Source organism: Schistocerca serialis, chromosome 2 (assembly GCF_023864345.2).
Source record: "Schistocerca serialis cubense isolate TAMUIC-IGC-003099 chromosome 2, iqSchSeri2.2, whole genome shotgun sequence".
NCBI classification, from domain to species: Eukaryota; Metazoa; Arthropoda; class Insecta; order Orthoptera; family Acrididae; genus Schistocerca; species Schistocerca serialis.
Genome location: NC_064639.1, coordinates 730,052,886 through 730,124,974, shown reverse-complemented (window position 1 = coordinate 730,124,974; position 72,089 = coordinate 730,052,886).

Here is a 72,089-nt window from a genome sequence, read left to right as displayed (position 1 = left end):
CTTGACATTGGTTTCTAAATGTATATATTCCTTACTATCAGTTCTTGAGAACAATATTAGCTTATTCTCAAGAATAAGCAGCTTTCACTCAGTTAATACTCGGCAGAAATCAAACCGGCATTTCGATCGGACTTCCTTATTCCTTGCGCAGAAATGTGTGCAGTATACTACTGCGTCCATTTTCAGTAAGCTACCACCCGAATTCAAAAATCTTAGCAGTAATCCACGCCCTTTCAAATCGAAACTGAAGAGTTTCCTCATGGGTCACTCCTATTCTGTGGAGGAGTACCTTGAACAAGTAAGCTGATTCTTGTTCTATAGATGTTTGCGTTTACTTAAACTACTGGTTTGACTTTTTTAGGCTTCATAAAAATGTTATTTTTATCTGTTATTACTTTTGTGCTGTAATTTCATGTAGAAATACGGTCCATGACCTTAGAGATTTGCTCCTCAATTGGGTCCTACGGAACTTGACGTGTAAATAAAAAAAATAAAGAAACATTTTTGCCAATGAGCTAGATAAATTTGATACAGGCGATTGCTTATGAGCTTTTGAAGGACATGTGGAGTATACCATCTACGAAGTAAAAGTAGAACCAACGAAGAAGAAAGTATAACTAATGAAGTAGAAAGCTCATATGAAGATTCTGGTGAGGGAGTGACGAGATTACTAACACTGGTGGAAAATGATGATTAAAACTACTCCAGTTGTGAACAATGATTAAGTAATCTAATTTAATACATAAGAAAAACTTGCAAAAGAGAAAATATTTTATGTACAAGAATATGAAGGAGACGAAGAACCGGAAAAGAAATAATTTATGTACCATACGTAATACTTTATATGTCAATAGCAGATTCATATCGCAAAACATTTCGAAATCCCAAACCTTCGACTGTAGGAAGAACCAAGTACATAACATTCTTTGAGACGAAACTGGGCCTCCTTAAGACTTGTTGTGAAAACCTTAGTAAAATATTGAGTCTGACTGCCGAAGTCAATAGCATGCAGCATATTGTTCTGCTGACATAAAATGGTTTGTAAAAGAAATTCTTTGCTATGGACTGCCTGTGTTGGATCGCTACAGCAAAATTGTAACTACTATAAACAACGTGTGTAAGTATGTTTTGTTTTCTTTTGATGGAGCTAATAAAATATTTGAAGACAAAATATCCTTCAGATGAAAGTAATCTCTTCACTTCATCTTTAATAAAATGAAAATAAAATATTTTATTATTTTTTTTTTGAAATTTAAAGCATTGCAAAATGTAGCGCCAGCTATAAATCAAAGTGTACTTATTACACTTACAAGAAAAAACTCTATATACTGAAAAGGTTCAGTAGATAATACTGCATGAAAAATTTGTTAAGAGAAAATCCTGCGTACCTTCTATGTATTTCTCACCTTTGCGTAAATTTTTCACACGAAACTTTTATGTGATGCAAAAACACTGTTTTATAATAGTGTGTATGCAGAATATGAATGATGGAATAAATTTGAACGAAATAATTTTGCAAGTAAGGCAAAGTCTATAAAAATCAACGGTATTTGGTAAAACCTGCGTGTGGGGACGTTCAAATTTGTGTTGAGTGTTGCAGATGTTTCACTGATGCTGCCCTTACCAGTAAACATTGGGAATACGTAATACTTAAGTCTACTATCGATTCTACAACACCTGTAATCTTTAACTCCTTTGTCTTGATCTGCATGTAAATACTTTTACTCATACTGAAATTTTATGTAATTTAGAATTATTCTGTAAATATATGATAAGAGTTGTGACATGTAACGTTACATATGTAATATATTGTAACATATCTCTAGCTTCTTTGACTTTATGCGCTTAGAGAATGTAGTGTTGTATGTAATAGAAATGATGGAATTTGCTCCATAACAGATAGGCTCAGACCTGACTGTAAGTGGTAGATAGGCCTGAATTAACATATCATCTCTTTCCCTGGCAAGGAGTCTGTCGTTAGCATTCTAAGAGTAAACATCACGAGTTCTCAGTGAGGCAAGGATTCCTCGAAAAATAGATGAATATGACTCGGATGTGAATTGTTATTAGCCGCTGTAGAGTGGCATTTGCTGGATTGCTTTGGAGTTTGCGTTTCTGATGCCAGGAAGAAATATGAGGAGTTCATTAATTCGGCAGCCACGATTGCTTCATACTTCATTATTCCTTCGCCATTGAAGATCGCGTCTGTATATACCTTGAGGCACAGTGATGTTTAGTTTCGTATATACGCCTTAGGCCTATTTGAATGGACCGGCGACTGGCTGAAGATTTCACTTTATAACTGCTTAATCTTACCTTTGTGCGACAAATCTTGATTAATCTTATATCACTTACCTTGATCGAATCCTGTTCCTGTTACAAGAATATTCCAAGTTTTCAACAAAGTATAAGTGTCGAATTAAATAACTGCAATACTTGGAAGACGTATTAAGTTTCGTGGATCAATAGATATTGATCGTAGAAGTAACTTTTTGTTGAAGGGCGCCATGTGGTAGATAAATTTCATAAGTACAGTAAAAGAATATTAATTTGAAATTTCAGTATGAGGACTTAACTTTAAAGAATTAGTAAAATGTCATAAAACTTAAAATATTCCTGGATAACAATGATCACAGAACAGTCTAGGGCATAATCGATTACAACCTGAAACATTCCCGCCGGATCGCTAAATTAAACTAGCGGTGTTCCAAGTGCTGTAGTGAATGCCGTATACATCGCAGGATGCTGATACATCATAGGAACGTTCATTAAACGGTGCGCTCGCGCAGTACGTAGAAACATAATAGTTCCATTTCCATCGCCTGATGAAAATATGACGCTGTAATTTGTCTGAATGTGAAATTTTTACGTTTCTGACGTCCGCACGCTGTTTGTCGCTTGGTGACATGTGTTGATTTCCTTTGTGAAGTGACTGTTGCTGTAAAGGATTTATAAGGATGAAGTTTTCCGTGTGAAACGTAATGGCTATTGAGAAGAAAGTCCGTGCAATTGTAGTAAAGTTTATATATATATATATATATATATATATATATATATATATATATATATATATATATATATATCAGAATGGCAGCAATTAGAGCGCTTCGCTGTGGTAATATCACCGAGAGAAGCACCTGCGAATAAGCGCCATGTCAATAAATGGACTGAAGAATATGATTAAGAAAATTACTGAAATATGTGAATTAGGTGCTGCAGCAGCGGGAGGAAGGCGGCCTATTCCCATGGCAGTTGTTGAAGTTGCTGTGGGTATAGCCGACCATGCAGCACCATGTCTCAAATTCTGAAGCCAGTGGTCGAACTGTGTCAGGGGAATTAAGTCTCCCCTGGTTTAAAAACATTTTGCAGCGCTTTTTACACTAATATCCCTACAACATTTAGAATGTGCGCCAAAGGAAGCCCCAGGATAGCCTACGACATCGTGACTGTGACTTTTGGCTTGCATTTAAATCGATGATATGTGGCCGGGGAATGGACGGACAGGGCACATTTTATTCCACACAGTGCCGTCAATGCACAGAACTGTCGCATATGGTGTTCTATTCCGGCACACTTTGAACAGGAACGGACAATGTACTTAGCGTATGTGCCTGGTGGGAAACTCTTTCATTCTCTGTCGATTTTTCTGGCAGGAGATGACACCTCGCGAGCCTGTCAGGTGTGCAGTGACATCTGCACGTTGTAAGAACTTCCTTGTGTAGCATCATAATGCAACTGTGTCTACACCACTGTTTTCATGCAAGATGGGGCGACGCCACATGTAGCTGTCCAGGTGAAAAATTTGCTACGACAAACCTTCGGCAACGACTTCACTGTCTCTAAGCAACTTCAAGACGTGAGGCCCTCCTCCCCCCCCCCCCCCCAACCAATATCCATGTGACATCTGGTTGGGAGTATCTGAAAGATCCTAGATGTTGAGGACAGCATACAACGACCTATCGCTGTGATTACATCATATGCTGCAAGCAGCTGTCGACCATCAAAGTTACGGACGTGCCAGAACCAGCCTAATTATGTGTTTGATCGTTCCTCTCCTTTTCCTGCACCCACACCGCATTCTGATTGGTTACGGCACCATATTATTACCTCGTACAGAAAGTTGAACTATTATTATTCTCACTATACTCGGCGAGCGCGCCAATTAATGACCATAACTAAGATTCTTCACTACCCTGCGACGCATACAGGCACACTACAGCATTTGGAAGACTGTGAGTTTAATTATAACCATTCCGTATTTGTACAACAGGTGTATAATGTGGTGTCACCGCCAGACACCACACTTGCTAGGTGGTAGCCTTTAAATCGGCCGCGGTCCATTAGTATATGTCGGACCCGCGTGTCGCCACTGTCAGTGATTGCAGACCGAGCGCCGCCACACGGAAGGTCTAGAGAGACTTCCTAGCACTCGCCCCAGTTGTACAGCCGACTTTGCTAGCGATGGTTCACTGACAAATTGCGCTGTCATTTGCCGAGACATAGTTAGCATAGCCTTCAGCTACGTCATTTGCTACGACCTAGCAAGGCGCCATTATCAATTGCTATTTATCGTGTGATGCATGTACCGTCAGACCGATGTTCACCAATTATGGATTAAAGTTAAGTATTCCAGCAGCTACGTACTTTATTTGCTAGACTCAAATTCTTTAACTGTTCCAGACCTCACGTCATCCTGCGTGAGCTTAAACGCGTGCCTTTCGGCTTCACCTCATAGTGACTTGGCTGTCTTGCCAAGTCACAATAAATGACGACGAGGATTTTGCGTTCGTACCTATATTGATTTACTTGTGTCATGGCTTCGCCACAATCTCCAAATGTACCGTCCGAATTTTATCGCTTGCAGAATCAGCAGACGCAGGCCTTATTGGATGCACTTGGACAGCTCGTCCAGGGTCAACGTGCAATGCAAAACGATGCGGCAGCCGCCGCTTCACCGCTCACGCCGCCACAACACGCAGCTGCACCACCTTTCCGTCATTTTGATGCGGCACTGGAAAGCTGGACGGAGTGGCCCGCCAATTTGGATTCCATCTCGCCGCCTACAGAATTCCAGGTAATAAGCGGCAGCCTTTTCTCCTTTCCGCCGTAGGCGCCCAGACGTACCGTGTGATAGTGAAATTATTTCCCCGACGCGACGTAGCAACGCTGTCCTATGAAGAAAAGGACAAACAAAACTTGTGCCATTGTACGTCCTTCGTTCTTCTTCTGCAGTGAACTTGTTTGGTTTAGATTTATTTCAGTTGTTTAACTTGTCTATAGGCAATTAGGTCCTATCAGTGGACCAGATTGTGCCTTCAGACAGTGTTCTCGTCTATGTGAAGAGTTTGCAGACATTTTTGCACCGGGCCTTGGTTGCGCTAAGAACTATAAAGCACATTTGGAACTGAAAGTAAACGCGCAACCGAAATTTTTCAGAGCGCGCAATGTTCCCCACGCATTGCGTGATGAGGTCGCAAGAACATTACACGATTTAGAATCACAAGGTGTAATTGAATGTGTGCAGGCTTCTCTCTGGGCATCACCCTTAGTAATTTTGCAAAAACCTTCCGGAAAATTGAGACTTTGCGTGGACTTCAAGGCAATAGTGAATCCCCAACTAGTGACTGCAACTTTTCCTTTACCCCGCCCGGAAGATCTTTCTGACAAACTGTGCCCGGGTAAATATTTTTCGAAGTTGGACCTAGCAGATGCGTACTTGCGAATACCGGTGGACGAAGAATCCCAGCGCGTCTTGGTGGTTAACACGCATCTTGGTTTGTACCGATTCAAACGATTGCCATTCGGGTGTGCATCCGCCCCTGCATTGTTTCAGCAATATCTACAAACTGTTTGTGCGTCGGTCCCTACTGCAGCAAACTATCTGGACGATACTGTGATCTCCGGAAAGACAGAAGAAGAACATTTAGCCAATCTCAGAACATTATTTCAGATCTTGCGCCAAAATGGTCTTCGCTTGCGGAAGGACAAATGTGTGTTTTTTGCTCGTGACTTACCCTATCTGGGCCATGTACTCAATGCCCAAGGCATACATCCCAGTCCAGAGCACCTCCGTGCCATACAAGACTTTGCTGACTAGTCAGTAGGACGCGTGGTGAGAATCCCATTACTTTCACGATTTTTAGTACTTTTGAGCTACTCTAGCAAAGACCTCCTGCATAGCTAATACCACTGAAGCATAATTTATTCAGTTGACATCTACGGTTGATTCCCTATATTCGGATAAATTCACAAGAATGTATCTGTCGTGGGCTTCACATATATGGTACGGACTGGTTACAGAGTTCATCGCCATTTTCATTCTTTTTGCTAAAACGTGAGCATTAACGAAATTCCTTAGGAACGTAGACAGTTCCGTTCATGAGTTAGTTACCATGCATAGCAACTAGCTTTTCATTTGTGGCCAAAACACTTGGAAATTCCCCGGGGATGCAGCCAAGTCTTGAAGATTTATTTTTAGGACTCTAAGTTAGTGGATTTTTCAGTTCGTCCTGTATCTTAGTCTGCCTTGTACATTCCTAATAAGATCTTCAGCCCCGTCGTCGTCGGTAGGTTTATTGCACATTGTTTCTGAGACATATTTGTGAACCTCGTTTTGATTTCAGTCAGGTTCATGTGAATCGCCTCATGAATCGCCTCATAAAACGTAGCCGACTTTACAACGCATAAGCTTTTCTACCGTGAGTTCTTGGTCAAAATTCTTTTATTTTAGGCTTAGTGCGTTGCAGCCACCAGTCAATGGCAGAATTATATAGCGGGGAACTGTTTTCTCTTTCTTTCCACATATTAGTAACATTTCCCATCTTTTAAGTATGTGTTGTTGAATTTCCATAATTCCTTGCTCGTTAAGTCCCCGTCGTTAGGTAAATCTCTTGCTTTTAAAAGTTTATTGTTGTGAAACACGCAGCGTGACCAGGAAAGATAGTGGGACACATCCCAGACTAGAGTACATAGTTATTTAAGATGGACGAAACGTACATCCCGTCAAGCCTGTTTCTGAGTGGTTGGTAAAATATGTAAAACCTGGCTCTGGTCCATGCATATGTTCTCTTGTGTGGTTTAACTACTATTGGTGCACTATTCGCTACAATTCTATAGACTTGTTTATTCGTTGTTTGATCTTTTTGGCTAAGACAGATTTAAAGTCGCCGGCTAAGATTATGCAGCCTTCATGATTACCGTATAGAGGAACAATTTCGCTGTAGCGCGCCTGTTGTTGTTGCCAGAAGGTGCGTAAATGTTGCCACAAGGTGCGAAAACTGTTTGCCATTTTTTCTGTTTGTATGATATGGTTCCCATCTTTCTGGAGAATGGCGGTTCCCAGCTCTTCACCGATACCATGATTGGTTGTAGAGTTGCAGCCACGTATCTTCGCAGATTTAATATCTGTTATTTTCTGTAACAGCAGTGCATCAATGGCAGCTGCTTATAAGAAGTCTTGCAGATGTTGTTGGCAGGAAGAAAGTATCTTATTAATGTTCAAACTGGTGATTTTGTAGGCTAGTTCATATTGTCTTACGAAGTGATCGGGCGGTTCTAATCGCTGCAGTCAGGAACCGCGATACCGCTACGGTCGCTGGTTCGAATCCTGCCTCGGGCATGGGTGTGTGTGATGTCCTTAGGTTAGTTAGGTTTAAGTAGTTCTAAGTTCTAGGGGACTAATGACCTCAGAAGTTGAGTCCCATTGTACTCAGAGCCATATTGTCTTATTCACTACCGCTGTCGGTATTGCCGGCCAGAGTGGCCGTGCGGTTATAGGCGCTACAGTCTGGAGCCGCGTGACCGCTACGGTCGCTGGTTCGAATCCTGCCTCGGGCATGGATGTGTGTGATGTCCTTAGGTTAGTTAGGTTTAAGTAGTTCTAAGTTCTAGGGGACTGATGACCACAGCAGTTAAGTCCCATAGTGCTCAGAGCCATTTGAACCATTTTGAAGCTGTCGGTATTCATTATGAGGAGTGCCGCCGGAAACATATCCTTTTCCACACGTCTGTTCTGGCAACGTTGTTTCCGCCTTGTTTGATTGGTGTTCTTCTTCGGCATGTATCTACTCCGTCCCTGCAGTTTCAGGCATTTCTTTATCATGGTTCGTTTCGTACGACTTATCTGCCCAGTATTTTTGTTGATTAAATTTCGATGTGTCGCTGTCGGCACGTTTTGTCTCAGGAACAACTTCTCTGTGTCTTAATAGGCTCTCAGCTACAATTTTTAGTATGGATATATGGTCCAGGGACATGGGACATGGTGTCCTTGTTTTGGCTTTCATTGGGTGAGATCCATGCGCAATCCAAACAGGATTCCCTGGTTGTTTCTGACGTAGTTTGTTTTTGATTTGCTTTGCTTTTTCTCGCAAAAGCGCTGCTAATTGTTCAGTGTTCTTGTGAGTTCGTCTCGTCTTTTTATGCTTTCTTGAAGGACTGCGAGGTTTCAGAGTTTTCTGTTTCCACATTTGTTGATGTCGAATAGAGGCGGTCGTCACAGTAATCTGACTGTACCGTGTATATCGGTGTTAGACAATAGCCGTACGGCTGAAAAGACAGATGGAAACTTTTCTACTTTAAATATTTATAAACAAATAAAATAAAAATAAAAAAAATTTGTCCCGTTATACCTTAACATGTGTTACTAAACCGGCTCTTCGACCGCAACTGCGCCTCTTACCATCTTTTTCGAATTCGTTTTGAAATTTCTTTTAATGGTAACGTATTACATCTCTTTGTTTTCTCAAATGTGTGCTCCTGTTACTCCAGAATGTCTGCAAATAAAATAACACAGTACTCGTCGTACCCGCGGATAACCATTTCCAGATGCCAGTTGCCCGGAACGGGCGGCCCCGCCGACCGGCTTTTATTTTACAGCACACAGACGCAGGGTCGGCGCGCACGTGTGAAACAAACGAATGCACCGGCAGTGCCCCGTCGCCATTCGACAGTCGGCAAAAATAGAAGCTCATATTACCGCACAGCACGCTGCGCTGCTTAAAGCTCTCAAAGGGAAAAATAAATTTGATGAAATGCATTCTATACAGCTGTTTCAATGCACAGCAGTTACGCCCAGTGTCGTTGGAAAACACAAAGTTTTCCGTATAGAGCCGTGGAACAACTTCCTCTTTTATTCATTGAACGCCGTCTGCAGAACGACCATCCTGTGATTGAGCGCAGTGTACACAAACGTTCACGTAATGATGAAGGATCAACACGTGTTTCAGAGACATACTGTAGTATACAAAATAAAGACGACCGCATGTAACTATACTACCTGAGCACTGTCGAAGAAACACGATATGGGCTTGAATGGATACCTGGATACATGTTAGCGCATTGAATGGTACCCGATTTCAGGATATCTTCAGGTAAATTATTACAGACAGCAGTACGAGTCGACTCGTGATTTTACGGTAATTATCGAAGAATACTGTTGCACAAATCCAATAGTTTCAAACCAGTCACACACACTGCCATTTCGTACTCACCTCGGCACCTGTTTTCCCACTTACAGTACTGTGGTTACCACGTCTGTTCAAAAATATTGAGAGTAATCTGAAGCATGTTTCACGCGTTGACAGACCTGAAGATATTGAGCTCCCTTTGTGACTGACTCCTTTAGCTGCTATACCTGGGCTTTGAGTATATGCTTGTTTTGAATTTTCTCTTCGATCTGAACAAGTAACTATCCCTTCACAGCTTCATTTGTCTATCTAGCGGTTAACATTGGTATATAAACTTGCAGTGAGAGATAAGGAGCAAAAGCTACTGTTGGAAAGTACGACAGTCGATGCTGCTACCCGCAGTCTCCTGATTCTGTATCTAACTAACTGTAAATCATACCCATTGATTAGTTCTCTGGTTTGATTGCTGACCTAAACATCCTGTTACAATAAAGTATATAATGGTATTGTTTATGCATTGACGTATGAAAGTTTTTAAAAAGTGAGAACTGATGAGATCAGAGCCATTCCTACCTCAGAGTGTCACTAATAAAAATCTTCGTAATATATATATATATATATATATATATATATATATATATATATATATATATGTGTGTGTGTGTGTGTGTGTGTGTGTGTGTGTGTGTGTGTGTTGACGTTTTTAGCCAAACCTATATAAAATGAATTTACGTTTTGGATGATCTGTAATTCCAGAACGCCATATGTGGAACAATAAGACAACAAAATCGACAATGAAAATACTTCTTAAATAAAAAGAAGGGAAACAGAAAGGCTGTCATCTATCTGCATAGATGGACCACATCTCTAAGAAAATAACTTTTGTAGTATTATTGATGTGATGGTCAAAAATCTTATATATATATAATTTAACTTCCTTGTTGGTTAATACTCAAGGTTTATAAGCTGTAATCACTATCTATACTGTACAGAATGAATCAGAACTTTGCAAACAAACTTTCTGGACTTGTTTGTGGATACCTTTAGTACAAGTGATACACGGTTATGGAGTGATTTGCGTTATGGCTTAGCTCTGAGCACTATGTGACTTAACTTCTGAGGTCATCAGTCGCCTAGAACGTAGTACTAATTACACCTAACTAACCTAAGGACATCACACACATCCATGCCCGAAGCAGGATTCGAACCTGCAACCGTAGCGGTCGCACGGTTCCTGACTGTAGCGCCTAGAACCGATCGGCCACTCCGGCCGGCGGGACTGATGACCTCAGATGTTAAGTCCCACAGCGCTCAGAGCCATTTGAACCATTTTTTTTTCTTGAAGAATTGGCCGACATGCGCCTCGTATGTGGAAAGCTGAAGTCAATGGAAGAAATGCACAAACGCGCTACGGTGAAATCGTTCCATCCCGACGACAACCACATGATAGAGCAGCGTTTCGTGTGAGGGTTGCTGCATACTCCGTGTTGGGTGGTCTGTTTTGGTTACAGCATATTACAGGCTTCTTCACTGTTGTGCAGGCATTTTCATAACAAATAGTCTGATAGTGGTAACATACCGTGGGTCCCTGATACCAAAATACTCATAAAGTACTCCTGAACAAACTCAGAAAGATTAAGGTTTCTTCTTCACCTTGTACAAGTTTATCTACTTTATCAATAAACAGAAATGTTAGATAATATCTTACTACATGTACAATTCATGAATATTCGGCAGCACCTCCCAATCTAAATTGATGTTTTAATGACAGCCAGTTTATCGAAAGTCTTAATAAATGTAATGAAAGAATATTTGCTCCTACATCAATATATAACTACAAAAAATATAAACAAAGGCTAAAACTTCGTAGTCCAGTGAGACATCGTGTACATAATCCTTTGTATTTTTTCTCAGGTACTACCTCCAATTATCATTTTACATTATAGTACGAAGTAATAGTCGAATCTCAATTCCAAATAAATTCATGTTAGTGAATTGGCATCATGTCAATACTGGAAGTAGAAATACTGCTCCTACTGCACCTGTTAATGCTCAAGGTCTACAGTCTTCTAACAAACCTTTTGAATTAAGTACTTAGTTCTGAACAGCAGTGTAAAGTAACAGAACATTCGATTCTGCACGATAGCAAACATGATAGAACTGTAAAGGGAAAAATGGCCTGTGTGTGTGTGTGTTGTGTGTGTGTGTGTGTGTGTGTATGTATGTGTGTGTGTGTGTGTGTGAGGGTGGGTGGATGTCTGTGTGTCAACACATGCGCTAACAGTATGAAGCATGTGTACTCACTGTAAACGTACCAAAAAAAATATGCAGGTGACTTACTGCGACCGCCCTACTGCTAAGAAATTAACTCATCAGACTTATAAGAAATTTAGTATAGTACGAAATTTTATTTTATTTTTTAAATTTGTATTTCATTTATTTTATATTATTATTATTTTTTTGTAAGCGAAATACCTTTGCCTATAGTTATTTTCATTAATGTTGTGGTCAGAACTAATAATATGAATAAAATATTTCCCGCATTTTCTTTTCCAGTGTGGGGAGGTGCAGGACATAATCTGGTGTAAATAATTAAATCCTGGGTTTTGGAAGGCAACTGTTCAAAATGCACAGAAAATAGATACACGTGAGTGGAGAGAGCATTTCTTGAATTCTTTATCTCACTTCACAGTTGCTCAGTATAGTGTCGCTATAATATACCGACACTACATGGTCCATATATATATATATATATATATATATATATATATATATATATATATATAGGGAGTGGGACATCCGATGATACCACACTCGACCCTCCACCCCACACTGTGCATGGGTGGCGGGGGGAAACCTTGCAATCTTCCGTGGGAATCTGTTTTTTATTTCACATAAAATTCTATGGCAAAATCTACATACGTTTCGTATGAAGCATTTTCTTCGTTTCGCCATATACGGCGGTGTAATCAGAAGGAATACAAATGGATACACAATCGTAATTTGCGAGATGATACTCAATGGCTCTTGAATATCCAGTGGCACGTGGGATCCCACCTCCATTCTGCGAGGGTAGGACAGGCTAACAATTCATAACTTCTTACTGGAAACACCATGCGCTACGTATTCTCCCAACACATCGAAAAGCGGACAATTCGAAGCGCCACAGTGGCCGTGGCTGCTCTACTTTTCCAATTACAGTAAATGTTCGAATGTAGTACTGCCAACTTCGGCACACTTAGTGTTTCGCTTTTCAAATGACCGCAACCAGAACAGAAGCATACCTGCGGGAATGTCAACACAGGCGTTTCTGATGCGGTCGATCACGTCTTCACGGCCTGTTGGCACTTGCTAATACACCTTATCTTTTAAATATCCCAATATAAAAAATCCCGCAACGTCAAATCCGCTGACAAAGCGGGCCAATTAATAGGGCCACCTTTGCCGATACACTCACCTGCGTAAACGCAGTCTAATACCTCACGTGATTCAATTGCGTAATGCGCTGCGAAACCATCATGCTCAAACCTCATGCGTTGTAAAACGTCAGTGGCAACATACTCTAATAGTACCGGTAGTACCCGTTCAAAAATTTTCGATATCTGCGTCCATTAAATGTGCCGTCAATGGATTGCGCACCAATGAGTTTGTTCCCCACGATGCCGCAACATACGTTAACCGATCGAGAACGCTGACGGTCAACTTACCGTAACCAGTGTGGACTGCCTACATTACAGTAATGCATGTTACGCCGGTTAACGCTACCATGGTTTGTGAATGTAGACTCATCGGAAACTAGTACCTGGACAAAGAACTTGGGAGTCAATTGCCCTTGTGAACGTGTCCACTCACAAAACGCTACCCTGCTATAGAAATCGACGCCATGAAGTTCTTGATGGAGTGACAAATGGTATGGATGATACTACGACGCTGTATTGTGGCACTACAACCTACGGACGTACTGGATTCGCGAAGTAATTGCCGGGTGCTTATCCCGGGGTTGTGGTGCCCTGCTGTTAGTACAGCTGTTTCATTAGCCTCTCCTATAACATGTTTTACTGCGTTCCCTTTTGCCGGTCGGTAAGCTGCCGTCGGACTTGAAGGCGTTCGACACCTTGTAAAAGAACGAACAAGAAATAGCTTTCTCTGGAAAATGCTCGATATACAAGGCAACAGCGCCTCAACATTTCTCCTACATTCTCCGTAAATCACGATCATTTCAACTTTTTCGTCGGTGGTCGGTACATTCAACTTCCACTTGCACAACTTTTCTTCAGATGATACGTAGGTGTGCAGGCAATAAACACTCCGCAAGTATCATAATGGATAGAGCCGCTGTCTGTTCTACCTCCGCACGTTACGTGAGCTCCAGTCGCATTGTACTTCCTGTTATGATACGTTGTAGTTCGCTGCACGACCACGGTGGAGCGCGGAGTAGTCCCCTTTTGATATATCGGAGGAACACAACGTTGCGAATGAAGTTCCCAGTTAGAAGATATGAAATACTGGCCTGTCCTACCCTCGCAGTATGAATTTGGGGTCCCACGTACCATTGGATGTTCAGGGGCCATTGAGTAGCATGATGTAAATTAAGAATGTGTATCAGTTTTATTACTCAGATTACAGCGCCATCTGTGGTGAATCGAAGAAAATGCTTCAGACAAAACGTACGTAAATATTGCCGTAGCACCGTATACTGCAATAAAAAATGAGGGTTCCCGTTGAAAATTTGAAAGTTGCCCTCCGCCAACCACACATGGGATGGTGTGGCAGGTCGAGTGTGGCATCAGTGATTGGATGTCCCCCTCCGAGACAAACAAATTGGAATTATTAAAATTTCTGTTTGATCCACTGCGTAGTTTTCCAGATATTTCAGTGTCTTCCATTAAAATGCTCTGCATGTGTAGGCTATCCCAAGAAAAAAGAGACAAGCTTTATGGGCAGATTCTTTACCAAAACAAGAAAAGTCTAATAAACATGGACTCTAAAATACACACCTTAAGAGCTATGAGCACTTGTTCGAGACTATGAAACAGGTTTCTTTTAATGCAAGGTAATTGATTTCCATATTCTGGAAGGAGGTAGTATGGACTAAGCTAAGAAAATAATATCCAGTAAATAACGTGTCTAAATTGGATACTTTAAAAGCTATGAGCTTTTGTTCGTCTTCGCTGGTGTGAACATATCTCTTCTACTGAACAAGTTTTCATAACTCTTGAGGTATGAGTTCTAGAGCCCAAGTTTACGAGACTTTTTTTCGTGTTGTGGACCATACCATGTCCTCCCAAAACATGAAAAGCAACGTCGTTGCAGTAGAAGAGATCTGTTTCCGTGTATCGAGCATCGAACAGGTGCTCGTAACCCTTGACGTACGCATTTTAGTGTGTATGTATATATATGATGTCTCGAAAACCACCGAAAACGCTTATTATGTTTTCTGGGAAGGCAGAATGATCAGTTTTCAAGAAGTAACAACTATCCAGAAACGCTCGGCTTGGTCACTGGAGAGCATCGAAGTCTGAGAACAAACGCTTGTGAAGGTTTGTTCTGATTCTCTTTCGTGTCTGAATATGAAAGGTGGGAAGGTCTGCAACACTTTAGCCATAAACACAGCAGATGAACGACCTGAGCCTAATAATATTCCTGTGGGTGAGCCACATCCTCCACACAGACTTCCTGTGCATCCTACTGCAGGCCTTGTGAGGCTTTCCAGTGCAGTAACGTTGTTGAGAGCAGTTACGGCAAGAAAGGAAGAAAATGAATTGATTGTTGGTGTTAATAACGATCATCCACCTTTATCTCATCCGCATTACTGCAGATGACGTGTCACTGAGTACATTTGTTCTGTGCATGCAGTACACGTGAGGCGCCTAGTTGTTTCCACTGCACTGTGTGGAATACGAAGGTTCTGTTATAGTTCACTAACATGCTGTCTTCAAGTTGATGTCCCCAGCGCAGAAAACAGCATGCAGGTCGTAGTTTCTGTATGTTGAGGCTGAAACTGACTTTTAGCGAGGTTCTGTTCTGAAATAATGTATCACTTCTTTGGGATGCCACTCGCATATTTTCATATAGCCACACGAGAAGACTACATGATATTAATACAACACATTCTGATACACCAAAGTACATGATCAAACACAGTGTTTACAAAAATGTATCTTTACACTATTTGTGGCACGTGTCTGTGCCCCATGACTTTTAATGCTGAATACTGGCAAATCACATCCTACGACAGACAACATGTCTGTTCTTCTCGACTGCCTAATCCAGAGTGACGAACAGCCCGAAACACTTCAAGCGCCATACCAGAAAAGGCGTCACCCGAACGCTTCCGAAGTGCTTCGTCTGCAATTTCGTCAGTCTTTTGTTTTTTATGTAAATTGTTTTTAATAGTTATAAAATGACTGATTGATAGTCAGCTGTTGAGAGATATTTATATTAAAAAGCGAAGACATTCCAATAAGTAGTTTAACTAATAATAATAACAACAACACTTTAACGTTTTGGCGCCCTTGCTCCGAACACAGCAGCCAATCACAGAGCCGTAGCATTATGCAGGCGGACTTTCTTACGGGAATGGTACCGAATCTAACATCTGTCACAGTTACCTCACACCACATTTCGTCATCTATATACTTCCTGCATCTCCACTGCTCTGGGAACAGCTTCTTGGAGCCTAATATTATGGCTGACTAAGCCAGAAATATTACACAGTGTGACAAGTACAACAATACAAAGATGTGGACGTGACCGACAAGGTGCTTGCAAAGCAGATTGCAGTGGGAGAGCGGCTGTAAGATTGCATGCGGAATGTTTTCCAAACAGAAGTAGCTCATATCATCCCATGTCCGCAGCCGTTGAGAGGCACCTCAAAGAAGCCAGAAAGTTTTCTGTCTAAGATGTGTCCATTATAGAGTAAAGTAGTACCACTTTGTGCTTGGAACTTCAGTACTGTCCCTAGTATACTCTTTATCCTCCGATGGATGCTGAAACGTGATATGAGTGGCCCACGCTCGGCTCGAACAGTGCAGTTGGACATGGATATGATAATGTCTAAAGAGGACTCAGCCACCAGTATTCAATACAAACATAGACACAGCTCGTGGGGGAAAGTACCATGGGCCATGTGACATGTTGAACATAAACACTGGCTCCATCCATATTGTCCTCAGAAAGTCCAGGCATTGCAGGAGAAGGACTACTGACACTGGGCACAGTTTGTGCAGTGGTATTTACAACAATGCATGCTCCAGCCACACTTCCTGTGCTTGGTGCTATTCATGGATAAATGCACGGTTGCTAGAGACGGCGTATTAACCTTGCACAGCTTGCATGTTCGGACGGACGAAAATCCACATGCGCACGTGATACAAAATCACAATACAGGGTCGGTATTAACATGTAGGTCAGATTATTGGATGACCAAATCACTGGGCCACATCTACTGTCAAACGAATGAGAGGACCACGTTACCTCACATTTATTATAGATGTATTGCCTACCCCATTAGATGTAGTGATACTAAATGTGTAGATGAACGTGTGGCTGCAACACTATGGAGCTCCAGCAGACTCTGATGTTGGTGTGTGAATTCACCTCAGAGCTGCATATCCCAATAGATCGACTGGTAGAAGTGGACCAGTTCCACGGCCAGAGCAGTCGCCATATCTGACACCTATCGACTATTTTATGTGGAATAGTATGGAAAATATGATGTATGGCACACCTGCAGCGTCAGCAGAGGACCTCATTGCTCGCATCTATGGAGCGACTAAATTACGCCAAAGATGATTGCAGAGATTGGCTCATGTGCCTTGAGCTCAGCGCCTCCTATGTAGGCTCTGCTTTGACATAGGCGGTACATAGTGCAAAGTGCACATGTAGTGTGGACAGCGAGATGTGATAACCATGTTGGGTTTATTGACATAATGTGAAATACATAACCATCTTAGATTTTGACCCTTTCCAGTGCCTAAGCCGTGTGTTTACATATGTTGGTTGCTTCTTGAAAACAGATCAGTGTGTCTTCTCTCATAGTATACAGAGTATTGTCAGCGCACATAATCTGAGTATAACAGATTATAGTTGTGTCAACATAATTTTGTACTATGTACTGATTTTGGTTAGTCTCTGTTAGTATAGTCTTCATTTGTTTGTGGAATGTGTACTTCATGTTAGTTATAAGAACCAAAGGTACCAGTACTGTGTAAGTAAATTATTGTAATCTTTTGCAATAGTCTTTCATTAGTGCCACAGGGAGAACTTACTGGTAATAGAAAAATACATTTGATACAGCACCATCGCAAAGGCTATAGGTGTGCCATGCTGAGTTGTATAAGCTGAATTTCTTTATCTATTTATTTAGACGTCAAGTTCTGTAGGACCAAATTGAGGATCAAATCTCCAAGGTCATGGAACGTGTCAGTACATGAAATTGCAACATTAAAAAAATAACAGATAAAAATAAATTGTTTATATACCCGAAAAAAGTCAAGCCATAAGTTTATGTAAATGCATTCAACAATACAACAAGAATCAGCTTAATTTTTCAACGAACTCCTTGACAGAGTAGAAGCAGTGACCAATGAGGAAACTCTTAAATATCGATTTGAAAGAGTGCGGATTATAGCTAAGATTTTCCAATTCTAGTGATAGCTTATTGAAAATGGATGAAGCAGTGTACTGGACACCTTTCTGCACAAGAGTTAAGGAAGTCCCATCCAAATGCAGGTCTAATTTCTCCCGAGTATTAACCGTGAAAGCTGTTTATTCTTGGGAATAAGCTAATGTTTTTAACAAGAAATGACAGTAAGGAATATATATATTGAGAGGTCAATATCAAAATACCCAGACTCGTGAACACGAGTCGACAAGAGTTTCGTGAACTTACACCAATTATTGCCCGAACCGCCCGTTTCTGAGCCAAAAATATCCTTTTATAATTGAAAGAGTTACCGGAAAATAAAGTACCATACGACATAAGCGAATGAAAATAAGCAAAGTAAACTAATTTTGTGTCGAACTATCACTCGCTTCAGATACCGTTCGAATAGTAAAAATGGCAGCATTAAGTCTTTGAACAAGATCCTGAACTTGGGCATTCCACGACAGTTTACTATCTATCTGAATATCTGGAAGTTTGAACTGTTCAGTTTCACTAATCATATGGCCATTCTGTGAAATTAAAACGTCAAGTTTTGTTGAATTGTGTCTTAGAAACTATAAAAACTGAATCTTACTGTGATTTAGCGTTAGTTTAATTTCTATAAGTCATGAACTTCGGTCATGGACTGCACTATTTGAAACTGAGCCATTGTTGCACTCAACATCCATTACTACCAAGCTAGTATCACCAGCAAACAGAAGTATGTTAGAGTTACCCATAATACTAGAGGGCATGTCATTTATATAAATAAGGAACAGGAGTGGCTCAACACTGATTCCTGGGGCACCCTCTAGTGGATTGTAACCCGCTCAGGCCCCACATTACAGCCATTCTCAACACTGTGAATAATAACTTTTTGCTGTCTGTTGCTAAAGTAAGAGGTGAAACAATTGGGGAGCTGCTACCCGTATTCCGTAATGGTCCAACTTCTGGAGCAATATTTTGTAATCAACACAATCAATCGCCTTCGTACCGAGCGAGGTTGCGCAGTGGTTAGCACACTGGACTCGCATTAGGGAGGACGACTGTTCATTGCCGCGTCCGGCCTTCCTGATTTAGGTTTTCTGTGATTTACCTAAATCGTTCCAGGCAAATTTTGGGATGGTTTCTTTGAAGGGTCACCGCCGATTTCCTTTCCCGTTCTTCCCAAATCCGATGAGACCGATGACCTAGCAGTTTGGTCTCTTCCCCCAACAACCCCCTCAACACTACAATCCATTCCAATCACCTTAATTAAATCAAAAAATATGACTAGCGTTCGGAACCTTTCTTTAGTTCATTCTGTACCTCACAGAGAAAAGATAATATACCATTTTCAGTTGTTGAACAACTTCTAAAGCCGAACTGTACATTTGATAACAAATCATGTGACATAAAATGATCAGTTATCCCTACAGACACAGCCTTGTCAATAACTTTAGCAGACACTGATAGAATAGAAATAGGTCTCATATTGTCTACATTAACCCATTCTCCCTTTTTATAAAACGACCATTCCTAAAAGAAAAATTAGAAATGTGGCTAAAGACATGGCTAACGTGTGTGGCATAGTACTTTAATGTTCAGCTAGGCAACTCCATCACAACCATGAGAGGACTTAGTCTACTGTGATTTAATTATTGACTCAATCTCCTCTTGTGTGTATCATAGAGGAGTATTTCAGACATCAATCTCGGAAAGGCATTTGCCAAGGAAGTTATATGATTCCCTGTAGAAACTAAATTTTTATTTAGTTCACCAGCAATGCTCAGAAGATAATTGTTTAATACTATACAGATATCTGATTTATCAGCAACAGAAATATTTTTATTACGAATTGACTTTACATCGTCGACCTTATGCTGCTGACCAGACACCTCCTTTACAACTGACCATATGGTTTTAATTTTATACTTTCAATTAGTTATTCTATTTGCGTATCACATACTCTTTGCCTTCCTAATTTTAAGCATCTTGCAGTACTGTTTGTAATGGGCTACTGTAGCTTGATTGTGACTACTTCTAACATTTTGATATAATTCCTGCTTTGTTCTACATGACATCCTTATCATACTAGCTGCCTTTTACTGCTAGTACCCAATTTAGAACATTCTAATGGAAAACTGTCAAATGGTGTCACCGCCAGATACCACACTTGCTAGGTGGTAGCCTTTAAATCGGCCGCGGTCCGTTGATATACGTCAGACCCGCGTGTCGCCACTATCAGTGATTGCAGACCGAGCGCCGCCACACGCCAGGTCTAGTCTAGAGTGACTCCCTAGCACTCGCCACAGTTGTACAGCCGACTTTGCTAGCGATGGTTCACTGTCTACATACGCTCTCATTTGCAGAGACGACTGTTTAGCATAGCCTTCAGCTACGTCATTTGCTGCGACCTAGCAAGGCGCCATATTCAGTTTCTATAAGTCCTTCAAGGATGTATTCTGAACAGATAATATTGTGAATCATATACCGTCAAGAGCGACGTTCATCATTAATGGATTAAAGTTAAGTGTCAAACTAATTACGTCCGCTTTCTGAATTCTCATTCCTTGTCATGTTCCAGACCTCACGTCAGTATAGTTCTTCCCTCCTCATGCCAGCATGCCTGAGCTAAAACGCGTGCATTTCGGCCTCCACTCGTAACACGGTGTTGGCTCTTCTGCCAACACAAAAAAATGTGTTGAGGAAAACATTATATTTATTATCTATGTTATCGGCACTATACATCCTGCCACTCATGTTCCTTGACAAAGTTTAAAAACTGTCTATTGCCATTGGATTAACATTCCTACATAGTTTGTAATTACATGCGACATTTGTTTGAGTACAAAAGCCTTTTAGTGTTAAAATTCGTGCATCATGGTCTCAAAAGCCATTCACCCTTTTACCAACACAATGCCCATCTAGTAATGAAGAATGAATAAAAATATTGCCTATGGCCATGCTACTGTTCTCCTGCACCCTAGTTGTAAAAAACACAGTCTGCATCAGATCATACGAATTTCGGAAATCTACCAACATCGGGTTTTCTTGCGCCATCGTATACAAAATTAATATTGAAGTCACCAAATATAACTAACTTCTGGCACTTCCTATAAAGTGAATCAAGAACCATCTCCGGCTCGAACAGAAATGCTCTGAAGTCAGAGAAAGGGCCCTATAAACAACAACAATTAGAAGATTGGTTTCACTAAATTCAACTGCCCTTGCACAAGATTGAAATATCTATTCAGTGCAGTGTCATGATACGTCTGTGGACTGAAATGGAATACTATTTTTACATACATGGGCAGTCCCCCACTCCGCAAGAAACTCCTTGAAAAACAGCCAGCCAATCTGCATCCTGGTAAAGGAAGCCTCTGAATTGTCAAATTATATAATTGGTGCTCCGATATACCAATGATTTCAGAGTCAATATCTAGAAGCAGTTCACTAACTTTATCTCTAATACGTCTTATAATTTGATGAAATATGCTAATTCCTTCTTTACTTGGAAACATGATGTCCTCTGAAGGTGAGCCCTTAGTCAGAAGGACTTCCTTTAAGCTGGTGTACCTATCAGCTGACTTCAGTCTAAAAAAAGGTGCACCTCTAACGCCAACTACTACAGGAATTTTTCCATTAGTGATCGTATCACCACCCACTACATTGTCATCTATAAGCTTTGCCAGCCTCCCCTTGCCATACCTAGGTGCAGGCCAGGCCGCGTGAAACCCGATCTACCGATAGACTCAACTGGCACCACTGAAATGTGAGGCATGCCCTCTGCCATCAGTGCCTTCTCAAGCCTCATGTTAACGCGCGTAACAGCCGCATTAAGATGAAGCCGATCATGACGCTGACACAGCTGCATGAAACGCAAATAAGTGCCACCAGCTTGAGTGGCTATCTTTACCACGTCACCACCTATATCATATTCCCCCTTCCCTATCAAGACTGTTCCCTGCTCCACCCACTATCACTAACTGATCCTCCTTCGTAAAATTCCTACATAATTCCCCTATGCTGTCAGTCACCTGAGCCAACCCTGCACTAGGCTTCACAGTGCTAGTGACCTGGTACTCACTCCTGAACGATTCCTACAACTGCTGGCCCACACATCTACAGTGTGAACTACCTAACAGCAGAACCTTCTTCTTTCTGTTAGACTCTGCAACTGACCTAGGTCTCCTAACAGCTGAGGACTACTGCATGTTCCCTACATCTACAACTGCAAGAGGCTCCTCTGACAGTTGGTCAAATCTATTGCATATATGCAAAGTATAACTGTCTGAATACCTCATCCTCCTCCTCCTCCTAGCTGCCTTCTTGCTAACTGCCACTTCCTATTCGCCACCACCTTTCACCCTCCTCAACCTATCTATTTCCTCCTTTGCTATTGTAACTGCACCCGAAGGGCACAGATCTTACGCTCCTGGTGCTCTATCAACATATTTCTACTACAGATACTGCATTTCCAGGAGAGGAGCTCGCTAGAATGCCCACTGGCTTCCCTATCTAATTCCCCCCAAAGAAAATACTTTGAACAAATCTCACACCGTAACTCACTACTCACATACATACGAGGCCTGTTCAGAAAGTAAGCTCCGATTGATTGCCAAATTGAAACCACAGTGAACATCAGAAATGTTTTACTTCTAACAATTAGCTACACCTTTCAGCTACTTCTCTACGTAGTCGCCGTTCTGACTTAGACGTTTGTCATAGCGTTGTACCAACTTTTCAATAGCTTCATCATAGAAGGCAGCCGCCAGTGCTTTCCGCCAATTCTCCACGCTGGCCTACACCTCGTTGTCTGTGTCAAAATGTTGTCTTCAAAGACAGCGGTTCATGTGACCAGAGATGAAACTCAGGGGGAGACAATTGCGGACTGTATTGTGGGTAATCTAACATTTCCATTTGAAAACGATGCAGGAGCATCTTCATTGACCCTGCAGAATGCGGCTGAGAATTGTCTTGAAGAAGAAACAGCACGACAGTTATGTAATGTTAGCTGCATACCTTCAGGCGAAATTTCTCGCCAGGCCCTCGTACTTGGCGGCAGACACTATTTTCTAGACATCTTTACGCGCTCACTGCGAGCTCAGAAATGAGAAGAGCGACGTGATGCTAACTGGGGTTATACTAGAGACACTACCCAACACATCTGTGCAAAGCTTTATCGGATTTTCATAGTCGTTTCCATTTCGCGACCGATCGGAGCTTACTTTCCGAACGCCCCTCGTACGACAGAGCCCACAACTCCCACTCATGGTAAAATTGTACAGTTACTGAAAAAAACCTTTATGTCTACGTTACCTAAGTTCAGTTACACCAGTAGAACTATTTATAAACCTAACAATAGCGGTCTCGAAATTCTCTGTCTCCTAAGAAAGCAACTACTTGTATTAATACTACTACACCACAGCTAATACCCATACCAACAAAATTTCAGACAATTGTTACGCTAAAACCAAAACTTCAAGTGTCCACTCGAACACTAAACGAAGTTAAAACACTATATGAAAATTTTACTGAAATATTTCACTAGAAAGAATAAGAAACTTCAGCTGAAAAGTAAAGCACTAAATTTACTAAACGACTTCAACGCACAGAAAACTCTAAACAACACAGCGAGCGAACGTTTCTAAAATTTTATTAAATCGTTATTTGGCCACAAACAGCACGAAATACCACTGAAAGCTATTAAATTTGATAACTGTGTAACATGCTAAAATAACTTTGTCAGTACTTAGCTCTATAACCGCTAAAGCTGCAACTGCACTAGGAAAAATGTAAACACACTACTGAGGCGTGAGGCTTGGACTAACGACATGAGCACAGTCACGAATAACAGACCACTCGAGTCAATAACACAGAAAGAAAGACTGAGATTGATGAAAATCGACTAACAGGTTACTTTTACAGCAAATATTAACACAAATAACCTTTAAAATAAGTAACTGAAGACTAAAACATTATAGAATATTGACGAGCAATTTCAAGAGCGGTCCAGCACACGTGACGGAGCACCAAAGACTACGATGAGATTGTCTCAAAACTGTCAGTGAAATCACTACCGAGATCTATTATCCATGTACTAATTGAGAACAGATCGTTGTACTGTAACAGAATTAGGAATAACGAATACCTGTAAATAAGGCTTTTCGATACGAGAAAACGGTTCTTCACGTAGTATGGCTCAATTATGTCAATCGGCAAATTTTAACAAGTCATTTCGTGACATATATTGTAAAACATTGAACCTACGTAATCGGATCTCTCTTACACAATGAATGCATCGACTGTCTGTGGAGGCTGTTGATGCTAAGCAGCATTCCTACAGACGTAAAGCAATGAGGAATTGTGTTATAAGTATGTAGAAAACCTACCAAGCGGCTAATAAATACCTCTAATGCTTCATCACACAGTTTATAATCCTGATGCGTCCACACCACACACCTAACTATGAGCCCACCTCCCAAACACAGGCGATCGGGTCGGGGCAGACCCGTTCGGCGCAAGGAGAGGGGAAGGGGTCCGCCCACTCGTCCTGTGTGTGGGGATCTTGTGGGGCTGGCAACGTAGCCCTTAACCCCATAGGGCAGATAAAAGCTATGCCTTGTTTCTCTAGCCATTTAACCATTGACCCCTAATTTGTACTGTCTTTATTTATTTACTCCTTGTTCTTTACAATAGATCCATATGTTTCTTTCTTGGTTTTCTTTCCAAGTAATACTGTTTCCAGTATATCTGTTAAAAGTTTACAGATCGCAGAAAAACTTTTAGCTGGTGTGAGGCCTGTGATCTCTTTCAGAATATATCACTTCTATTCAGCTGTTTTGTAAAATGAAGAAAACTGTAGGACAGGTGCTTACTCCACAATTTTTATTGGGTACACGACAAGTTTCGGTACTGTTAAGGTCCATGATCCAGTGCAAACTGCAATTATAATAATATTCTGTACACGCACAAGGGAGGAGATCGTCAAACTTGAAATATCAGATAAGGAACTATGCAGCTAAGATTTTAAAATTAAAACAAATTAAAAGAGAAGGAACAGGATGTTACTTTCAAATAAAATCACTTATTCATCTGAGGTCGTTCTCATCCCAATGTTCAATGCCAAAAGAGTAAAAGGCACCTAAAATAAATTTTGGGGGGAGGGGTGGGGGAGAGAAATTGTTTGTTCCTGGATTTACTTTCAAAAATTCCATAACTTCTGTTCCCCTGTGCTGTACATCCAGAAACACAAACCGGAAATGTATGTAACAGTAAAATTAGCCATTAAAAAAGAACGAGTTTTATAAGATTCCGAATCATAATTATATGGAAAGAAACTGATTTCAGATAACATAGCCCTGGCATTTTCATACCACAAAATTCGGGCAGTAGATTAAGGAACCGTGAAGTCTCCAATAAGGATCCCTTCTCGTATCCCAGAGTGTACGGCAATGAGCGCAAAAGAGCAGATACGTTTGCCATATTGTCAGTAATTTTTATACAAGATTTAAAGAAGATAAGCAGGTGGACAATTCAAGGTCAGCTCTGACAATGAAATTGATTGACAGGAAGCATCAGCTGCAGCAGGTTAGCGGTAACTTAAACATCTTACATGCTGCAGGGAAGGGCGGATACTGAACGTTCTGGAAGAAAGTGAAAGCTTAACAAGTCTTCTTTTCCCTCCACTCGATGCAATTAATGAACGTACAGACCGTATTAGGAAGGCAAAGAGTACGTATTATGCAAATAGAATAGCTAATTCACTGGATAAAATTAAAACCATATGGTCAGTTGTGAAGGAAGTGTCTGGTCAGCAGCACAACATCAACGGTATAAGGTCTGTCCGTAGTAAAAATATTTCTTTTACCCATAACTGAGATATATGTATAGTATATAACAATCATTTTCTGATCATTGTTGGTGAATTAAATAAAAATTTAGTTCCTACAGAGAAACATATAACTTCCTTAGCAAATTCCTTTCCGAGAGTGATGTCTGAAATACTCTTCTGCGATACAGACAAGAGGGAGATTGAGTCAATAATTAAATCACTGCAGACTAAGGACTCTCTGGTTATGATGAGTGCCTAGCAGAACATTAATGTACTGTGCTGCACATGTCAACCCTGTATATAGCCACATTTGCAATTTTTCTTTTAGGAATGGTCGGTTTCCTGAACGATTAAAGCAGTCAGTGTAAAGCCCCTCTATGAAGAGGGAGAAAGGGATAATGTAGACAGTGAGACCTATTTCTGTTCCATCAGTGTATGCTGAAGTTATTGAAAAGGCTGTGTATGTAAGGATAATTGATCATTTTATATCACACTATGTCCTATCAAATGTACAGTTTGGCTTTAGAAGTCGTTTAACAACTGTAAATGCTATATGCTCTTTTCTCTATTTTCTCCGTGAGGTACTGGATCGGTTAAACGAAAGTTTTCTATCACTACGCATATTTTTTTATTTATCTAAGGTGTTTGGTTCTTTTGACCACAAAATATTGCTCCAGAAGTTGGATCATTACAGAATATGGAGAGTAGCTCACAATTAGTTCAACTCTTACTTTAGCAACAGACAGCAAAAGGTCATTATTCACAGTGTTGAAAATGGCTGTAATGTGGGGTCTGAGTCGGGTACAGTAAAATGGAGGGTGCCCCAGGGATCAGAGCTAGGGCCACTCCTGTTCCTTATTGGTAGTAAAGCATGTTGTGTTCTACATTGGCTCGGTTTCAAAAAGTGCAGTTCATCACCTATGTTTTTGGCTTGTAGAAAATAAACTAACGCTAAATAACAGTAAGACTCAGTTTTTACAGTCTCCAACAGACTTCAACAGAACCTGACGTTTTAATTTCACAGGTTTGTCATATGATTAGTTCAGAAAGATAGTAAACTGCCGTGGATATAAGCGATAGTTCGACACGAAAATTAGTGTACTTTGGTTATTTTCATTCGCTTATGTCGTATGGTGTTATGGTATTATATTTTGGGGTAACTCTTTCCGTTCTAAAAGGATGTTTTTGGCTCCGAAACGAGAGGTTCATGCAATAAGTGGTGTAAGTTCACGAAACTCTTGTCGACTCGTGTTCACGAGTCTGGGGATTTTGATATTGACCTCTCAATATATATATATTCCTTACTGTCATTTCTTGTTAAAAACATTAGCTTATTCCCAAGAATAAACAGCTTTCACGGTTAATACTTGGGAGAAATTAGACCTGCATTTGGATGGGACTTCCTTAACTCTTGTGCAGAAAGGTGTCCAGTATACTGCTGCATCCATAATCTATAAGCTACCACTGGAATTCAAAAATCTTAGCTGTAATCCGCGCACTTTCAAATCGAAACTGAAGAGTTTCCTTACGTATCATTCCTTCTAGGCGGCCGTGTGGCCGAGCGGTTCTAGGCGCTTCAGTCTGGAACCGCGCTGCTGCTACGGTCGCAGGTTCGCATCCTGCCTCTGGCATGTATGTGTGTGCTGTTCTTAGTTTAGTTAGCTTTAAGTAGGTCTAAATATAGGGGGCTGATGACGTAAGATGTTGAGTCCCATAGTGCTCAGAGCCATTTGATCCATTTTTTTGAACTCCTTCTATTCTGTTGAGAAGTTCCTGGAAAATTTCAGCTGATTCTTATGTTGTTTTGTTGACTGCTGTTTGGACCCTGCAAATCACTCCAAGTGCCATATAGTGGCAGCTTCCAAACTGGGCAGGTCAGACTGTCCAGTATAGTCTGCTCCCTGTCGCGAGACCTTGCAACCTATGTGCTGAAGTGGATCTCCCAGGTCCTTTGGCGCACTAGTAAGATTATCCGCCGTTGTAACGACCGAGCAGGTAGCTTCGAGACCCCGTAGCGGACAGGCGTGTATGTCTCCCAGCTAAGCCATGAGCCGCAGTTGGTGGGCTGCCTGTGCACGTTGTAAAACTTATTCTAATAAACACTTATACCAGACAATTTGTTCCACCCAGTTATTGTGAGTGGAAATAACGAAAGGACAGTGAGTCCCCTCGTACTATACACTCAAACTCCAATGTATCATCACGGGAGGAAGAGCCCATGCGTATATTTTTTGATCCTCCAGACCGGACACAGTGACCACGTGAAATTTACATTTGCGCGGATTTATTTCCGGTATTTGTGAACTTTTAAAAAACCGCATGTTAGCGGCGCACGTTACCGGTTTCGTTGGTGACCGCTATCAAGAGTCCCAAGGCGTGTTCGGGACCTCGACAATAAGAGCCTTAACAACGGTCATTGGAGGCAAATTTTTGTGCGTTTAGTGTGTCAGGAGTTCAAGCGCGACAAGCACAGAAACGTGTCTGTGCCATCATCATCTGTGACGTCACCTCCTGCTCCCGCCGTAACTTCGCGCCTTCGGAGACTGCAGCGCCTGCCACGCCAGCTCCCAGTGCCCGTGACGCCGCTGCTGTTCCAGTCCGTACTGCCTCGTATTGCCACTGCAACCTGGTAAGTGGCACTGTTGGCTTCCTGCTATCATCTTCCCAGTGCTAAAATGGAACCCTCAGAGAAAACGAAATTAGTCAAGCAGAGAGGTGTAGCAAAGACTGCTCTTGCGCGCTTAGAGAGTTTTGTGCAGTCTGCAGACAGTGCCAGCATGGAAATGCTAGAATCAAAATTAAGTCAATTGACTTGGATTCAGACTGATTTTGAGTCGTCTCACACACGGCTGGAAACTGAAGACGAATCGGAAGATCATAGTAAAGACAAGGCAGAATTCAAGGATTGGTGGGACTTTGTTGAATCCATTATCTAGGTTTCAATGAAGAGGTTCACCCAGCTTCCGCACACTTCGGGCTCGAATCGGTCAGGCGGTGTCAGTTCTTTGAGACTACCAGCTATTAACTTGCCATATTTTGAAGACGACTTCCTTAAGTGGTCATCATACAGGGACACACTTCAAGTGTCATTATAAATAACAATTCAATTCATGGCATTCAAAAACTTCATTACCTTAATTGTTCTTTACGAGGTGAAACCAAAGACCTATTGAAACATATACGTGCCACAGCAGTAAACGTATCGACAGCCTGGGGAGGTATTACACAGAGGTATAATGACCTAAAAATAATTGCAGTCAGACATGTTAAGGCTTCGTTGGCCTTACCTACGGTCGGCCAGGGCGCAGCGAGCGATTCTAGCCAACTAACCACGTACGTAGCCATTTAAAGACCTTAGAAGCTCTCAAACCTGATGTTCCACTTCATGAAGTTATTCTTTCGGAAGAGATTCTGTCTAGTATGCGACCCACGGATCGTCATGAGTGTGAGGTAAAGATTTCTGGGTCGACATTCACCACATTAAATCAACTGATAGGTTTTTTGGAAACAAAATGTCAGCCCTTGATTTCTTCAGGTTCAGAGATAACACCTCAAGCGACTGGCAAGGAAATGCAAATAATTCAAATCAAAAGAGACGTGTGAGGAGGGCACATGTGGCTAATGCAGATACTGACGAGTTATGTAATTTTTGTGGTGAACCTCATACTGTCACTAAATGCAAGGGGTTTCAATCACTAAATGTCGATGAGCAGCGGACATATTTGACAAAAAATAAGCTTTGCTTTTGTGCATCCGCTCTGGTCGTTTCTCTACTAATTCCAAGATTTCTCCTTGTAGGACCTGTAAGGAAGGCACAACGTACTGCCCCTCAAGCCTGCTGAAAGAAGAAATAAGCAGAATAGTGAATCAGGAAGCCATTCCTTGGCCCATCAAGCTACGAACGGGAAATAAATCATCCATTGTAATGTTTTGTTGGCTACGGCTGTTGTCAACATTAAGGACAGCATGGGTAGACAGCAGGTTTGCAGAGTTCTGCTAGATAGTGTGAGTCAGCTATCCTTTATATCTAAGGGCATCGCTGAGACATTAAAACTGAAACGAAGTAAACATTCATTTCCTGTGAAAGGCATAAACAGTGCCTTTGCAGCCTCAGTGTCTTAGGTGTAATGTTGAACTGTCGTCTAGGCTCAACGACTTTCATGTTAGAACCACTTGTGCTGGCGTAGACCATGTCACCAGTGACCTACCAGCGAACAAGAAAGACACAAGGTCCTGGAGTGCCCCATGTTACCTTTCGCTTCCTGATACAGGATTCAAGAAGCCTGCCACAGTGGATTTAATTCTTGTTGCTGAGGTTTTCTTTGATATTGTATGTATGGAAAGGCTGATGAAACCAAGTCATTCTTCATTTGGCTGGATTTTTTCTGGTAGGATGGTTTCAGCTGCATGGAACATGCCTCGTTCTACAGTAACCTCGTGCTTTGTTAGTGGCAACAATTTAGACGCCAAAATGCAAATGTTTTGGGAATTAGAGGAACTGTCTACGAAAACGATGTGTAAGCAGGATAAAATATGTGAGGCTCACTTTCAGTACCACACAGCACGAAATGAAGAAGGGAGATTTGTGGTTCGACTACCAGTGAAACCTGACTGTAAACCCTTAGGTGAATCCCTACAACAAGCCTCTCGAAGACTGGCGCATCTTGAGAGGCGATTTAAAAGGCAACCGAATGTGCAGAAAGAATATGCTGCATTCACGAATGAATATGTCGAAGTGGAACACATGAAGATCTCTAATTCTCAAGGTATTATTGGTCCAAAGTGTTACCTTCCACATCATGCTGTCTTCAGAGAATGCAGCTCCACTACTAAGTTGAGAGTAGTATTTGATGGCTCTACTGCCACTTCTAATGGAATATCAATGATAGCTTGATGATTGGTCCCACTGTCCAGCCAGATTTATTTTCCATTATTATAAAATTTCGCTCCTTTAATGTGGCTCTGTCAGCTGACATACCAAAATGTATCGCCAAGTGTCTCTCCATCATGATGATAGGAACTTCTAGAGAATTCTGTAACAGGAATCACAGTCTGAACCGATGCAAGAATGTAGACTGTGTACACTCGCTTATGGAACCGCTCCTGCTGCCTTTCTTGCTACCAGATGTCCTCAACAGGTGGCTTTGGAAAATCAAATCAGGTTTCCAATGGCATCGCAAGTGTTGATGTGTAGCTTTTATCTGGACGACTTCTTAGGTCAATCAGCTATGGAAGTTGAAGCTCAGGAACTTCAAACCCAGCTGACTCAGCTACTTGCACCTGAGGGGTTTCCACTGAGAAAATGGTGTTCCAATAGTCACAAGATAATCGGAAATACTCCTGTGCAGGACAGAGAAACGTCTTTGCCTTGTCATCTTACTGGTGAACAAGCCATAAAAACGTTAGGGATATTCTGGCACCCGGGCTCTGACACTTTCCAGTGCCATGTGCAGCTGGAGTCATCAGCTCTCGAAGGTTACCAAGCGCGATGTCCTGTCTACAATAGCATCAATCAATGACCCACTGGGGCTCATAGGTCCAGCAGTCATAAGATTTCTTGCAGCGCTTCTGGCAACTAAGCCTTGATTGGGATGAAATTCTTCCATCCAATCTCACTGATGAATAGAATGCTGTTTGTGTGCAATTACCTTCCATAAATAGTATTTTAATTAACAAGAAGATCATTCCTTGCTCCCAGCATGTTAAATTAGAAATTCATGGTTTTTGTGATGCTTCACAGTTGGCATATGGTACGTGTGTATACGTCATGTGTTCTTCCCAATAACAGTGTATTGGTCTCATTGGATGCAGCCAAATCTCGGGTTGCCCCTCTAAAACAGCAGTATCTTCCACGACCTTGCTCAACTCATTCACAAGGTGGCTAAAGCCTTAGACATAATAGATAGTGGCGATATTCATTTTTCGATGGGTTCCACAGTAGTTCTCTGTTGACTGCAGTATAGTCCTGATCACTGGAAAACTTTTGTTGCCAACAGAGTCTCTGAAATCGAGAAACTGAGTTCAGTTGCCAACTGCAGACATGTCAAATCAGAGGATAATCCTGCTGACCACTTATCACGTGGTATTAATCCAGCTGCTTTGATTCACTTTTTCAGTGGTGGTCTGCCCAACATGTCTATCCACTTTCAACCTCAACTGCAACACCTGCACTCTACTTAGTTTAGAAGATGCACCCGACAAAAGGAGTAGACAATTATCCTTGGTGTCACTCATTAAACATGATGATGAACTGCTGTGTAAATAGCTTTCAAGAAAACTTAGAGTTTTGGCATATGCACTGAGGTTTGCTAATAATACTAGGCTTCCGCAATCAGACAGGATGACTGGGCCACTTACTCAACAAGAATGCCAAAACGCTATCAAAAGGGCCTTTGCCATAGCTCAACATAGGGAATATGGTAAAGAGATCGCTTTGTTGAAGGCCAGTTCCCTATCCTAGATAATAGCAAATAAGGGATTTGCACCCATTTGTTGATGCCAAAGGTATTTTACGACTGGGAGGGAGATTAATGAATGCTGATGTACTATATGATGAGCGCCATCTTATTATCGTACTGCCTAAGCTCATTTGACAAAAATTCTCATAATAGATGAACATGAAAATCTGTTGCACGCTGGGTAACAACTTTTGTTGGCTGTGTTGCGTTGGAGGATTTGGATCCCCAATGGGCGTAACACAGTCAAAGGAGTTATCAGGGAATGTTTAAAATGTATTAGGTTTAAGTCCAAGATAGCAGTTCAACTCAGTGGTCAGCTACCTACAGCTAGAGTAAACCAGTCGTGTCCATTCCAGTACTGTGGAGTAGATTATGCAGGTCCTATTTCTGTAAAGCATGGTGGAAGACGGCCATCCACTTAGAATTGGTTATGGCTTCGTGACAAGTTCATTTTTGGCGACCCTCAGGAGATTCATTCCTCATATGTACAGTGACAATGGCACCACATTTGTAGGTGAAAACAATGAACTTAAACGTTATTTCTCTACTGATGCTACTGTTGAAGGTGTGATGAATTTTTCGACCTCAGAGGGAATCAATTAGAGGTTCACTCCCTGTCGTGGCCCTCACTTTGGTGGACTCTGGGAGGCAGGAATCAAATGAATGAAGTCGCATCTCAAACGCGTCATCAGCAATGCGGCACTGACATTTCAAGAACTGACTGTTGATTCAGAAAGAAGCATGCTTGAATTTAAGGCCATTGTGTCTTCTCTCTGATGACCCAGATTCTCCTGCTGCTCTCACTCCTGATCTTTTCCTAATCGGACAGTCCCTTTGTGCTCATCCTGTACCCTCTGTCCTCGAGGTTGCAGCTAACAGGTTGTGCAGATGGCAACTTGTACAGCAGTTGCATCAGTCTTTTTGGAATAGATGGTCCTCAGAATACATACATTAACTGCAGCAACGCAGGAAATGGACATCGGAAGCAGCATGGCAAGCCCAGATCGACGATCGTGTACTGGTCAAGGAGGATAACTTTCCTCCCTTTGTGTGGAGGTTGGGTGTCGTTGACCAGCTGTTTCCCAGTCCTGAAAAGGGTGTGGGTGTTGTGACGACCTATGGCAAAATTAAAAGCACGGGATGTAAGATTAAGAGTGCAATGGGATTTCCACTGTCGAGCGCAGAGGAGAGAGCGGATAGGTGGAAAGGCTACATTGAAGGCCTCTGTGAAGGGGAAGACTCGTCTGTTGATGTGACAGGAGATGAAACAGTAATCGACATAAAAGAAGTTGGAGGCCAGTATTGGAATCAGAATTTAAAGGGGCTTTGGAAGACTTAAGCTCAAATAAGAAGAAGTGATGGATAACATTCCACCAGAATTTCCAAAATCACTGGGTAGTGGCAACGTTGGTGTGTAGAATGTATGAGTCTGGCGATACACCATCTGACTCTCTGAAAAACATCATCCGCACAATTCTGAAGATTTAAAGATCTGACAAGTGCGACAATTATTAAAAAAGCGGCTTAACAGCTAACGCATTCCAGATACTGACAAGAATAATACAGCGAAGAGTGGAAAAGAAAATTGAGGATGTGTTACATGAGGATTAGTTTGGCTTTAGGTGAGGATGCGGTGTGTCGGTTAGGAGGACAGTTGAGGCCCTGCAGCCAACATGTCTGCGTGTAAGACACACTTGGCCTACACCTGCAGTTATGGTCTAGGATGTGATTTTGTATGCCTGTAGGCACACTGTCGTGGCTATCCCACACACTCTGACTGCGAATTTGTACGTCAGCCTGTTGATTCGACCTATTGTGCCGCCTTTCATTACCAACATTCGACCTATTGTGCCGCCTTTCATTACCAACATTTCCAGCAGGATAGCGCTCGCCCACAAATTGCTGTTGTAACACAACATGCGCTACAGAGTGCGGCATGTTGCCTTGTCTTGCTCGATGACCATCTATGTCTACAATCGAGCACATCTGTGACATCGTCGGATGACATCTCCAGCATCAGATTAGATTAGATAAAATTTTATTTACTTTCATTTCAATTGATCCGTAGTGAGGAGGTCCTCCAGGATGTAGAACATGTCACAAAAACAACAATACATGACAAATACTTACAACTCAAACAAATAAGCTAATGTACAATTCCACAGGTCCTAAGTGGCATAGTCGTAATTTTTTAATGAACGCTATATGAAAGAATCATTTTACAATTACTAATGCTCTGAATTTAAAATAAAAAAGTTTTTTGTTTATTTATAAGGTAATAAACGTGTAATACAACTACTAAATACTTATTTACAATGAACACATTACTTCACTAAAATGGAGAAGTGTACTCACACACACACACACACACACACACACACACACACACACACACACATACACACACTTATTTACAATGAACACATTGCTCCACTGAAATGTAGAAGTGTACTCACACACACACACACACACACACACACACACACACACACACATACACACACTTATTTACAATGAACAAATTACTGCACTGAAATAAATTGTACAGAAGTTTTATATATATATATATATATATATATATATATATATATATATATATATATAGAGAGAGAGAGAGAGAGAGAGAGAGAGAGAGAGAGAGAGAAATGCAATAAATGAAGCTGGCAAAAAGGAATACAAACGTCTCAAAAATGATATTGACAGGAAGTGCAAAATGGCTAAGCAGGAATGGCTAGAGGACAAATGTAAGTATGTAGAGGCTTATCTCACTAGGGGTAAAATAGATACTGCCTACAGAAAAATTAAAGAGACCTTTGGAGAAAGGAGAACCACTTGCATGTATATCAAGAGCTTTGATGGAAACCCAGTTCTAAGCAAAGAAGGGAAAGCAGAAAGGTGGAAGGAGTATATAGAGGGTCTATACAAGCGCGATGTACTTGAGGACAATATTATGGAAATGGAAGAGGATGTAGATGAGGATGAAATGGGAGATATGATACTGCGTAAAGAGTTTGACAGACCACTGAAAGACCTGAGTCGAAACAAGGCCCCCGGGGTAGACACCCTTCCATTAGAACTACTGACAGCCTTGGGAGAGCCAGTCCTGACAAAACTCTACCATCTGGAGAGCAAGATGTATGAGACAGGCTAAATCCCCTCAGGAAGAATATAATAATTCCCATCTCAAAGAAAGCAGGTGTCGACGGATGTGAAAATTACCGAACTATCAGTTTAATAAGTCACAGCAGCAAAATACTAACGCGAATTCTTTACAGACGAATGGAAAAGCTGGTAGAAGCCGACCTCGGGGAAGATCAGTTTGGATTCCGTAGAAATGTTGGAACACGTGAAGCAATACTGACCCTACGACTTATCATAGAATCTAGATTAAGGAACGGCAAACCTACGTTTCTAGCATTTGTAGACTTAGAGAAAGCTTTTGACAATGTTGATTGGAATACTATCTTTCAAATTCTGAAGGTAGCAGGGGTAAAATACAGGGAGCGAAAGGCTATTTACAATTTGTACACAAAGCAGAACGGCTGTTATAAGAGTCGAGGGGTACAAAAGGGAAGCAGTGGTTGGGAAGGGAGTGAGACAGTGTTGTAGCCTATCCCCCATGTTATTCAATCTGTATATTGAGCACGCAATAAAGGAAACAAAAGAAAAGTTCGGAGTAGGTATGAAAATCCATGGAGAAGAAATAAAAACTTTTAGGTTCGCCGATGACATTGTAATTCTGTCAGAGACAGTAAAGGACTTGGAGGAGCAGTTGAACGGAAAGGACAGTGTCTTGAAAGGAGGGTATAAGATGAACATCAACAAAAGCAAAACGAGGATAATGGAATGTAGTCGAATTAAGTCGGGTGATGCTAAGGGAATTAGATTAGGATATGAGATACTTAAAGTAGTAAAGGAGTTTTGCTATTTGGGGAGCAAAATAACTGATGATGGTCGAAGTAGAGAGGATATAAAATGTAGACTGGCAATGGCAAGGAAAGCGTTAGCAGACGAAGAAAAATCCGTTAACATCGAGTATAGATTTAAATGTCAGGAAGTCGTTTCTGAAAGTATTTGTATGGAGTGTAGCCATGTATGGATGTGAAACGTGGACGATAAATAGTTTACACAAGAAGAGAATAGAAGCTCTCGAAATGTGGTGCTACAGAAGAATGCTGAAGATTAGATGGGTAGATCACATAACTAATGAGGAGGTATTGAACAGAATTGGGGAGAAGAGGAGCTTGTGGCACAACTTGACTAGAAGGTGGGATCGGTTGGTAGGACATGTTCTGAGACATCGAGGGCTCACCAATGTAGTATTGGACGGCAGCGTGGAGGGAGACCAAGAGATGAATACACTAAGCAGATTCAGAAGGATGTAGGCTGCAGTAGGTACAGCGTAGAGGGAGACCAAGAGATGAATACACTAAGCAGATTCAGAAGGATGTAGGCTGCAGTAGGTACTGGGAGATGAAGAAGCTTGCACAGGGTAGAGTAGCATGGAGAGCTGCATCAAACCAGTCTCAGGACTGAAGACCACAACAATACATATATATATATATATATATATATATATATATATATATATATATATATATATACATATATAGGAGAAATTTATCAATAGAGTAGAAGGAGTTGGCCACCAATAAATCCTTTAGGCTTCTCTTAAACTGAATTTTCAAATGGCTCTGAGCACTATGGGACTTAACTGCTGTGGTCATCAGTCCCCTACAACTTAGAACTACTTAAACCTAACTAACCTAAGGACATCACACACATCCATGCCCGAGGCAGGATTCGAACCTGCGACCGTAGCGGTCACGCGGTTCCAGACTGTAGCGCCTAGAACCGCACGGCCACTCCGGCCGGCTAAACTGAATTTCATCGGTTGTTAAGCTTTATGGCTGCTGGCAAGTTACTGAAAATGTATGTTCCTGAATAATGCACACCTTTTTGTACAAGACCAAGTGACTTTAAATCCATGTGTAGATTATTCTTATTTCTAGTATTGATTCCATGAATTGAGCTGTTGGTTTGAAAAAAGTGATATTTTTTAATGACAAGTTTCGTTAAGGAATAAATATATTGGGAAGCAGTAGTTAGTGTCGCTAGTTCCCTAAACAGGTTTCTGCAGGATGTTCTTGAGTTCGCACCACATGTAACTCTTACTGCACGTTTTTGTGCCCTGAAAACTTTAGCTTGGCTTGATAAATTGCCCCAAAAAATAATCCCATATGACATTATTGAATGAAAGTAAGCAAATTTTTCGTTTTATATCCCCTATATCTGATACAATTCGCATTGCAAATAGAGATTTGTTAAGACGCTTCAGTAGTTCTGCGGTGTGCTCCTCCCAGTTGAATTTATTATCAAGCTGTAATCCCAAGAATTTAACACAGTCCACTTCTTCCATCTGCTTGTCATCGTATGTTAGGCATATACTCGTGGGACACCCCTTACAAGTTCTGAACTGCATGTAGTGTGTTTTTTCAAAGTTTGGTGACAAAGAATTGGCTAGGAACCAGTGATTAATGTCCACAAATACTTTATTAGCTTACCTTTTTAAGACTACATCATCCACAGCCAGCCTTAACCGTCGCTGTACTGACCGACAAAGTGCAACAGGCATGGAACTCCGTACCACAAAGTGAAATGCATTCCTGAAATTTCAGTACTCTGCATTAATTATTTTTTGACATTGCGATTTTTTTCGTCAGTGTATTTAACTCATATTTATGATTGATCCCTGGTGCGCCTTTTCTGGCACACCAGCTCCTTGGCAAGACACTATCCATTACCCGGCTGTACTAGGATCTTTGCCCCTATTGTGATCTCACGGGGTTTTGGAACTCGGGGAAGACTCGCTACGAGGCGCAAGGACATGCTTGCGCGGAAGAAAGAGGAAAACACGTGGACTCGGCCAGCAGTGGCACGGCGGTTCTACCTCGTAAGGTGGTCGCGAGTTTGTGGTGGACCTGCCTGATGTCAACTCCGGGCGCTGTTCGTCGCACTGCTTTGGAGCCTCCATCCCTGGAGATCATCTCGAACAACGCTTCTCATCGAAGGTGTAAGTGATTTTTGTGCCTTCGTTTCGTTGACCGATTTGCGTTGCAGACAGTGTACTTGTTGTTTGGTTGCCCTAATGTACGTGTTGAAGTAAGAGAAGCCGGGAGAGTGTGTAACCTCATGGAGACCAGCAGTTAGTATTTCTCTTTAAAAATCCGCTCTTCGGACTAATATTAGGAAGCTGATTAGCTCGAAGGTGTGTGTGTTAAATTTGTTTTTTTGTTGGGACAGCATCCAGAAGTTTATGTATTGTCTGTATGAGATTTTCAGTGTATTTTGATTGGCATAAATCGACGTCCCTTGTATATTGCTGTAAAATTTAGCCCACTCCTATTGAAAGCACTTACTCAGTTAATTAGGAAAGACTCGTATTCCGTAAAGCTAGTCATTTGTACGTAATTCCTTTATATAAGTGCATTTATTTTCAAGCACTCACTCAATTATTTGTAAAGCCTGGTATTCTGTAAAAGGCAATTAATTGTAAGCCGAATTTTATACGAGTGCATTTATTTGAATACACTCAGTCAGTATTAGTACTGTTTATTAGTATTTATTTGTTATTTATTGATCTCTTAACTTATATTAATTGTTGTTTGCCTTGTCTTCTGCGGTCTGTCTGTGTCCCAGTTTTCTGCGAGTTGTTGTGTGTGGGAGCGGCGCCATGTTCCGCTTCGGTGCACAGAAGCTGTGACGTGCCGTCTAATGGGAAGTGACTCTGGTGTGCTGCGTCTGGCATTTTGCCTTTCGCCCAGGGCAGCTTGGCGTCAATGCCCGTTTGGTAAACATTTAACGTTTCATGTACATTAAAAAAATATGTAGGTTTCTTTATCTGCTTGGGAATGGATTGTATTAAATTGTAATTTCTTGTACTGCTTGTGTTATTTGGGTTCTTAACGAACTGGTGTGCGCTTCATAAATCTGTTTCACATTGCAAATTATTGCTCCTTTAAAAAAATTATCTGTGACACGTTTCTTTAAATCACTTTCTCATTGTAATTTATTGTTCCTTAAAGTATTGAAATATCTGTGGCTCATCTCTCTAAGTGAGAGTTCGCAATTGTAATTTGCTGGCTTGCTGGAGAAGCAGGCTATCTGTAATATTTTGGTATTGTCTTAAGATGGCCACGTGTTGATTGTCTCTTAGCTGTTTTATAAATATAGTTTTTGAATACATTGTTAATTTATTGATTTGGTAGTTGTTGTGTTTAAGGAGTGGCATTATACGGGCCTTGACCTTCCATCCTAATTGTACCCCCTCATCCGACTTCCTCAGTCACAATAACATTTTTCTTTTTAGCGTAAAAATGAGTGACATTTTAACGTTTTCTGTGCAGTTAACAAACAACGAATCCGAATACGGATGTAGAAAGAGCATTAATATTCTAAAGTTGCGGACTTCGCACGGCGACTTTTGGAAGCGAGTGAGGCAGCGGCGGCGGGCGGCCGCGCCACGGCGGGCTGTTTTTGGAAGCGCGGACTCGTTGCCTGCAAAATACACCGCGGTCCCAGTGACGTTGTCAGCCGGCTCACAGCCAGCGTGCATACAGCACCGCACCACGAAATGCCAAAGAGGCAGCTGTTCGCTGTTCACTGTGTCTGGACGGCCATGTCATCGACGCGCAGTCCCCTGTGTCAGACGCAAACTCGTCGCAATAGGAATAGCAGTTCCTATGTGCATCCTCACGTTGGGCTCAACACAAAACCAATACCGCAAAAACTATCCGCTTATCTTCACCCGTAAGCCTGAAAGCGATCAGGGTGCCTGCTCCGATGCGTTGAAGTCAGAGAGACATAGGAAACTATTAACAACGTTTATGAAGGGAGTCGAAGTTGTAATTATCACCTCGAAAAGAAACCTAGGTAATTATTTGGTGGTGGTAAATTCCTATGAAACCAAGCTGCTGAGGTCATCGGTCCCTAGGCTTACACACTTCTTAATCTAACTTAAACTAATTGACGCTAAGGACAACACACACACGTCCTTGCCAGAGGGAGGACTCGAACCTCGGACGGGGAGGAACCGCTTGAACCGCGACAAGGAGCCCAAGACCGCGCGGCTACCCCGCGCGGTTGATTGTTTGATTTGTTTGTAAGTACGTGGCTGCAGTTCGGATACACAATGAAATATCGGCGCCACTGTACCGTAGCACAGAGCTGTGATGCCTCCTCTACCAGCGTGCTCCGGTACAGTGGCGCCAATATTTCATTGTGTATCTGAACTGCAGCCAAGTACATGCAAACAAACAAAAACGGAATTACGAAAATTTATATTTTTTAGCTGACAAGTGCTAGAATTATCGCATAATGAGCTTACCATCTCCTGCATCCAAGCTGCTGACAAGAATAATATACAGAAAATGGAAAAGGAAATTGAGAATCTATTAAATGAAGATTAGTTTATCTTTAGGAAAGGTAAAGGCCGTTTGTGACATTGTAGTTGATAATGCAAACAAGATTAAAGAATGAAACTTCCTGGCAGCTTAAAACTGTGTGCCGGACCAAGACTCGAACTCGGGATCTTTGCCTTTCGTGGGCAAGTGCTCGCGAAAGGCAAAGGTCCCGAGTTCGAGTCTCGGTCCGGCACGCAGTTTTAATCTGCCAGGAAGTTTCATATTAGCGCACACTCCGCTGCAGAGTGAAAATCTCATTCTGAAGATTAAAGAATGGTTCAAATGGCTCTAAGCACTGTGGGACTTAACATCTGAGGTCATCAGTCCCCTAGAACATAGAACTACTTAAGCCTAACTAACCTAAGGATATCACACACATCCATGCCCGAGGCAGGATTCGAACCTGCGACCGTATCAGTCGCGCAGTTCCGGTCTGAAGCGTCTAGAACCCCTCTGCCATCGCGGCCGGCAAAATTAAAGAAACATCAGAACATGTTCACAGGATTTGTTGACCTGGGAAAAGCGTTCGACAGTGTGAAACGATGCAAAATGTTCGAAATTTTGAGAAAAATTGGGCTAAGAAATAGAGAAAGACGGGTAACACGGAATGTGTACAAGAACCAAGAGCGAAGAACAAGAGTAGAAGACCACGAATGAAGTTTAAATGTTTAAGGCAGATATTTAGTCTTTCTCCCCTGCTGCTCAATCTACTGTATACATCGAATAAGTAATGGCGGAAATAAAAGAATGGTTCAGAAAACGGATTAAAATTCAAGGTTAAAGAATAAAAACGATTTGATTCGCTGATTATATTGATACCCTCTGTGAAAGTGAAGAAGAAATTGCAGGACCTGCTGAATGGAATGAGCATTCTAATGAGCGCAGAATATAGATTGACAGAGTAACGAAGAAAGACGAAAGTAATGAGAAGTAGCAGAAATGAGAACAGCGAGAAACGTAACATCAGTATTGACGATCATAAGTAGACGAAGTTAAGGAATTCAGCTACGTAGGCAAAAAAGAAATAATAATAAGCCATGAAGGGTGGCAAAAGGATGTAAAAGGCAGATTAGCACTGACAAGAAGGGTATTCCTGGCTAAGAAAAGTCTGATAGTATCAAACATAACCTTAATTTCAGAAAGAAATCTTTAAGAATGTGCGTTTAGAGCAATGGTTGTGAAATATGGACTGTGGGAATACCGGAACACAGGAGAATCGAAACTTTTGAAATGTAGTGCTACAGAATAAAATGTTGAAAATCAGGTAGACTGGTAAGATAAGAAATGAGTAGATTCTCCCCAGAGTCGGTGAGGGAATCAATATATGGAAAACACTGACAAAAGGAAACAATAGGAATGTAGAAATGTGTTAAGACATCAGTCAGAAGACCGGTGACTACAGGATGACACATTTTTTAAACATAAAACGCCGATTTTGTGGTGTCTTCTTATGTGATAGCAGAAAAAACACTTAAAAGACTAGGTTTTCAGCTTCGAGAGAGTAATACTAGAAATATTGCGACTACCAGTCCTATTTCTTGCAATATCGACATCAGTCATATGGGATTACGTTTGGATGGTCTGGCAGAGTGCACCAAATAGAAATTCTTCGAAAGACTAATCAATGTATGCAACTAGAAACGGCTGATGCTCTCTAACTAATTCCATCGTCGAATTACTGCGGTGCCTAACGTAGCAAGTCATGTGTGCCCCACAAAACGGATGCACACAGCCCGTGACTCTTACAGGTACGTGTTTTGCTGCGAGAAGGCTGCGATCAAGTGGTTCGAGGAGGTCATTACAAGTGAAGCCGGCATAAAACTCCTCCACAGTCCGGTGTCTTAACCAGACCGCCGTCGGTTTCGATCTGTCTCATTTTCATTGGAATGTGCGTATTTACTTACGTGCTCTCTCATATTCTGGGCACGATTGATTAATAGTGGACTTACCGGATTATGCCGAGTTGTTGTTTCCATTTCATGCACAATATTTCGAGGACCGATTCAACAGTGAGTTTTGCTGTTATGTGTACTCACTGCGTGGATTCCAGCCAGATGGTAAACTAAAGGGGTCCGGAAGTCCAAAATTCATGAAAAAATCTGTTTGAACTCCCTGATGCTTTATGGAACGGCCACATTTCCTCTTTGGAATGATATAATTGTTTTATTACTTACTCATTGCTGATTACTTTTACGTGATTTAGAAACAAAATGATGCAGTATATTTACTACCATAGTTATCTTCGGCAGTAGGTGTTACGTACCAATTATCATCGTTTATCCCGTCTTAAGCTTACTGAACTTTAGAAGAAGTTTTGCTTTTATTTACAAATTTAGGTTTCTTGTTTTTCCCGTACTAAGATTACTGCAATTTCAAAGACGTTTCATTACCAGAAGCGTTTCGCATATGTTTATAGAAGCGTTTCGCATATGTTTATAAACTACCTTTTGTCGTCACTGGTGTCTCCTTGTCTCGTTTACATTTTTGTAGCGGATGTCGGTATCGGGAAAATACGTGTTTGCCCAAGTGGTAAGCCTGGAACAGGTAAAACCACTGTTCGATTTCTATGAAAACAATTTCTGTAAAGTTTTCAATGGTGAAGTACAATGTAAAAGTTCGTATTCCCACAAAAGAAACAGCGAGCTTCTGAAAGCCAAGAAATCGCGAAAATAAAAGCCAAGAAATCGCGAAAGGTGAATGTGGCATCATGTTTTTCTTGACTTCACCCTCCGCTAACAACTCAGGAAAAGCAGCAAAATTCAAAACGTGTAAACAACAGGAAGAGACACCGGTGAACAGAGAAGATGCTTTGTAAATACAAATCAAATGCGTCTGGTGAAAAACTTCTTTTAAATGCAGTAATCGTAACACGGGAAAACAAAATAATAGCTGCAACTGACGAATTTGATGTTTGTCACAGTTCGTATAGCCTCTCCATTGAAATTTTCCACTTGGTCAAGGTGAATTTGCCTGTTTTTGCCAGAAAGTTAAAACAGCTCTAGTGCATAAATTTCATGCAATTCTCACTTGCCTGTAAGCTAACTATATTTAAATCAATATCTCCAGTTATCATCATAAAATTACGGCTTATCAACAAAAATTCACTGTTCTTGCTCGAACAGTTAGGAAGAGAGACTATTTCCTTTTTCTTAATGCTCAGATTGCGAACAATAAGAGAAATATTGAGAATACTTACATTGTTTTAATTTTCGTTGTAGTGTGTAGTTTGCATGTAATATCTGGAGCAAAAACGTATTTTTCATTACTGAAACACCTTCCGTAAGATAGCACCTATGGTTACATATCAGTGATCGAGAATCTGCAGTTTCACAATAACAGCTTTACACCATCTAGCTGCGATTTCAGCCACAAGTGGGTGAAAGGTAGCAACTAGAAATAGCATTTAAGCATTATAATACTCAACGTCGTATCCCATCTGTTGACTGACGTTCGTACTTCGTTCTAAAGGCTGTGTATCTCTGTATGAAATTATAATGTACCGCGCTCTTAGAAATGAACCAAGAAGCTAATTTGTTCCAAGAAAAGTTTTGCACTTGGTACTTTACCTGGCAGCAGCACTACTGATATGTTTGGCCAGAGTGTGAAGTGTGATGATGGGCACCCCTTTCCCATTCCAGGAAATCTTTGTCGTATAGCGTAGCCCGAAGTCTACATTAGGTTGAAATGCGTTAACTCTGTCGATAATTTATGAAGCCAACGAATGTGAGTACCAAATCAAGATTGTTCCCACAAATTGACCTATAGCGTAGCCGAATATTTGTGTTCGCGGCATATTTAATCCCATTTTACGCCATAAAACTGGAAGTGCTGGGTGGCTTCAGAAAAAGTTTACTAATAATGTACACACGAAAATCGAGTCTGCCTTCCCTCACAAACCAATTTTAACTAAAATACTGCTATCTTCAGCTTATAAAAGTAAGCTACTGAAATTTTCAGGTACAAATTGTGCACCATCTCAAGAAAACATCGAGTAAAACAATGACTGGTGTGAGTGAAATCCCAGTACAGTAACTTTGGGTGAACGAAATAATGATGATAAACGAATAGTTAACTACATTGAGCATCTAATTTGGACTGCACTGACCAAAAATTCAGTCTATTTGTAAGCATACACAGCACTTGAAGAGAAGGTGGTACGCCTTGAAATGATTTGCTTTTTAAAAGTTAAATGCAAATTGTGATTGTAGGTGGTGTTACTTAATTCCTGATAGAGTGCAGTCACTTACGAAATATTAAAAAATGGACAAACTGATGATGTTTATCTTGGAAATTGAATTTTTACTTTAGATTTGTTTTGGCATAAAAATAACAAAACAGCCTGTGAAAAAATCGCGTTGCTCTCAAAGAAATTCATAGACGACATATAGGCTAGTGTAAGCTTCTACAGATATTATAAAGCCAGTTTTCAGAGATCTGTTTAACAGAGACCTTTTACAGCGATGCATCTGTTGTTGAATATAGCCTCAAAATAAAAGTACATATAATGTAATATGCGAGACAAGGAAGACAAATCATGAAAGAGTAAAAATAGAACTTGAGAAGGAAATATCCGGTGACTCTGAAATCCCAGCACATGAAATAGGATTATATGAAATATATAGGAAAAACAGTGAAGTCCATTTTCATTGTCTTCTTTGTTTTTTGTTTTCCGTGTATAAGCTACTTTTCTCAGCAAGTATGGAAGCTAGAGAATTCTGTTTCATATATGGAACTTACATAATGTCAGAATGTAGCTTATATATAACTATTTACACTTAGTTATTTGAAACTTCAAGGTAAAATAAAATAAATCATGTAAATTCCTTCATATTAAAAAATCGTTGAAAGCTGTTAAACATTGCGACTCAAAGTACGTAGTGTGAATGTTCCTTTTCTTAGGGCAGAGGGGGGTGGGGGAGGGGGAGACTCCTTTGAACTCCTTAAGTATACATTTAGAGTGAGAAAGCAACCATTTCGTTGGAATTTATGAACTTCCTGAGTTTTTCGTCTGTAGCCTTGACTATACCATCGATCTTCTTCCAGGCACAAGGCTTCCTGCAATGTAGCACATTTCCAATGGTATACACTGCATGACTTAATTTTCATCTTACATCCTTCCCAGTCTTACAAATCAAAGTTTCGATAGAGACCATTTGATTCAACAATGTGTTATTTCGCCCAGCCATTGCTACATCACAAAAGCAAGATCGTGCACTCATTTTCCGTACTAAGCAAGACAGAAAAAGTCTTCGAGTAGGAAGCGATCGCAACACCACCGCTCTCAGATTAGTCATTCTGTCTAAACTACAGTAGGAAGGAAGGAAGCTCTGACTTGTCAACGGCACCTTGATTTCTAAGGTACGCAACACTCAACATTACATTAATAGTTTCTCCTTTTCTGATTACTAGTTGTTATTGCCTGTACCAGGTGTTCCCAACATCATCAATATGGTGCGGTTTGGCTCAGTTGCCCATACCCTAAGACCGGAGCAATTCGGCTTTAGGAATCACCACTCGACAACACAACTCCTCCGCGTAGTCGAACATATAACACACGGCTACAACATGAACAAAGCCACAGGGGCCGTGTTCCTAGACATCGAAAAGGCTTTCGATCGTCTCTGGCACAACGGACTTATACGCAAACTAAGCGAAGCTGGTTTCCCGGACGGACTCGTGCGTCTCATACACTCATATCTCACGAACAGATGTTTCAACACTAACGTGCAGGATAAACAATCAACACAACACGGTATCCAAGCTGGAGTACCCCAAGGAAGTATCCTAGGGCCCATCTTGTTTAACCTGTACATTAATGACTTCCCAGCGACACGAAACACGACGTTAGCCGTCTACGCGGATGACACAGCCATCCTCGCGCAAGACTGGAAACCGTCGAACATCAACTCACGAATACAGACAGCACTCAGAACAGCTGAGCCTTGGCTGGAGCGATGGCGTATTAATGTAAACGTCGACAAGTGCGAAGCAGTTCTGTTCACACGCAGACCGAAACTACTGCGCGAACACCAGCACTGTAGACCGATAACACTACATACACGCCCAATACGTTTCCGAGAGAAAGTCAGATACCTTGGTGTCTGGCTGGACCGGAAACTTACATGGGGGGACCACATCGAATACGTTGCCAACCGAGCGCACGCGAGGCTCAAACAGCTCTAACCAATGCTCAACAGGGAAAGCACACTGAATAGGAGGGTATCGAGGTCCTTATACATGACACTGATTAGACCTATGATGACGTACGCAGCTCCCGTCTGGGGATATGCAGCTCCCACACGACTGCGCCGCCTGCAGATCATACAGAACAAGGTGCTACGAATCATCAGCAATGCTCCACGCTACACACGCACCGTGGATCTTCACCATGAATACCGCCTTGATACCCTCAAGGAAGTATTCAAGAAACACGCCACACGACTATATAGAAACTCGAGACACTCGAACAATCCTTTCATCCTCACTCTGGGAAACTACGATCACAACCACAGGTGGAAACACAAGCGGCCAAAGACACTGCTAGCTAGGGCATAACCACCTATGGTAAACTAACATACGCAAACAGCGACAAACGCCGGTAAGCCCCTGCATATCAGCAACACTGACTGGTAACTACCAGCTGCTATTAGAGCCGACCAACAGGCCACAGCAGGGACACCGACGAGCTCGCCCACAGACGCACGAACAATCTGCCAACACTCCCTCACACTGTGCCTCCGGTATATGACCTATCGGACACAAGACCGATAATAAACCTAACTGTTGCAGGTTGCAGGACGCTGAACGAGGACTCTGTACCAGCACCCAGCGCCAGCCGCCGAGCAGCACAAACGCACAACGTCAAGGTATCGACATGCATGATACCCACTACTAACAAAGCCTATCCTTGCACAACCTATCGCAGGCAGCAAGACAACCGCTACTGCTCTTGCCGCCCGACCTAACTTTCGCAGAGGTTTTTTTCCCTTGGCTCTTGCTTTGGCACTTTTTTTCCTCTGCCCTTCAAACCGCTACCCTTCGTCAGATTTCGACCAATCTATCTCCAGATGAGCGCGTATTAATGGTTAATCCTAACCAGACGTACGCAAACATCGCAGTACCCACATCCTGCGACACCTCACTTTAGTGAATACTAACCCTTATGCAGAGATGGCAGTAGACCTTTTGTGTTGGCCATCATGCCGGTGTGGGCGTGTAGGGGCTCCACCTCTTTAAAAAAAATATATAAAAAAAAGGCTCAGTTGCCCGTATTCGTTTTTCTGTTGGCGCATCTTATTTTGGCACAACGTTCTAAAGTTTTACTTCGGTTTTTCTTGATTTCATAAGAAATGGGTTCCATCTTATCAAGTATCTTCAAAAGTCAACGATTTATATTTACTTCTTAAACTCATGTTGACTACTGTAATACACTCCTGGAAATTGAAATAAGAACACCGTGAATTCATTGTCACAGGAAGGGGAAACTTTATTGACACATTCCTGGGGTCAGATACATCACATGATCACACTGACAGAACCACAGGCACATAGACACAGGCAACAGAGCATGCACAATGTCGGCACTAGTACAGTGTATATCCACCTTTCGCAGCAATGCAGGCTGCTATTCTCCCATGGAGACGATCGTAGAGATGCTGGATGTAGTCCTGTGGAACGGCTTGCCACGCCATTTCCACCTGGCGCCTCAGTTGGACCAGCGTTCGTGCTGGACGTGCAGACCGCGTGAGACGACGCTTCATCCAGTCCCAAACATGCTCAATGGGGGACAGATCCGGAGATCTTGCTGGCCAGGGTAGTTGACTTACACCTTCTAGAGCACGTTGGGTGGCACGGGATACATGCGGACGTGCATTGTCCTGTTGGAACAGCAAGTTCCCTTGCCGGTCTAGGAATGGTAGAACGGTGGGTTCGATGACGGTTTGGATGTACCTTGCACTATTCAGTGTCCCCTCGACGATCACCAGTGGTGTACGGCCAGTGTAGGAGATCGCTCCCCACACCATGATGCCGGGTGTTGGCCCTGTGTGCCTCGGTCGTATGCAGTCCTGATTGTGGCGCTCACCTGCACTGCGCCAAACACGCATACGACCATCATTGGCACCAAGGCAGAAGCGACTCTCATCGCTGAAGACGACACGTCTCCATTCGTCCCTCCATTCACGCCTGTCGCGACACCACTGGAGGCGGGCTGCACGATGTTGGGGCGTGAGCGGAAGACGGCCTAACGGTGTGCGGGACCGTAGCCCAGCTTCATGGAGACGGTTGCGAATGGTCCTCGCCGATACCCCAGGAACAACAGTGTCCCTAATTTGCTGGGAAGTGGCGGTGCGGTCCCCTACGGCACTGCGTAGGATCCTACGGTCTTGGCGTGCATCCGTGCGTCGCTGCGGTCCGGTCCCAGGTCGACGGGCAAGTGCACCTTCCGCCGACCACTGGCGACAACATCGATGTACTGTGGAGACTTCACGCCCCACGTGTTGAGCAATTCGGCGGTACGTCCACCCGGCCTCCCGCATGCCCACTATACGCCCTCGCTCAAAGTCCGTCAACTGCACATACGGTTCACGTCCACGCTTTCGCGGCATGCTACCAGTGTTAAAGACTGCGATGGAGCTCCGTATGCCACGGCAAACTGGCTGACACTGACGGCGGCGGTGCACAAATGCTGCGCAGCTAGCGCCATTCGACGGCCAACACCGTGGTTCCTGGTGTGTCCGCTGTGCCGTGCGTGTGATCATTGCTTGTACAGCCCTCTCGCAGTGTCCGGAGCAAGTATGGTGGGTCTGACACACCGGAGTCAATGTGCTCTTTTTTCCATTTCCAGGAGTGTACATTGAGCAACACTTAAGTAGAAACCAATCAACTACATTATATTTATCAGTCCTCGTCATCTGAGCTTCAGCAAATTAGTACTCATCATCAGTACTTTCACAGTTCCTTGAACAAATCCGACATAATGTTTGTTCCCTGATCTGTTATCATCTTTTCAAGTAACCTTAACTTCAGTATCCAATTGTTCACTAGCACTTGTGCCGCTGTTGCCATGGCACTGAGACGATTTTCACATATCTCAAAAAATGATCTAAAATCTTGATTATATATTTATTTACTGAGGCATTCTGTTGAAAGAGCTTACAGTTATCAAGCCTGAGAAATACAAATGGTGATAATACCTCAAGTAATGTCTACAATAATACTCTTATTCAACACAAATCCTCTCTCTGTGCACACTGTATGCAATTCTTCACATACTGGTTCACATCTGACTTCCTCCTCTACTCTCCTTTTGGTAGCCCTACATCCTCCATGACCTAACACATTATCATATGTCTCTTGTAGCTCTTCGTCCCCCAGTTTTGGTGGTACTGCTACTCAACATCCCAAATTCTTTTGTCTGCACAGCAACCCATCTTGCATACAAAACTGTGATTGAGTATTACACTGTTTACACTCGTCATCTGCCTTCAATGCTGTCTGTCACTTTTTAATCTCATTACCACAATTTTGCAACATTGATAATTTCTACTTAAGCCGTCTACATTATCATGTTTCTTTCCAGTTTTGTGTATGATCTTAAAATCAAAATCACTCAGCTACAGCCGGCCGGAGTGGCCGAGCGTTTCTAGGCGCTTCAGTCTGGAACCGCGCGATCGCTACGGTCGTAGGTTCGAATCCTGCCTCGGGCATGGATGTGTGTGATGTCCTTAGGTTGGTTAGGTTTAAGTAATTCTAAGTTCTAGGGGACTGATGACCTCAGATGTTACGTCCCATAGTGCTCAGAGCCATTTGAACCAACTCAGCTACACTGCCCATCATGCCAACCTAACAGAACGGCCCTTCATCTCCAGCAACAAGTTCAATACTGCGTGATCCATTATTACTCGAAATTTTCCCTGTACAGATAACATTAGAAGTAGATCATTCTATAGGTAATGTTTAACATCTCTTTTTCTATCGTGGAGTAACTTCTATCCATTGAATTCATTTTCCTTGAAGCACAGGCTAACAGGTGCTCTTTGTCTTCTGTTTCTAGAGATAATACACAAACAAGTGCATGCTTCGATGCATCACATGACAGAATGAATTCCTTATCGAAATCTGGAAATACTATGATCAGTCTTGAAGTCAAAGATTCACTCAGTTTTTGAAAAGCCTATTTACAGCTCTCTGACCAAAAAAATTGTGAAACCTTTCTTCAGCAATTGTGCAAATGATCTGACAACATCATCAAATTCCTTTACGAATCTTCGATGATACTTCGCAACTCCTTCGCAGATCCAAGGAATGATTATAGTTCCTTCACTGACTTTGGCACAGAAAATTAGTGTATTGGTTTAATTAGTCCTTGGAGGAGGAGGGGGTCTGTATTTATCCCATCCTTGTTAATTTGTGACCAAGGTATGCCACCTCGTCCAACACAAAATTACACTTTTCTGTAATTAACATTGAGTTCACTACCCTACGTTCAAATGGTTCAAATGGCTCTGAGCACTATGGGACTTAACATCAGTGGTCATCAGTCCCCTAAAACTTAGAACTACTTAAACCTTACTAACCTAAGGACATCACACACAACCATGCCCGAGGCAGGATTCGAACCTGCGACCGTAGCGGTCATGTGGTTCCAGACTGAAGCGCCTAGAACCGCACGGCCACACCGGCCGGCCACTACCCTAACTCTCAGGAACACTTCCCTCAAGTGTTGGATGCGCTGTTATCACTTGCACAGACTATTATATCATCAAGATATGCCAATCTTTGTCCTGGTTCCAAACGTCTGAGAACTCAGTCTAATAATCTCTGATCTCCGAAACTTGGCTGGTGCGTCCTTTAATCAAAAATGCATCTCTGTTGCAAAAAGCGACATGTAGCTAATTGTAGCCAGTCCGTAAGTCCATCGTTGAAGAATACTTGCACTCGCACAAGTAGTCTATGGTTTTCAGAGTGTTCTGCAAATGGTAGGCATCCACAAAGGTCTTAGCATTCAGATGTCGACAATCGCAACAATCCATCTGCTAGCTTCTTGGACACAATTCCAACCCGCCCATGTACTGTTACTATGAGGGTTGTCCAAAAAGTAACGCAGCAAATTTTTTCTCGTCAACACTTCGTTACTGAATGTAATGAGATTACGTACACGAAAGAACAATGTTTTGCATACACACCGTATTTTTTCATGTAATCTCCATCCCATTCCATGGCCGTCCTCCAGCGTGAAACCAATCCTTGTCCTGGTGACTGAGTCAGTGCTTCATTGTGTGAATCACCTCCTCAACACCCTCAAAACGTCTTCCACGAACAGCATCCTTTAATTACCCAAACAAGTGGAAGTCTGAGTGGGCTAGGTCAGGGCTGTAGGGTGGATGGGGTAACACTGTCCAACCTCGTTTTGCGATATGTTCAGCAGTCCTCAGACTTGTGTGAGCCCGAGCGTTATCGTGTTGGAACAAAACATCTCCTGGGTTGCTGTGTCACCGGAAGCGCATCTTCAGTTTTGTTAATATGTTGACATAAGCTTCTGAATTAATGGTACCGCCCCTTGGGGTCACATCAATGAGAATCACACCTTCATAGTCCCAGAACACGGTGATCATGATCTTACCAGCGGAAGCAGTTGCTTTGAATTTTTTCTTCTGTGAGTAGTGAGAATGGCGCCATTCCATTGATTGTCGTTTTGTTTTGGGCTCAAAATGGTGAACCGATGTTTCATCACCTGTCACAATGCGGGCCAAGAAGGCCTCCCCCTCAGCTTCAAAACGTTGCAACAAATCGAGACAAACGTTTCTTTTTTTATGTGAGATTTGTGATCCACAGTTAGACACCACGGACCCATCTTGCACACACTTTTGAATATCCAAGAGTGCGGATAATAGCATCCACACTTTCTTCGCTGAATGAGAAACGCAGTGCCAACTGCCGTGTCGTAATGCGTCTGTCCTCGCGAATGACAACATAATCTCGCTGCAACATGTCAGTTGTGACAGCCGTAAATGGTGTCCCCGAACGCTGCAAATCGTGGAGCTCCGCCGAACCGCCTTCCGATGATCTCACCCTCCTTGTCCAGCTACTAACTGTACTTCTGTCGACAGCAGATGTTTGTAACGTAGTAACTACATTACGTAGTAGGGGCCTACTAAATAAATATACCCACTCTGTTTTGCAATTTTATTTAAAGGGTTAAATAGTAATTTTAATGATTATAATAATAACTTAAGGACTTCACCCAAATTGAAATCAAAGTAATTCATGTCACCCGTCAGGCGACGTGAATTAATACATTTTCGTTATTAGTCAAAGTAAATGCAAATGAGATTAGGCAGAAGGCAGTGTGCAGGCATACTTCGACCGATCGCTATAGAAGGCTCTGAGTCATCTCGAGCAGGAAGGTGCACTGGTTGGCGTGGCCAGATGTAGATGGGAGTGCCAGTTGCACGGGAAAATGGTAGAACAATTTCAGCGTACTAATACCGTTACGCTATCAGAAAGCGCGCGGGATTGTGATTGCTGAGGGGAACTCCCCCTGTAGAATTTCGATTACGATATTGAGAGATATCGACGTTGAGAGAAAGTAGTCCCACTTGCACTTAACCCTTCAGATTAAGAAAAATATTTTTTAAATGCAATCTCAAGCACGCAATTTAGGACAGGGATTAAGAAAACGATCTCCTCTCTTACGTGCTATTTTCTTTCATTAGTTTATAAAATGAGTAACGACGGGATTACTCATAGGAGCGGAGACGAATAAAGCGGAGGGGAGCTCTAGTTTTGGCGTTGGCGCTTTCGCTCTAGAGAATCACTCTGGGTCCTCATGATGGACAAACCTGTATCTGACCGCTCCGGTAAAATGTTAACTTTATTTGATAAGGACTTTTACAGTAAAAATGGCTTGCCAGGCACTGCTCCGAGTGTCTGGAACAGCAATTGAGTAGCGACAGGTTATTTCGCAATTTAATACGCCAGTAAAAGCGTACGTTAGGCAGGGATTTTGATTGTATGATACGAAGCCCCTTTGGACCTGTGATGAACATTAGAATAACATTAGAACCACATGTCGCAATCAAGATGCAGTTTCATCGTCAGGGTTACGTGATTTCCAATAAGTCTTTCAGACTTTGCGCAAGATGGACGGAGAGTCGAGTGCAGTTAAATGAACTTAAATTCATTGTGTAATGTGGTACTGTTCTGAAGAGCGAGTGTTTGTTGTAGTTACATCATTAGAAGCCCCACGTGGGAATATAAAATGAATTGTTTAACTCTGAGTAAATCGGTATCTAATTTCCTTGTACGTAAAGAGAACGGGCTAAAGTATATTGCATTGTTCTGAAGGATGGATCCTGATTCATTGTGAAGATAATTTATGAACATAAATGAGAGATGTGTCATCGTAAGGCACGTAAGGGAAGACATTACCCGATACTCTGTCGTTTGTGCGCCCTCGGATTAACTACAGGTGCCAAAAATTACTGTAGTAGGATTGCCTTGCAGATGTAAAACATGTGCTCTATTGGAGGACACTGCGCCTATGAATTATATTGCATTTATCACTGTAGGTCAGTGTTCTTATTTGCTGCAACACCCTTTTTCATTACAATATTACTTGGTTGATTTGTTGCTTCCCAAAATTGCTTATAATGAGAAGCATCGAAAGCTGGAGAGCAGGTCTTTCTTTGACAGCCAAACTTCTTTGAGAAATATAAAAGTCGTGGTCTGTGGTGCTTACGGCACGTAACAAACGAGCCCGATTTCATACAATCTATGTGGCACCAAGGTTCTCAAATGACTAACCACTGCCACCGATACAATAACAATAGTGTGCAAGCATGTTATATCGCATTCCAGCACTCGGTTTAGTCCTAATGGTACTCAGGTGCATTAAATCTCAGAGCAATAAACTGCTCCACCGACCATGCTAACTTCCATTCACGTAGACTTTGCACAAGGGTTTGTGAATATTCCCTACAGTTTCTTTCTCTCCATTGTGAAATTTAGTGACGGCACTTTGCCTATAACGTACATCATCTATGGACGTCACTTTGAAACTGTCCTGCAGCTACACTATCTATCGGAAGTGACGGAAACTTGGCGCACTTACTCAAGAAACTTCAAATAATACAGAAGTCACGTTTCCCATTCGTGACATTGTTTTAGGGTGAGATAAAAAATGCGGTGCATTACTTTCTAGGCAACCCTCGTATTCTCAATAATCCCATCCTTCTTGCAGTATCAGTGTTCTTATGGATTGTGGTGAATCTGTAATTCATTTCCTGTTGGGATCCAGCGTTGCATAATATATGTAGCTGACAATGGCCCTTCTGTAAATATAAATCACAAAATTCTGAAAGTAAGTGTTCCATCCCTACTCTATCACTTCCCTTTAGGTACTTTATCTTAAGTCGCAGTGCAGTTTCAGAGGTGTTTGGTGACAGTGCGTGGCTGACATCCCTCGTGTCCCACTCTTCTTCTTCCTCTTTATTCACATTAGCGATCAACAACCCCTTCATTAACCGAAATTCCTAGGCAACGCAATTATCTCCAAAAACAGGTACCATTTTCTCACCACTTATCTCTTTTACATGTACAACACTTCTGTTCACTAAACAATATCCCCGATCCAATACTTCACCTCGTGACATCGCTACACTGCCGGCAGTTTCATCCAGCTGAAACATTTCCCTAGCAATCTCCACCACATGCCGCCAAAGATCTATTTTAACACAATGCGGATACAGGAAATCGAGCCCCAGAATCATGTCATAGCCCAATTCATATGAGTCGTACAGTTAGGTCACAGATGGTTAGGTTACATCTCTGCCGGTTGGATCCCATAGCGTTGCTTAGCAACGATATCGTCGCCAATGACATTCGGTTTTATAGAGAAGCCAACGAACTTTCTTTTGGATGAGGCTACCGTCATTTGTTACGGGGCCATTGGTCGCTGGACTGCAGAATATTGCTGGGGGATGGTAGCATATTGCAAGTTGCAGGTGGAAGGATGTTAATAAACATTAACTCCGGAGTTAATACTAGTATGCGCTGATAATGAGCTACGCAATACAATTTGTATGACTCATGAAAAAGCAAAAATTGCCTTCCATATTTTTATTTGTCATTAGATCCATTCTACTGCGTAATTATTTACTATTATGTACATAGAATCCAGTCACACATCAGTGTCTGTTAAATTCCTGCCATATTCAACATGTAATATAATATCGTCGCTATTCAAGTATCTTAGAAAAACGTTATACGACGAACATCAACAACAACAAATCAAAGATAACGAAACTTTCTCGAATTAAATCAATCGATGCTACGGGAATGAAAAACGAAAGTAATAGATGATTATAGTAATTTTTGGGCAGCAGAATACCTGACAATGACCGAAGCAGACAATATATGAGGTTAACGTTTTTACAAAAGATACTTTTAACAATTAACATAAATTTAAGTGTTAGGTGGTCCTTTCAGGAAATGTTTACTCGATTTCATCCTTATATGAACGTTAAATATGGACGATAAAGGGTACAGACAAGAAAAGAGCAAAAGTTTGAAACGCGGTGTGGCAGCATATTTTGAATTGTACGTGGTTAAATCGGTTATCTAAGGAAGAGGTATCCAGTGGACTTTGATAGAAAAGAAGCGAACGACACAAAGATGATGTTCGCTTGATAGGAAACATCTTGAAGCATCAAAGAATTATTAGTTTAGGAATGGAAGGAAGTGGTTCAAAATGGCTCTAAGCATTGTGGGACTTAAGATCTGAGGTCATCTGTCCCCTAGAGGTAGAACTTGTAACGCCGGAAATGCATATCCTCCTATTTTCATCTGTTGTACTATTATTTTTTTCCTTGTTTTGTTACCTCAAGATATGACATTTCTGTCTCTTTATATATTGTAATTGTTTTACTGTTTGTATATATATATTTATGCACTCATGTCGATGTATAATTGGTTTGTTTCGTAAATATTATTTGCATTTTTACGCTGGGTCTTGCCTAGGGAAAACTGCTATCGAACGATTACATCGATAGGTCGTGTGAAGAATCAAAGTGTGTAGGATCTTTGGGAGTGTTAACTCTGCCGCGTGAAGCGCGGGCGGAGCAGTGAGGGTCTGGCGGGAGTAGGAGTGGAGCAGGTGTTGTGTGACGCTCCCGCGAGTTGCCGCGCTTTCGGGGTTTGGCAGCATGTAATTGCGCTCGACTCGCGATGATAGTTTCTGACATGGTGTCGCGGACGGGAAGCATTAGCTGGCGCACATCAAGAGCCCGTTTCGCCTGGTGACCGTGTCGAGAAGAAGGCGCGCCAACATCCAGCTTCTGCAACAGCGACGGCCGACAATGAGTGACTGTCGCCACCTCCTCGATCGACGGCTTCAAACCTTCAATCAACCAACAAGGAAGACTAAAAGCACGTAAAGTTTCAGAACTGTATGGCAGACCTCAGCTTTTCAAATTGTTCCATTTGTCTCGCAAAATTACAGCAACTTAGCATGAACCTTTGTTGCTCATTGTCCCAATTTCATTGCCAAGCAGGGTCCCTTCCTTTTCCGAAATGAACCCGAGTGTCGTTGAAATTCAAACGCCAGCATAATTCCATTTCACTGCTTTAATTTCAAAGTTCAGTTAAAGTCTCAGAGCTGGCTACAATATTCAGATTACACAAGCACGAATTAAGAGTGCGAGCTTTGTTACCGTATTTTAGCTTACCTGTGACTGCAGCTCAGCTTGGTACGTACTACATTTTACTATTGTTAATTGTTCAGAATCATTTAATTCAAGATCAAAGTTAAATCTCTTATTTCTAAATTGCGTAGATTCAAGTAGCTTTTGAAACGATTGTTGAGGTAGTCCAAGACTAACTGTATTTTACTGAATTTCGATGTGCTTCAGAAAGAAAGCTCACTATTAACTTCAGTCACTAAATTAACTTTCGATTTTCCGGTTTTATTAATTCTTTTGCTAAATTAAGTCAGGGTGTAGCGAAATTTATTACTTCTGACAAACTTTCAGTTTTCACACTACACGTGTCAACCTTCAGTTGCCACGCTTCTAGTGCTAATTATATGTGTAATAATCTTTCTTTTTCAGTTACTATAGTAATTGTCCTTAGGACTGGCGACCGTGATTTCCCCCAAATCTCAAATACCTAATTACCGCTAGTTAATTGTTAACGTAACGGCTGCACATTTACCTTCTTTATTAACTTTACCCCTTTTCAAAATTAATTTCCACCAGTTTCATTAGCACATTTCCTTTCATTTAGATGTAACTCTTTCCTCCCTCTTTACCGACAGGTTAACTTCGGTGACGATTGCTTTTCCAAAACTCCCATTAGGTACACGCGGTTTCATTTTTCACTGTCATTAAGGTCGATAAGTGAGGGGGGAGGTTACACGTGGCGACCTGGTGACAGGACAATCTTCAAATTTGAGGTTGTTCTGGACACGAATTTTGCATTGTGCAAATCTCGTAACAAAGTACTGGTTACGAAATGGTCGATACGTCAGCGAGAATATTCGTGTGAGGAATCCTAATTAGAGTTGAGATTTTGCATTTATATTGAAAATTATTAAAATGAGTGAAGGCAACAATTACCAAAATTTGGTAGACTTGGATACGGAACAATCGGTCGAACAGTGGGAAACGCGCACAGCGGTACCCATTGTTCCGGGGCAGGCGGCTAGCATGAAAGATGCGACCGCCGAAACGCAACAAAGAGCAGAAATGGAATTCCAGACTTTAGAAAATGTTTCGGAATCGGAAGAGAAAATCAAATCTGAATCCCTTGATGACGAATACGGGGGGACAATGAAAGAGGAAGCCGCTACGGAAGTAAAACCGGTAGTTTCCGGGAATTTAACTGATTTATTGAATGTTTTGATTAACGAAATCAAGAGTCAATCGGCAGAAATTAAAGATCAGGCTGCCAAGCAAGAAGCTCAGGCTGCAGAGCAAGCAGCTCAGGCTGCCAAGCAAGTAGCTCTGTCTGAAAAAATTGAACGAATGCTAGACAATCAGAACAAAGCTATTAATGTTGTTAACAACAATGTTGAAGTTGTTAACACAAAAGTTGATAAAATCAAAGACGATATTGTCGTGATTAATACCGAAATCGGTAACCTTAAACAGGAAATGATAGGCGTTCAGGCGGAAATTGCGAGCATAAATACTCGTTTTGATTCCGAAATTAGCAGAATAGAGAAAAGTGTAGGAGACGCAGTTGCTCCGATCATCGAGAATAAGGTGACGGAACAAATTCGATTAGTGAGAAAAGAGGATCAACAGAAGGTGGAAACTTTAAAGGCTTTAGTATCCGAAGTAGATACCAAAGTGACGAAGCAGGCTAACACCTGCGAAGAGAAAAAGAGGGAAGTGGAAACGCTTGCGACAACCACTTGCCAAGTGATTACGAGGGTGTCGGAATTAGAAAGGAAACTTGACGAAAAACAGAGCTATGTGCCAATCTGTGCACATAGTTCGGAGTTGTTGACGAAAGAGGAGCGGTTCGACCCCTTGAAAAAAGGCGGTATACACCCGACGGATTTCATTAAAAATTGTGAAAGAGTTTTACCCAGATCATGGACTAATGAGAGAAAAATTAATGCGGTTATTGATGTGTTGGCTGGTGATGCCAAGCGTTGGGGCCTAAACCTCAACATTACGGACCTGACTTTTGACGAATTTAAAAATTTGTTTCTGGCTGAATACTGGTCAGAGCAAAAACAGCAAAGTGTCTGGCGCGAATTTGTCGTATCGAGGCCTTTCGATGCGAATTCGCGCGGTTCGATGAAGGAGTTTTGTGAGGGCTGGATCCGCAAGTTGGAATATTTGCGTGACCGCCGCTCGGAATCCGAAATAGTCTGGGAACTCTACAAGAAGCTTCCAGATGATACAAAACGATACGTAGGAAGCAATTACAGGACAATAAATGATTTCCTGGAAAGAGTGGAGGACGAGGACAATTGGCGCAATAATCGCGACAGTGGTAGAGGCCGTGGTAACAACAACGGGTACCACAGCAACCACACCAACGATAACCATGGGAATAATGCATACCGCAACCATGGCAGCAATAACAATAATGGTTCGGACCGTAATAACAATCGGTACAATGCAAATAATAAACGGAATGACGGAAACCAGTATCATACTAGCGTGATACGGGCTGCACAGAATAGTAATAACGCCAGAGGGTGTGGCCAGCCGCCTCAGCAGTATCCGAGGAGCGTATCTGCTGGGACGAGACAGGGAAACCATTAGCCGCGCCGGTGAGGGGCCGACCGGGCGTGGAGAAATTTTGGCGGCCCAATAACAGGAGAAAACCCAGGTGTCGTCGTTATGAAAATTCCGTATGGAATAATCAACGGCGGGAGAGTGTGCCAGTGTTAGGAGAAAGGAGTGCGCCCACAAGTAGTAGATCAGCTGTATACACGGCAGTAGAAAATACATTCACTGTCAGTGAGAACAATTTAAGTAGTGTTCCGGAAATCGATTATAAAGTGGCAGCTGTAATACCCACAGCGGAACTGGAGATTGAGTTTAAGAATGATTCGCAAGTGTTGAAAGAAGATCAGATGTCGGATAAAACGTCCGTCATCGAGCGAGGAGATGCAGAGAGGGATGAGGTCTGGTTAAGGCAGTTCGGTCGCTTATACGACGAACTAAGAGATTATAGGGGCCTGTACGGGAGAAGTGTTGATGGGGAGCGCGGGCAGGATTTGCCGCGTCTCGTCCCGCAGGAAGATAGTGATTGTGAAGTGATAGAAAGTTCTGGCCCTAACCGGCAGACTTTACTAGAAATAGTTGATGTTAATGGGGAGCACGAGCAAGATGCGTCGTGTTTCGTCCCGCAGGAGTTGAATGTTGAAGTAGTAACGGAAAGTTCTGGCCCTAACCGGCAGACTTTACCGAAAGTTGTAATGGTAGAAGTAGCCGACCCATCCGACGCGAACATCCAGTTTAAACATTGCGAGAGTATTAAGGAGAAAGATTACGAAAATTTTAGTGATAGCCGAACACGATTGGTAGAAAAGCACGTAGATTACAGCGTGTATGAGGTTAGAGCTGACATTATACGGTCAGAAGATAACAGTGTGGGTTGCGCAGATCTAGAGGAAGTAATAGCAGATACTACTGGGTACATTCCTCCAGGTAGACTGGCAGATGAGATCAATCTGGCCAAAGAGGAATCAACGAAGGTGACAATTAGTGAATTGATAGCAAAGCAACACTCACTAGTTGACGAGTTACAGGAAAAGGTTTCGGTATTGGAGGCGACGCTACAGACTAAGCCTCAGGACAAACGTGTTGAAATTAAAACTGTATGTGAACAGAGGCTGAAAAAGCCGCCAGATAAACCGGATTTAGGATCAAAGCCGGATGGTTTTTTCTGGAATGACCTGGATATAGACGAGGATTTACTGTGGGAAAATAAAGAAACAGTCGAGGACAAGTGTAGACAGATAGTAGTGTCTGTTAATATGCCCGACCTACAACTAAACGTGTTGATTGACACCGGTGCAGAATTGAGTGCTGTATCTGGCAAAATATTTGAGTTACTGAAAGACAGACCTGGCATCGTAGTTATGCCAGTAACAGGAGTGAAAATTATCGGTGCTACTGGGAAGGCCAGTAAACCGGTCACGAAACAAATTTTTGTCAACTTCGAGATATGTGGGGCACGATTTGAACAAGAGTTTGTCGTCGTGCCAGACTTAACTACGGAAGTAATTATCGGGTTAGATTGGCTATTAAAGTACCGTGCAGTGATTAATTGCGAAAGCAAAACTTTGACATGTACGTCCCAAGATAAAACAATAGTAGTTAGTTTTGACGAGGCAGGAGACGGGGTGCATAGGCAATACCAGCCTATACACATTGTTAACTGGCCGGATGACATTGACGTAGGAATGAATTTGAACTGCCGTAACGTGAGGAATCTCGGCATTGACAAAAGTGTAAAAAGTTTAGTGGAAGAGGTAATCAAATTCCCTCCACGGATTGACATTAGTATTGGTGTGAAAAAAGATCGTTTGCGAGAAGTAATGAAGCTAAAAGCTGATGCTCGCATACGTCGTCATGACGCTAAAGCGCGTTTTGCTAAGTTTGCAATCGGAGACTTAGTACTTGTAAAAGCTCATGAGAAATCGGGCGAGACAGACAATGAAATCTCTAAATTTAAGTTTGTTTATAATGGACCATATAAAGTCATTGGTATACCTCACACAAATGCTTATTGCTTAGAGTATCCAAGCTCTGGAAAACGATTAGCTATACGGAATATAGTAGACTTGAAATTGTACCAACCTAGGATCGATTAATACCACACAATGCGTAATTTGTACAATATGTAAATATAGAGTGTAAGGTTTAAGGTTTGCTAGATTGCCATGCTTTTGCCTGGCCAAGAGGACATTAAAGAAGTTGTAATTAATAAGTAATTAATTTTGATTAATCAATTTAATTTTAATCAATTTAATCATGATCTAATCAACTGAAAAAATCCAAGCTGCTAGTTTAAGTTTTCAGCTGAGTCACAGTAGATTAAGGAATGTAAATATGCTTTTGTAACTAGCTGTCAGATTTCATGAATGTGTGTTTTATTAGTCATTGCCGATGTACTTAGACGCTGTTTTAAGTTTCAGGCTTGTACATGCGTGTGATGATGGACAGTGTTGAGTTATCCACTGTGATAGTATTAAGGGACTCCTTGAGATTACTCGGGAGTGAGTTTTTCCTAAAGATTTCAGTGAAACGGACGTTCTGGAAATGCCGTTACGCGGGCGAGTGAGATCAAGCGTGCCGCACAGGCGAGCGCAACAATACTGACGAGGCGGAGCCGCTGTCGGCTCTTGTGCCGCCGTAGGCTCTCCGTGCCGCTCTCGGCATTCTTTGTACTTGCGAGTACGAAAGGCGGAATAGTTTTTCTTCCCGGACAATTGATGTGAAAGAATTCTGCTGTCAATATTTATGTTTTTCTCGATCTACTGAATGTTATTTTCTTGTTTAGCGTTTAATGGACTCCCATGACGAGAATATTAATTATGAAAAGGTTATATAAAATGTGTATTCTATTTAATTATTTATTTGCGTATTTTAATCCACCTGTTTTTATGACCATGCAATCTGATTAATTTTGTAAATAGTATTCCATTTCTTGATACTGTTAGGAATTTAGATTTTTAGAATAGCTAAACCATTTTCTGTGTTTTCTATGAATTTTGATATGTTGTCAACCTGTTTTATTTTGTGCAAGATGACAGAGTGGAATACGATTAGGAGTGTCTCCACTCAATTATTATGGTCTAAAAATTGATTTATGGTTAATTAGACGAATGCTAAATTTTGTTGATGTTTTGAGCATATGCATTTCCGCTGTTTTTTTTTTTGGGACATTTTCTGAGTCTGTTTACGTTACACGAACATCCTCAGACAATGTGGGGCACGTGTAACGCCGGAAATGCATATCCTCCTATTTTCATCTGTTGTACTATTATTTTTTTCCTTGTTTTGTTACCTCAAGATATGACATTTCTGTCTCTTTATATATTGTAATTGTTTTACTGTTTGTATATATATATTTATGCACTCATGTCGATGTATAATTGGTTTGTTTCGTAAATATTATTTGTATTTTTACGCTGGGTCTTGCCTAGGGAAAACTGCTATCGAACGATTACATCGATAGGTCGTGTGAAGAATCAAAGTGTGTAGGATCTTTGGGAGTGTTAACTCTGCCGCGTGAAGCGCGGGCGGAGCAATGAGGGTCTGGCGGGAGTAGGAGTGGAGCAGGTGTTGTGTGACGCTCCCGCGAGTTGCCGCGCTTTCGGGGTTTGGCAGCATGTAATTGCGCTCGACTCGCGATGATAGTTTCTGACATGGTGTCGCGGACGGGAAGCATTAGCTGGCGCACATCAAGAGCCCGTTTCGCCTGGTGACCGTGTCGAGAAGAAGGCGCGCCAACATCCAGCTTCTGCAACAGCGACGGCCGACAATGAGTGACTGTCGCCACCTCCTCGATCGACGGCTTCAAACCTTCAATCAACCAACAAGGAAGACTAAAAGCACGTAAAGTTTCAGAACTGTATGGCAGACCTCAGCTTTTCAAATTGTTCCATTTGTCTCGCAAAATTACAGCAACTTAGCATGAACCTTCGTTGCTCATTGTCCCAATTTCATTGCCAAGCAGGGTCCCTTCCTTTTCCGAAATGAACCCGAGTGTCGTTGAAATTCAAACGCCAGCATAATTCCATTTCACTGCTTTAATTTCAAAGTTCAGTTAAAGTCTCAGAGCTGGCTACAATATTCAGATTACACAAGCACGAATTAAGAGTGCGAGCTTTGTTACCGTATTTTAGCTTACCTGTGACTGCAGCTCAGCTTGGTACGTACTACATTTTACTATTGTTAATTGTTCAGAATCATTTAATTCAAGATCAAAGTTAAATCTCTTATTTCTAAATTGCGTAGATTCAAGTAGCTTTTGAAACGATTGTTGAGGTAGTCCAAGACTAACTGTATTTTACTGAATTTCGATGTGCTTCAGAAAGAAAGCTCACTATTAACTTCAGTCACTAAATTAACTTTCGATTTTCCGGTTTTATTAATTCTTTTGCTAAATTAAGTCAGGGTGTAGCGAAATTTATTACTTCTGACAAACTTTCAGTTTTCACACTACACGTGTCAACCTTCAGTTGCCACGCTTCTAGTGCTAATTATATGTGTAATAATCTTTCTTTTTCAGTTACTATAGTAATTGTCCTTAGGACTGGCGACCGTGATTTCCCCCAAATCTCAAATACCTAATTACCGCTAGTTAATTGTTAACGTAACGGCTGCACATTTACCTTCTTTATTAACTTTACCCCTTTTCAAAATTAATTTCCACCAGTTTCATTAGCACATTTCCTTTCATTTAGATGTAACTCTTTCCTCCCTCTTTACCGACAGGTTAACTTCGGTGACGATTGCTTTTCCAAAACTCCCATTAGGTACACGCGGTTTCATTTTTCACTGTCATTAAGGTCGGTAAGTGAGGGGGAGGTTACAAACTACTTAAACCTAACTAACTTAAGGACATCACACACATCTACGCCCGAGGCAGGATTCGAACCTGCGACCGTAGCAGCAGAGCGGTTCCGGACTGAAGCGCCTAGAACCGCACGGCCACAGCAGCCGGCGAAGGAAGTGGGGACAGTTAAAACTGTATGCAAAGGCTAAGGCTTCGCTCTAGTTTGTTGCCCAGTTAACGAAGACCGAAAATCTCGACTGGGGGAAAAATTTCGTACGGTCGCCAAATTTTGCATGGTTTTAAGGGGCCTGTCATGAACTACCTACTAAACATCCTGCCTGACGGAGTTTGAAGGCGTTTAAACGTCGCTTATGTTTTTCGGACTCTAGACAGCTGTGGCTTCTAGGGAGAATGTTTCCCAGTGTGAACTTAAACTGTATTGAATTTCCTTCAAAATCTCTTGTTAATTTTTTTCAAGGACGAATAGCTACTGCGTTGCAGGCGACGGAAAAAATCGAAGATTTTAAAAAACTGTGTTTTACTAGTGTAAATTAATGCTTATTGTTAAATAAAGTTGTTTAAGAACAAATGTTAGATATCTGTACCCCATCTAAGTGCAGCGGAACCACTTTAACGGGTGAATTATGTTCTGGTGTTTGAACAGAGTGGAAACACAGAAGTGGGTGCTAGGAGGGAAGGTATGTCACCGGATTGTGGTTATGCACTTTGCTCTTTCGTACGTCTGCTAAATGAAGAACGATCGGGCAGTTCCTCCTTCTTTCTGCTACGCTACGTTGCGAAAAGCAACTACAGGGTGTTCCACAAAGTCGTAACCACGTTTCTGCAGCTCATCTAATGATTCACTGGCGACGCAGTGCACAGAAACTCCAGTGGGGAGGGTTTTTCTATTTTTCACAGCATGTGTTGCCATTACACTGAATATGAGTTGCTAATAATACAAAAGCAAGAGAAACATGTGAACAGATTCTATGAAAATCTCTGGACATTGTTACACATTGCCGTTCTTCCGGGAAAGGCGACTTTACCCATAATGAGAGCTGCTCCTTTGGATTTTACTGACAAGAAATATGTCCCCGGCACTACGTGTCAAGTCATCTTGTCTAAACAGCAAAATAACATCACTGATCTCGTGTATGAACTGGGTGTATCTCCTAAGAGCCGTCAGGTGGTTTTTTTTTTTTTTTTCTCTGGTGTTTTGGGAGATAATTGCAATTTCCTTCTTGCAATGAGTAACTGCAGTCAGTCCAAAAAAGTTTTGATTATCACGTCTTTTCATGCGACGTTCGTTGTTTTCGGAAAGTGTTGGTTTGTTTCCCGTTGCAAACAAAATAATTTTTAACACGTAAATTTACGTGCCCACTCCACAGAGCGGTTCCAGATTAGTGTACTGCGGCATATACTTTATCGCGACGTCTTAACAGGGGCAGTAAAACACAAAATGGCCAGTACTCGAGCAGTAATAGCACCGCCCCGGCCCACCCTGACTGTTATCGCCAGTCAGAAGCGCTGCCTAGTGATTGCTGGAGTACTGATTATTCACTGCGTTTTGCGTCCCTGTTAACATATCTCGATGAAGCGAATATTGCGCTAGATTAACGTCGGACCGCGCTATCGGACGTGCACGTAAAATTCCACTTTAAAAATCATTTGGTTTGTAACTGGAAACAAACCGACGCTTTTCGTCGACACTGAGCGTCGTATGAACGATATGATGAGTGGTGTTTGTTTGAGCTCACTCCAGCTGCACATTGCAAACAAGAAATGTCAGATATCTTCCGAAATATCAGAAAAAATGCTTCTGTCAGCTCTTAGGAGAAATATCCAGTATATTGGAACTATGTTCAATTTGTTAAGTGAGCACTTATCTCCATTTGTAAAGTTAGGTATAATCTAACAAACGCTGCTACAAACAATGGCTGAGAAGTGCTTAATTTGTAAGCGTTATGTCAGTGACCTGTGTAGCGTTGGTGGAAAAAGAATTAGACTGCTGTTGTCTGTCGTTGGCAACGAATTATAAAACCCTGTAACCATGACCAGAGAGATACGTATTTCTATGAATATTAATTGTGTAACTGGTAGGCTGCATAAATCTCTTCAGGAATTCCTGGCACTTGCTGTGTGAGTATGCTCTGAGTGGAGGCCACTTACATAGTATATGTTGCAAGGAATATGTGGAATAACGTGCATGGTTGCGTGATCCTTGTTTCACCTGAGAGGATAAGCGTCGATTCGTATCTTCGTGATACAGTATGTGAGGCCATGCGACCTTTCTAAGACTTTCACAAGGTGTGGCACTCAATCTCCAGTAGACTGCGGTATTACCAGCTGCCTTTTTCCGGATGAAAATATAACAAGGTCCAAACGAATGTTTTCAGGTCCATTTAACTTCACGTACAAGAGAGAAACAGAACCCAATCCCAGATCAACAGTGTTCACATGCTGGCGTTTTTATCACAGACATGTGTTAAAATATACATGTGAAATATCGATAACTGGTTCAGTACAGTAACAATTAAGTATTCTTGTACAGAGAGAAACTTATATCCGTGACTCTTATGGTAGCAATCTGGAAAATACGAGACAATGTATGCACTTTGCTTGTTGATTAAGTAAGTGTGAAATACAGCGGAATTATTGAAAAGACTGACGGAATAAATCGCAATTCCAAAAAAATTAATGTAGAGCAATGAACTTATGGGAATACGCTTGACACGGTAGTCTATTAGAGTGATTAATACTGCAAGATCACAGGTTAATGTAACCGCGACATGAGCCTTTGCAAACTGAGATAATGGTACATTAATAACCGGTTTAACCGCCTGAATGTTACATTCAAGCGTGCAAAAGTGCATGCATTGTGTTTTAGAGGTACTAGATATCAGTTTGTGGGGTGGAGTTCCATCTCTGTTGCACTTGGTCGGTCAATACAGGATCGGTTGTAACGTGGCTATAATTTTGCACCTTACAAGAACTCGTCTACATACTTTGCCATGATCTACAACCACAATTCGGTATCATTTGATAGGTTGTTCATCGTATATATGAATGTTTAAAGAAGACTGACATTGTCACATACGCCTTGTAAATAACTGTCAACGCTTTTGCATGAAAGGTGACGGAGTGTCTTTATTATCAAAACGGCGTAATGAACGATTGCCTATACTAATAGAGGTTGGAACGCCAGTGGAGATGAAACGGCAGGCGGAACTCAAGCCCTGAGTGGGAAAAAAGCCCGCACAGGTGTGCTGGTCCTGCTTGACACAGAAAGTGCCAAGACGGACAGTCTGGACATCTAGGCGCGGAAGCACAATACTGCAGCGTCTGGCCAGTTTTGTAGCTAGGCTGGAAGGATTATACTTCGGAAACTATGAAAATCTTGGACGCAGCTGAGAGAAACGAGGAAGCGTCACCTCGAAAATCACGCAGGCTGGGTTATTTCCGCGGATTTCACTCAGAAGTGTACCATTGTATGTGTATAGGTGTTTCCTCGCAAACTTTCCGCTCTAGACGACAAAAGACTAAAATATGGTTGGTCGGCGTTTGGATGGATCTGTAGAGAGGGGGAATATTTTCTGAGTTACAAGGGTGGGGAGCCGAGTCTTCCTGGAGAGCAAGCGGTGGGGAGAAGTCTTCCGTTTTGAGCGCCCATGTTGGACAGTCGTTCAGTATCAGCTTTTGTTGGTACAGAAGGACTTGTCTTTGCTCTTAGGAGATTTTATAGTTAGAACGGTTAGGCACTGTACTTTTGCGAAGTTATACGATGCTGGACTTCGCCTCCAGGTCGAAAGTCATCATTGAGTACGCAGTGTTCAGTGATTGAGAGCACTTCTTCTGCCTATATTTACGTTGAGACGTTATTTGAACTCCATCCTTGTGGTTGGGAGTTCGCGTTTCTCGTCTGTAGAACACACAGAGGAGAAGACAGTATTAGAGTGTATTAGTCAGAGGACCGCCTTCTGCCGTCCTGGTGTCTGAAAGAATTTTATTTTGTGGCTGGAGTTGTTCCATCGTCGCAGACGTGTGCGAGAACCATCGCTCCGACGAACCAGACGCAGTACATATGGTGATATTGCTAATTGCTTCGGCTTATTAGGGCTATAAAGCTAAACAGCTGTGAATCACGCTCGTTTATTTCCACTGAGGTTCCACACTACCGTAGATCGTCTTTAAAAGTAGTGTCTTCTAGTGTTCGTTGCGTAGATGAAGTCAGTTAATTCGCGTTATTTATGTTAGATCGCGTGGCCATAAAAAGGGGCAGAGTTGGGCAATTGGTCTGAAATTTTAGTTAGGAAATATAAACTTTTGTAATAAAGTTTTTTTAATCTACAGTAAATGTATAATAAGAAACAACGTTTATCAATTAGTAGTATTTGCTGAGATTTTAACTTATATGTTCAAGAGCATTGAGAGATCCTAAGATCTGTTTCAGGGGGTAGTCAGCCAGGGCTAAAATCATTTTAGCGTTCAATATTTTCCATTGCTGTCATGCATTTTACACCCGCCTGGAGTAGCATCTTGGACGGTTAATGCTGTTTGTGGATGACTCTGAAGAATGCTGTTCACGAATGGCAGAACAACTGGGCCAATAATCAGACTGAAGTACAATTTTGCAGTCAGGGTGCGTGGGATAAGCACGAGAGAGCTCTTGTCGTCATACGAAATTGCATCCCAGACCATAACTCCTGGTGTACACCCAGTGTGTCTAGTACGCAGATAGGTCAGTTGCAGGCCTCGTGCTAACCAACATTGCCATCATTGGCACCGAGGCAGAACCATCATTCATCAGAAAACACAAAAGACCTCCTGCCTGCCGTCTAATAAGCTCTCACTTGATAACAACGAAATCTCAAACGGCGGTGATTTGGGATCAGTGCAATACACGCTACACATTGTCTGCCTCGGAGCTGTCCATGAAGCAACCGATTTGTAACAGTTCGTTGTGTCAACTGCTTCTCAAATTCCTGCTCTAGATGCAGTACAATGTTCCAGAGCCATACTCCGAAAACGATGGTCTTCCCTGTTGGCAGTGCCACGTGGCCACTCGCAGACCGGTCTTCTTGCGACCGTGCATTCTCGTGACCACCGATGCTACCAGTTACAAACAATGTGCAGTGGCTACTGCTCGATTCCACTGAAACTCGCTGAGGTGTTGGTAAAGGCGTCTTTGTCACTTTAAAAGCATTCTTGACTAAAATCAACTCACCATGTCCAATCTCAAAGGTAACTAACGCTCACCATCGTTAGAGCATGTAAATCTGATCTGCATTCTCATAGTGGCGTTACTAGAGCCACTCTTATGTGACTGACACGAAACCATTATTCAGTTATAGAAATTCGCCTCCAACGTTAGTGTGTCGCACAACCCTCTCCTGGTGTTGTGATTTTTCTCCAGTGACTATGTTAGGATCAACGAGCAGGTCTTCTAGCTTTGGCATGGGCACACCAGTAAAAAGTGCAGACAACAAACAGGAGTTAATTTCACTTCGGACAGTATACGACCAACACGGGGAGCCCAAGAAAGTGAAATACTATTCGAAAGGCGTTTCAACAACTGTCAGAGCAATAAACTCAGACAAAGAACAATGCAAAACATTTTCCTATTGATTTTTCGTAATGGAGTGTCACAGATTGTAATTTTCTTGACCAATAAACTGGTCATTAAAAATACATAAGAGTGACATGTTTAACGTCAGACGGAGCATTGATACCAACCATTCTGTAAAATAACCGTCACAATTTTTTTTAAACAAAGAATTCGAAACTGACCTTCCAGTGACTCGCAGTATGGCAGAATCTATATTTGTCTTCTATTTAATTCTTAGTAAAGAAAGAAGAACGGCTTGTGTTATAACTTATCATTTTCGCCGTATTCACTGCTCCACCGAGTTCATAAAGTTCTGCGTATGAACACTCACCTCCCTTAAAAGTTTCATGTTTGATATTAATGTCCGCAGCTCGTGGTCGTGCGGTAGCGTTCTCGCTTCCCACGCCCGGGTTCCCGGGTTCGATTCTCGGCGGGGTCAGGGATTTTCTCTGCTTCGTGATGACTGGGTGTTGTGTGATGTCCTTAGGTTAGTTACGTAGGTTTAAGTAGTTCTAAGATCTAATGGACTGATGACCTTAGATGTTAAGTCCCATAGTGCTCAGAGCCATTTGATATTAAACGCACAATAATTTCCACGCTTTCTTTTCTCGCGAACAAGAAAGTATTATACAGTTCATTAAACAGCCGTGTACGCACTGTTTTCTCAATTAAGAAGTAATGTTATATTAAAAGTCGCATTATATATCATCATGAGCAAATAAATGTATATTACTGCTCTGAGACATCAGACCCAACGTAACTTTCTTGTCAGAAAATGCCACAGTAAATTCTAAAGAGGCATCATTTTTTGTGAGAGCTGGTACGTAAGATCACATTGCTTCTCTCGGCAGGGAAAACAAATCATGTTTATTGCTATTTCCTCCTTTTGCATGTCGGTAAAAAGGTAAGCTGACATCTCTGTTTCCAGCTGGTTGATTTTGGAGCGCGCCGCGAGAGCCTTATGGCTACATGGGGAACAGTGATTCATAAATAAGTGAGAGTGGAAGAACAACACGAACTTCAGAGTGATTTAGGTAGATGCTGCACTAACAAACGAAACGACGCTGCGGTTCAGGGAAGACGGAGAGACGTTGTGCTTTGGAAGCAACACTCTGCTGAGTTCTGTTTTGCGAGAAAAATGTCAAGAAGAATGACATGCATCTAGCCACTAACAGCAGAATCCAAAAACGTCAACTATAGTAAACTAACGTTAACGGTTCCTGCCGAGTAACAAACTAAATTATTGAAGGAGGACGTAATATTTTAAAATGTGCTAGATTTTAATTGACGTCCGTCAGTTCGGCCGTGAGCTACGTGAAGGTGATCGCTTACCTCAGAAATAGAAAGAGGAAGTAGCGTGGCCACAGCGAATTTACGGTCTATGATAGGTTTCTATCATATTGGCTAATGTAAGTCATTTGGTAAGCAGAGAAAGTCATCATACGCTTGGCAGTAAAGCGAAACTAAATCTCTTGTTATTAAGGAGATTAATGACCCATCATGGTTAAATACCAAAATCCAACGTTGCGCCGGCTCTCTGTATAACGGGCTAAAGGCGAAGGATTTATCTCTTGCCGTCCATATTTTACACAGACATGAGCAATCACCAATAAATTTTTAAATACTTTAGAAAGGTAATTTACACACAACATTCTTCTGCTGCCTTT